This window comes from Xiphophorus hellerii, chromosome 16 (genome assembly GCF_003331165.1).
Source record: "Xiphophorus hellerii strain 12219 chromosome 16, Xiphophorus_hellerii-4.1, whole genome shotgun sequence".
NCBI lineage: Eukaryota > Metazoa > Chordata > Actinopteri > Cyprinodontiformes > Poeciliidae > Xiphophorus > Xiphophorus hellerii.
This window is the reverse complement of record NC_045687.1, coordinates 10,550,509-10,619,265: the sequence shown is the minus strand read 5'-3', so window position 1 is coordinate 10,619,265 and position 68,757 is coordinate 10,550,509. Positions and strand designations below refer to the sequence as shown.

Genomic DNA, 68,757 nt, shown 5'->3' with positions numbered 1-68,757 from the left:
TCCCAAACACCAAGTTGCAACAGAAGAGGCCTTGTGTTTAGAATACACAATCTAATTGGTTCGCTTTTTTTCTCTCTTTTTTTTTTTTTTTTTTTTTTTTACATCAAGCAGGAAGAGCCTGTTTTATATGAACCATCTGTTTAACTCCCCCACTCCAAGCTGCGAGCGAGTGGCAGCTCTGTAGCTGGTGCAGTGTTTATCATGTTAATAAACTACACACGTCTGGCACAGGGTAACAGCTCTGGTCACTGTGCTCACTGAAGGATGGAGGGAAATGAGGCAAAAACAGCTGGAACCTTTCAAAAGAAGGGGTGCTCGAGTGTGTGGGGGTGTGTGTGAGTGGGTGCACGCCCACCATGTGCACACACACATAGAAAGTCCAGAGTCAGCTTTAAACACCTACAAAAAGGAGAATTTCAAGAGAAACAGCTTAAAAACAGAAATAACTTGATAAAGTGAGCTAGTGAATAAGTAAATGCTTTGAGTAAATGTGTTAAATAATGTTAAAAGTTATTTAAGCACAGTCAAATTTAGGTCTATAGTAATTGTTTTTATTTTACCAACATGATTCTTCAGGCTGGATGTAATAATAGCATTTTGGAGTGGCTCAAACAAATTCCTGACTTGAATATGATGGATATAACTGTGGAAGACCCTCTAGATTACAGTGATGGTCTTGAGACCTTCCAACCTCAATTGGGGCTAATCAGCGAAACAGAAACCATCAAAATACCAGAGCAACAGGCAAAAAGGTGTTCAGTAAAAATAAGAGGAGCATAATTGCTGTGAAGAAAATATCAGACAAAACTTTTTCTCTCACTGTCTGAAGTTAAATCAGACCAAATTTCTCCTGTTTTAGGTCAGTTGGAATTACCAAAATTATTTCTACTTGCTAAATGTCACAATGATGAGAGAAAGTGTATGTGAGATATATAAATTGATGTCTTCAAAATCAGAAAATTACATGCAGAATCATTAGTATCACTTGAAACACTAAGGGAAAGCTAAGGTGATGATGCGATCATCATCTTTTGAAAATTTTGACAGGTTAACTGAAGCATGCCTGTGGATGTATTATAAGGCCACACCTAACACTTCTTCATTGTTTTTACTACATTTTGTATACAAAACAGTAACGTGTTTCTCTAACAATAACCAGAAAACCTATTACCTATGTTAAAACTTTCATTTCAGAGACTTTCACTTCAGAGACAATTGGCTATCATTGATTCTAGAAAATAAATGATACGCAAAAAAAATGATGGAGCAGATGCAAAACCACAGTTATTTGATTCTGGAGTAGGAGGTTGGATTTTTTCCCCTTCATGACAAAATATCTTGCAGCTCTGTTCTTTCTAAAAATATTTACTGAATTCTGCTAGATTTATTCTGTTGAGCTCTACTCCACAGTCATGAAAACAAATTAATATCGCCTTGTTACTTATAAGTCTATAACATGAAACACAATGTAATATTGTCACCTTTCTAATTTTGTTATGATGTAGGCAAAAAAAGTCACTTTCGCAAAGAAATGACCATTATTTTAAGAAGGTGACAATATACAAATACAGCTGTGGATTAAACAAAGAGCTAATTAAAACTGTACAGCAAAATTGGTACTGCATCTTGAATCACATGGCAGCCAAATATAACTTTAAAGAAGCTGTAAGCACTAAACAAAAAGACTTTACTAGCGACACTATCATCCGATGTGAGAGTCCTGTGACAAGCTGGATGTCAAAAGTTCAAGACCAGCCACAGTTTGTCAACTGCTGTGGTAAAACCATCTTTAGCTGAATTATCACACACACACGCACAAAATAATCCTTTATCACATGCTCAAACTGGAAAAAAGTGACAGTGTATGATGTGGTTATTTCTGTTAATCAGTAACCTTCAAAACTGCTGGAAAACAGTACAAACTTTGTGTCATTTCATGGACAGAAAAGAGTCACTCGAGGCCACAGGCTGAGTCCTGCAGATATGCACTCAGATACGGAGGATGTATGAATGGAGATGACTCAAATCACATGAATCTTGTTGGTGGTGCAGTTCCTGCTGACTGGTTTTATCTGACCGCATCGTGTCTGATAAGATCAGTTGCAATTCGAAAAACAAATTTTCAATGTTTTTTTAGATGTGACATCAAATATCTGACTCAGTCTAGCACAATGTCAGCTCAAAGAAAGGTTTTTGATCATTTTCTTCAAATCCGAATAAATATCTGGAACTTCTCACCAACCAACATTTTCATCATGGAGAAAAAGAGAACTCGAGCACAAACACTTCTTTTCAACATAGTTTTAGAGATATCCCATGAGCTCAACTTGACCAAAAGGGCATTTCTGTAAATATTTGATAGAAAATGCAGGAAGTAATTTTAACCTTTCTTTTGAATGGTTCCTGTCCTTGCAGAAAAATCCTAATGTGACAGATGTTTAGAACTATTTTGTTTTACAAATTCAACCCACAAGGTACACAGTCTCTTAGTCCTGAAAAGTTGTTTTCTGATGACTGAAAGGCAACAATATTTTGATAAGCCGTTCCAATGAAGAATTTAAAGGAAAGATGAAAACGTAGATCCATCCTGACTTGTATCAACGGTTCAGGTAGGGGGTGCTAGTATAATGGTGTGGGGAATATTTTTGGGGTGATTTTTTTTTGCTCCTTTGTTCAAACTGAGCATTGTTTGAATGCCCAGGTATTGTCACTGACTACTGTATGTCCGTTCCTTTACAATACATATTGTACCAATTTTCTGATGCTCGCTCAGCAGAACAATGCATTTTGTCACAAGTCTTAAGACATCACAAACCGTATATCAAAAATGATAATTTAGAGTGGCTGGTATTCAGCAGTAAGGAAGGAGGAGGTGGAAGAGCTGGCAGTGGTTTATAGGGTTTAAAACATCATTTTACAAACGTTAAAGCTCCACTTATAAAGAACAACTTCAGGCATCAAAGCCTGAAGTTGATCTGTAAAAAAAAAAAAAAAAAAAAAAACATTTTCTACTTTGTGTGCATATTATTGCTGTTCATGCAGAGCATAGTAAAAACTATTTCACTACAAAGGCACACAATGTTTTCTCCTTCACAGCAAGGCAGAAGCTAATGGTAGAGAAGTAGAAATTACCCATATATTAAGTTAGATTACTTATATAATAAGACAAGCACAATAAATAAATTATAATAAATAAATACCCTACATTTAAACATTTATACCCTAAGCTAATTTGGTAACATGTTGCATGAAAGCATCTCTCCGGTCCATCTGGTGCTGAGGGTGTTATGTTGTTTTTTACACTATCTTATGTCCAAAATAATCTAGATTTTGTTCACACTGAGAAAGTTACTTTCACACCATATTATCAGACTTATCCTTTCTACATGGTGCAACGTCAGTGAACAAGCCACATTAGTTCTGTATGTGCAAATATATGGCAGCAAAGTGAATGTGCAATGATCTTTTAAAGATATTAACCTCAATAGGATTCAGTGTTTTAAGGTGAACCACAAAACATGGACAATGAGGCCTGTACTGTTGCTTAAAGAGAACTTCTAAGAAGACAATAATTGCTGTAGTGATATCCAAACCTCTGACACATACACAACTGCACCCCACCCATCCACAGATCAAATCTTTCTCCAAGCTCTCCTCAAAAAGTTGCCAACTCTGATGATGCTATCAGGTTAATATAGGCCAAAATCTCTCAGGAATGTTTCCGACACTTTGTTGAATCCATGCTATGAAGAATTAAGACAGTTCTGGAGGCAAATGGGGATAAAAGGGGCAGTCTTCTTCCTGTTGTGTACTTTCTCCTGCTAGGTGATCCAAGACCTGGTAATTTGAAACGGAACGTGGGGAACATCTCCTTTTAATTATCACAAACCTCTGACTGTGTCGGATAATTGATTCCAAATGGTTGGCTCAGGAAGCAGCGGCTGAAGCGTTAAAAGGAGGAGGCCACAGACGGAGAGAAGGAGGCCGAGCCGAGAGATACGACTCCTTCTTAGGCTCTGACCTTCAGCTGCCCCCACGCTTGTGAGTTTTACCACAGATTGAGACCAGATTGACTTTGTTAGCAAAAAAGATGTGTGGGTGACAGAGTCCAGCACACAGCCTATAGTGCGGCTATCTGATAGCTCTCTATGCTGTTTTAGTCTCCAATAGCTGACGAAACTGGTCAGAATCAAAACCTTGGTTATAGAAAACACTGAAAAGAGCTAGAAACACAATCATGTCTGTACTGTCCACCTCTCTGTACACTCTGGACTTCAAGAAGACAGAGAGATCTTACATTCTGACAGCTCAGCGCCAAAGCAAAAACAACAGAATTAAAGTATAAAAAACAGAAACTAATCATTATGGCTCCAAACGCACCACAAAATACATTCGCATGCATTGACTACGAGACCACCCCTGAGAGCTGACCTGGCCGTGCCCCCCCTCCCTCCATTGCTCAGTGCTGGCGTGCGTCCAGAACAAACTGAGCCTCTCCTTAGGGAACAGTGGAGACCCAAGGCCGTGCTGCTTCACAGGCGCCGAGGAGGAGGCGGGCTGCCAGTGGTCAGCCGGCGATGGTGCTTCTGGGAAGGGTGTCACACTAACCCCCCATCCTCTTACACCCGCCCGGGTCGGGCGAGGAGGTCGAGTAAGAACGACACTCCTACGACCAAGCAGCTGGAGGCACTGTCATGGATGAGCTCATTCTGGCTAGCGTCCAGAAGAGAGGCGAGCCGGACCCCTGACGTGTGGGCTGTCTTCATGAGGTCACTCTTAAGCATCTAGAGAGAGGAACAGCAGCAGTAGGACAGCCTCTGCAGGCAAGCTCATAAACACAGTCATGAGGGTTCACTCAAGGCCGGTATGATGACAGGAAGAGGAGGTACATTGAGCCTGTCACTGGAGCAAAGCTAAATGTGCTCACTAGCAGATGTTGAATGATATTGCTGCCATGACGCTTGACAGAAAGGGGAAATAAATTTTCCTAGGCTAAATTTAATCTCTTCACATCCGTATCCGGGCTACTGTGAAAGGGCAACTTCAAATCTTATCTACCATTAGAAGCCCGATGACACCAAATGATACTAAATGAGCTGCCTTGAGCTACTTATAGGAAAACTAAAAGTGCAAAGGACCCAGAAAGTATTATTTTAGTTCCTACAGCACAGAAAGAAACACATATCCTGAAATAATCCCAGTTACAGTGTCCTGAATTACCAGCTTTACATATCAAGAGACTGAGATGTTTGATTTTTCTTTTCAAAACGGTTCCAAGTTCCATCCAGTCAGACTGAATGGAGAACATGAACCGAAATGTCGGTCTTGCCCCAGACTCTAATTTTAATTTAGGTCAGGACTTTGACTGGACCAATCTAACCTTTTCTGGAAGAGACATGTTAACAAAAATACAATTCACAATGTCCATTCAGAGTAATTTGTAATTGTTGGTTTTCAGATGTTTATTCTTTCATCTCTCCTAAATACTACATCTATTCAGGACAGTGTTGCTATAGTTACATATGCGTTTGTGGATATTTTTCACTCAGACCAATGGGGTGCCTATGCCTACATGGTGTATTATATCAAATTTATGATGACGATAAATAATGTGTTCTGATTCTGAGAATGTTTCACATTTGAATTTCTAAACCACCCAGTATACTTCTTGGTGCATCTGTATTTACATTAGTTCCATCTGACTGGTTTAAATGTTCCTGCTGAATAAGAGCATCCCCCATAGCATGATGCTGCCACAACCATGTTTTAATAGTGTGTTTAGGGTGATGTGCTGTGTTAGTTTTGCATGTAGGCCCCAAAGTTTACATTTTGTTCCATCTAACCACATCACCTTCCTCTACATGTTGGTTTTGTCTTCTAGATGGCCTGTGGGAAATGTTAACCATTTATGTATTTCATTTGACAATAGTTTGCAAGCCTCCACCCCATCCCAGAGTTATCATGGGATTTCTGACTGCTTCTTATTAATGCTGTCCTTGTCCACCCTGTCAGTGTAAATCTACCATACTAGTTTTTCATTTAATTTTAAAGGTTGGATTGAGTTTATTGGTAATTTTGATGATGTTCACTCAATATGAAATCTATAAAGGCTTTACGAACATCTGTATTTATACCGAGTTTACATTGGACACTTGTAGACTCTAAACATTGACTTCTAGATTATATGTGGGAAATCAACGTAAAAGAGATTGAATACACATCAACTTTACAGGCTTTTATTTGTAAGATAGTTGATTATTTACAATCATTCATCGTACTCTGTTGGTCTACCACAAAGTCCCAATAAAATACAGTCAGGCTTGTGGTCGCATCATGACGAAATGCAATGAAGTTCAAAAGGCAGAAATACATTTCCAAGGCACTATTTTATCAAAAGACACACAGCACAGATCTGGAGTCTGTGCATAAAAATACTGTAAATCATTGTGGAATTTGGGAGGTGCTAGCGCTGATAAAAGCTGTCAGACTCCCCCAGAATAACCACGATAAGGACAGGCGGCTAATTGGATACTGCAATCTCTCTAACAGGGCAATCAGTCTTCAGAAAACATGGAAAGAAAAATGTTTAACAGGATGATCCAATATTCTACTGAGGAGACGGAACAACAGAAAGTTTATTCTTACAAAAATAAATAGAAACGTCATGGTTGAACAATCCCTTCTGCCAAACAATTAGTACGGAGTTACGAATCACCCTACTTCATTCAATTCGGACAATTATTTAGGAGCATGTGCTAGTTGAGATAAAAACACTCCCCTCATTAACCTGTGGTCTATAAAAGCATATGGGCTCAGCAATTAACCCACATTCCCAAAACCTATCCAGCTGCCCTGCAGTCCAAAATGACTATAATCCCATACAACATGGTAATTTCCCCAGCAGTGAGCACATGCCTGGTGGAAAACGCTGGAAACAAATAAAGACTGTGGTTTCCTGCAGGAAGACCGCATCAGCTGTCATATTTATAATTACAGCTTCTCTACTATTTCTATCAGTCATGTAATTATTGTATATTTGCTATTTTTATCTGTCATATAATTATCATCTTCAGTCATTTCTAGTTAAACTTTTCTTTAGGTTTTCATGAGGCTGGAGATCGTTGGCATATAAGAATGTTGTGTTTTTTTTTTATTCAGTTCATTTGGGCACTTCACTGGAAAATGATCGTTATACAGGACTTTAGAGAATACAAAAGGGAGCATCGGCTGAGCTACTACTGCCAAAAACTATGTTCTCCTTCTATAGATTATACACTTGGCCCTGTCTTTTAGTGTTTCACTCTGCTTCTCTCGTAGACATAGCTGTGGCTGAGCTTTTACTGCATCTAGCTGTATCTGATCCCTTATGGCGCCACACCATACTCTCTTTTATCCTATAGACTGAACTGGCTCAGAGATTATCTGTGTAGCTCTGTTCTTCTCCTAGATCAGGGGTCTCAAACTCCAGTCCTCGAGGGCCGCAGTCCTGCAACTTTTAGATGTGCCTCTGCTGCACCACACCTGAACAGAATAATTAGGTCATTAAGGCTCTGGAAAACTGATCTACACAAGGAGGAGGTCATTAAGTCATTTCGTTCCAGTGTTTTGTACCTGTGGCACATCTAAAAACTGCAGGACTGCGGCCCTCGAGGCCTGGAGTTTGAGACCCCTGTCCTAGATGAAGCCATGAAAGTATATAATGCTGCCACTTTTTACTTTTCTTCAAAATAGAAAGTACTCCAAGTTTGGTGCTTCTGTTCTTTTTTTATGTGCCATCTTCTCAAACCCCCAAGGTTGGACATGACAGATGACTATCACGACCTGTTTCTGGAACTTTTGGGGGTTTCTTCCTGTGAATGAGGAGTTTCCGTTTCATGCAGGTATGAGAAACTGTGTGTGATTGTCCATTGTCACGACATGCTCATCCAGGAGAATGAATGTTGCAAGTCAGTGACTCGATGCAATCTGCTGGGTTTCCTTACATAATAAACATTTTTTTGCCAATTTGAATAATAAACTGAACTCAACTGCATTGTTTAATAACCAAGATCTACTGAAAAGGATGAATGTCCATGTCTTGGAATCTGTCCATATGATTGGATTTAATTGACTGGTTTTAAGGGCCTAAATAGATAAACTGAAACAAAGTACTTTAATGTTAACATTTTTTTCTTTCTTAGAAGTTATACTGAATCAACTGAAAAACTTCTCAGAAAATGCTCACGGTTCAGCTGGCATGCTTGAAGGAGCCTTGAATTCAAAAGCCAGTCTGTATGTAACTGCTGCTCCACAGTACGTTCACTCCATAAATTTAGGGCAATTAAGACCTTGAGCTCCACTAATGAAGCTGGCAAGCAAGCAGGAGGAAGGCTGTGGCTCTTATACCAGATGCCGAGGCCATACACAGGAAGTCTCAGCAAGGTTTAACACCTGGGAACAATACACTTTTAATGGTGAATTTTACAAAGGATGTACTGAAATAATATAGGAAAAAAACTTGAAACATATAATAAGGACCTGTATTCTATTTTAATTGCTTTGCAATGAGTGTGATGATTGTTTTTTCATGCTTTATGAAAGGGATTGGGTTGATTTTATGGTATATAATTGGAAAATTGAAAGAAAACTCCATTGAATACACAAAAGGTTATCCAGAGGGCAATGGATGGTAGCATGTCCCTGTATTTGCCACATTGACTGTGAAAAAAGAAAGGGATTTTGGTAATCAGTACTTTCAGGCGATCATAGGGGAAATCACGAACATTTAGCTTTTTAAGGCAAAAACAATACAATTATCTTCAAACAGAGTCTGATTTTATTTATGGTAAAATAACATGTAAGTACTCACAGCTTGCCCTACCCCCACCCCACCGTCAGGACAAGGAACATGACGCACAAAATGAAGATGAACTATAATCAAAATCATTTGCTCCACGAGTTCAGTAATCTGCTGTTTGGTAAAGAAAAGCTGTGATGATCCCAGAGACGTAATATGGTCTCATCTTATAATGCGACCACGCCTTTTAGCAGACTGGATATGCTCACCTAAAACAACACTTATGCAAATAAATGCAAACATCACTGCTGTATTTTAGATAACTTTGGCTTTAAGTCAGCTCCATTATTAACCCGGAAAAACTGTAATAATCAAACACTTAACCCCAAAGTTGAAGGAGGTCTCTCCTAACATCACACCAAAACCCAGTCAATGAGGGAGCGGCCCCCTCCCCGCTCCACTCCTCTAAAAAAGGCTACCATTGTGTGAGAGGAATCGCCATGGATACTGCCAGCGAACTGTAAGCCTTTCGGAATTATTAGCATTCCTCTGAACCCCGAGCACTGTAGCAAAGCCGCTCGCTTTCCCGTCAATCTGCCTTTAAGAGAAACACACCATTTCTTTCATCGGCAACTGTAGGAATTTTACATGTGGCTGGGAATTAATTAAAGTCGAATTATGGGGCTGTGGCAATATTGGGCTGACACAGACGGAGTTGAACAACGCCCGATGAGGCGGGTGAAGGGGAAATGTGGCCTTGTTCATGGGCAGGATGATGAAGCTTGGCCACATAGCAGCAGCTACAAGGCAACAAAGTGATGGAACAATGGAATGAAAATAGTGACATGCAAACGCATTCTTAACCTTGAATCTTGTGAATATGTTACAGATTATACAACCACAACATTGTTTTGTTGGTACTTTATGTGATGGGCCAACATGAAGTGGCACACAATTAGGCACTGAAAGGGAAAGGTGCGGTGTGGATGTCTTCAACCCCCTTGACCCTGATGCCTCTAAACAAAATTATCTCAAACCAATTTCCACCACCTGCATATCATTTAAAGGGGCACTGTTGTATATTTTTCAGACACACAATGCCATTTTATAGAACAATCAACTATGTTACGTCCAGTTGTTATCAAACATGACTACAAGAAATTTGATTTAGGAATTTAACGCCTTGAAATTGGGCCTCTGTCTCTTTAAGAAGATCCTGTCTTCAGCACCATTAAGCTGGTCATAAATGATGGAAAACCTTTTAGAGGCAGCAAAATACTGCAGACCTGGGTAGATGTCAACTTCCAGCAAGATAATAACCATTTTCACAAAGCCAGACCAACAATAGCAAGACTGGATCAAAGCCTAATAGAATCACCCAGTCAAAGTCCAGACCTACTATTAGGTCACTATTACTACAGTGAATTCACTGTAGTAAGGTAAAAGTGATTAAACTTGGGTAAATTTTATAAGACATATAAAGTACTATATCACCTTACTTAAATTCATACAAATATAAACAGCTACATAATAAAGTCAACTTTTGTAAACTGATCTCAAGCATCACATAAACACTCTAAGTATTAAAAAAAAAATCAACATTTATACTTTCATAAAGCCAATGTTTAGAAGTAATTTCCAATAATTATGTGGTAAAGCCCTCACTCATGTGCAGCATGCTAACATATGATATAAACATAACTGAAACAAACCCCGGCGTCCATGGGAAAGGATTAAACTGAGTTATGTGAACCATGCCGTAAAGTGTAATGCAATATACTGATTACTAGCTTAAGAAGCTTCTGCTGTGTATGACGAGCCAGCGAAACCACCTAACTCTAAAATAATGCAACAATTGCATCTTTGTTGAAGACTGTGTGGCACAATGTGGCCACTATCAGCCACTAATTAGACAAGACCGTACCAATGGTGACACAACAGCCTCTGTTCTGCAGGCGAGCATGAAGACTCCACTATCAGGCCTCAGACTCCTCAACCGCTGGTACCTTTGCCAGCGCAGAAAAAGTAGGTCTGCCTTCCCTAAGGGGAAGCAGGGGCCTCAGTGACATTCCATGCTGTGTGCCAAAACATTTAAATGGTAACCATTTCCCTGGAGTGTTTGCAAAGTACAGTTTAAATTTCACATCCCTGTGTTGTTCCAGGTACAGCTTACATGTAAACAGCTCGTCCGAGTCCTAAATAGAACGTCGAACAATAGTATTATTGACAGAAAATAACAACAAAAAAAAAAAACACTTGCTACAGGTAAGTTTAAGGTCATTTATTGTTTTACAGCTGCAGAAACAGAGAAAAAGGTTGCTGTAGGCGATGCACCTCTAGCGATAACAACAAAACAGATCATTTTTCTTTCATTTTTTTGCATTCATGTTAAATTATTTGAACAGGCTGCTATTTTTGCTGTGCATTTCTCTGGCAGACGGACAAACGTCCTGATACAGATTTAGAAGAAAACACTAACTGCTCAGTCCTTTTTTTTTGTTTGTTTTTTAAAGAGCTCCTGCTGAATTCAACACCAGTAATCATGAAACCTGGGCAGGGTCCTGCAAATGAAAAGAGAGTTGTCAGGGTTATCTTAAAACAAACACAAAACCTAAGTCCGCTCAAAATATTCAGAAGCAGATAAAGTAATGATGCTAAATCGTTACCTTGGTTATTGGTCGTGGCCTGGGCACTCCTAGCCAATCACAAAGCTGATTCCTGCGCTCTCGCACTGTGGCAAGGTCGCTCTCCCTTAAATGGATAATAAAACCGTTGATATTTTAAATAGATTCAATTTAAAGTAAATTCTCTGGAAAAAAAGATGGTTTTACAACTAATTTGACAACTTGATTATAAAATAATACGAACCACTGAGTGTCACTTAGTAAGTTTAAGACATCCTCGAGCACATCTGGATCAGCAACGTCATTGTAGGTGAGAAGCATCTCATACATCTCGCCGGATGTAGTCTTCCTTATCTGGAGTTATAATAAAAACAATTAACATCGCAAACAATAAAAATATACACACGAATAACAAAAATAATAATGTGAATAGTGGTTTAGAATAATTGCATCAAAACAGAGACTATAAATGTCTAAAACATATTTTATTTCATTTCAACCAATTTCGCTATAAAATTTGACTCCTAAAGAAAAAGTTCTCAGTCTCAATATATTTCTATTTTTTTATTGAACTAAAAATGGACAGAATACATTATTAGAAGAATAAACAAGTCAACTGTAAATGTATCCAACGTTCTAATTTACAAGTTTTCATCTGTGGACCACAATCATCTACATAAAATTGGATTCATTTAGTAAAAATAAATTCGCCAGTCTAAGAGTATATGAATTAGGGATGATAACCCTTCACTACAGTGAAAGTAGTCCCCTGTTAGGGGTAAGTGTGCAGTCCTGCTCTGTGAACTTACTATTGGGAATGCATGGCAGAGCAGCATCAGCAGCTGGGACAAAACTTTCTTCCTCACATCTCCCTCAAACTGGATCAGTCCACAGTATCTGGAAAACAACCAGCAATAAGCCTTTCTTCTGCTTTGGTGGTGCAGCTGTAATCTTATGTGCACAAGAGAACCTACACGTAAATACAGGCACGTATCTTGGCCACATTCCTGGACTTCCTGAGCTCTTTGCAAAGACCCAAAAGATCCACACAGACCTGGTGACTTATGAAGCAAAGAGACAGAAAACTCTGGTCATCCCTGAGGTATGAAGACACAGTTTTATAATAAAAAGTCACTTACTTTTCTTGTGTGGTCAAGATTTCAAAAAAGTTGTTGGCAAGCATCTGACTGAGCATCATAAGTAGGGGAACAGATACTCTTAAAGAAAAAGGGGAAACAAATTTGAAATGTTATAGGTATTAATGTCATGAAAAGAAGTGCTTTAAAGTTACACTACAGAGATGAATCTGGTTTAGTTTAATATACCTGTCATTCTGAAGATTATTCTTAAAGATCCTCAGCAATGTTTGCGTAAACTGCGTCAGAGGATCAATGTCCTTCTGAATCCCTTTCAGGAAGGCAAACAGCGACTGGGAGGAGTGTTGAGCCTGAACAAATGCAAAAGATTGCAGGAGTCTGAGCAGCAGGACAGAAGAGTCATCCATTGCAGTGAGGATGGTGGGGAAATAATGTCAAAGTCAAAATGGCGTGGATAAGAAAAAATGTTAAATCAGACCTGTAATAAATTTGTCATTCTGAGCTATATAAATTATCACTATATTTAGTGAGGAGTCTAGCCCTTTCCCCTTGTAACATAACCCTATAAATAATGTTATGTAGGCTTCAAAGAGATTTTGTATTTGAAAGAACTATCAAAGTTAACAATGTTAAAACAATTTTTTTTCCTGTGATTGAACTATGCCAGGTTGATTCCCAAAAAGCAAGAGTAAAGCTTGTTTCTCTCTGGCCTGTGAGCGTACGGCCCTGCAGTGTGAGAATCATAATCTTGGCCCATACATTGCAACAATCTTGGCTCCTTTTCCTAAATGCTGTGCAAACACATCGGTGCCTCTCGTCTCTGAGGATGTTTCTGCAGAAGTAGAAAAACTCTAAGAAGAGGAGATAAAAACAAGAGCGGCGCTGGATGGTCTCCGAGGGAGCTTGCTTTAAAGCACCAATGGCAGATTGGTTTACCTTCATGGGCCTCGAGGTTGTTATTGCAGGCTTTAAATATACTTTCTTTATTCCATCCATAAACATTCAAAGTTAAAAATAAGCTCAAATTTTTGCAGCCTGGGCTGCTTCTGAATGTCTGGTTTTAACAGGTTAAATCGCAGTGGGAGAGGAATGAGGGCTTGATCAACCCCAGTTATGAGCCCAGGCTGGACCTCCAGAGAGATGTTACTCAAAAAAGGCTGCAGAGGAGTTTCACAGGCATGTTTTTAGGATAGACCGCAGAATAAAACCATGAGAAAAGTTTCTTTGTAAGCATAAAGAACGAACGTTGACACAATCAATATTTCAAGTCCAGTATTTATGCAAAGGTTGGCTGAGGAGCGACAACAACTGAGCTGTGAGATTCTAAGAACACACTGAAAAGCAGGTGTTACACAGAAGACAATGGTAGACAAACAGCGCCCCCTGTTGGTCCGACAACCTGAATAATAAACAGATTGCTGCTAAATGAAAAAAGCATGTGGTCGCATTTTGTGATGTGGAACTATGCAATCTAAATTCCTGCAATCAAACACAAAAGTTATTTGTCACACAGCATAAACTAATAAATGTCTCAACCATTTTGTTTCCACGTTTTGAACTAAAACAAAACTGAAACATCAATTTATTTTTGTATGTTTACATATTTTGCTTGCTTTAATCACCTGCTTTGTTTATGCCCTTGACATAAAAAATGCTCTGGCTCCTACTAAATTCACATTATGGGTTTGATAGGCGCTTTAACAGACAAAACCTTGTGTCAAAATAAAGGCAAAGTGTCCCTCAGTGCTGCTACGGGTAACATAGAGCTCTGTGGCAACGATTGCGAAAGCCTCTGGAGTATCGGAATGAAACAAAATCTTTTTGTCCGCGTCATGTATTGCCAGTCTTTTTATCTTTCGGCTGCGATTTGACAATTTTCTGCTTCTTCCACTTACTGTGGACTCGGTAATCCCTCCCACTGACACAGAGAGCCCCAGCAGGGTGTGGTACTGATACTCAGGCAATCCAAGCAGCTGTGTGATGTACTTGAAAGCCTGGGATGGGGCATTCCAGTTTAGGCTGGTGATGGTCTCCCTAGAAGAAAAACCAAACAAAATTAAAGATCACCAAAAAGTGTCCTTAAATCAGGGTTGATGTATTTTTCCCCAAAGTAACCGAAGTCGCATAAAAAAACCACATTCGTTAACTTGTTACAAGTTATAAAGCTGCTGTAATATACTTGAGCAGCTCACACAGGAAAGATGCTTAACAGCTCCTCCTTGTGGGGTATGTGAGGTACTACAGGCTCAGTGTTGTGAAGGAGGTGCAGGAAGATGTTCCCAGCATGAGCTCTGTAGTGGTCATTCTGCTCTGCAGCCTGTTGAGCCAGGCAGCACATCATAGACTTCACCCTGCAGACAAGCCAGAGAAGATATTAAAGACAAATCAAGCAGAAATTAAGTCTCACTGTCACATTCACTTAGTGCAGAAAAAGTCACTGCATGCTTATAAACAAGACTGTAAGGGCAAGGTGCACAAAAAAAGGAATGAAGCATTCTGAGGTTACTACTCACAGGTGTGGTGAGAGGATCTCTGGAGCACTGCTGGACACCATCAAGGTGATTTCCTGTAGGCTTGTCATGGCTGCCTTCCTCACCCTGGGATAGAGAGAGGAGAGTAAACTCGGTAAAACCCATGTGAGGATGTGGATTCACCTTCAGCTACAATTTACTATGATTTAACTGAGGTTTAAAAACAATGATGCAGAAAAATTAATGAACATCTTAAGATTTTTAAAATGAACATTTTTGATGAGTATTTTTAAACAGCTAGAGTAGGGCAGCAACCAACCATTATTTTAGTAATCAAAAGATTATTTTGAAGATTAATCAGGAAAATAAGTGGCATAAAAGTGGATTTTTTATTTTAATCACATAAACTCTTTTTATACAATTTTAGAAATACTTCAAAGGATGCAAAAAACTAATTATTGTTAATAAGGAAAAAAAACATTTTAATGCCTGAAATGCAATAAATAACGTAGCACTCCTTTAGTGCACTCTTGATTATTTGTAACAAAGTATCCATTTGCATCTGCTACTTCTAACATCAATATATGAAAAGCTCAACCCTTTCTGGTTGGCCTAACAAGAAATAAAGCTAATCTGTTGATCTATTAACAGGTTATTATTATTATTTTTATTTATTTCTTTTACAGAGTTTGAAGGCGATTAAACCAAAACTGGAATTCTGAGTAGAACATATTTACAGACAATATTTACAAAGGTTTTCATTTGATCTTAAATGCAAAATGTATAAATATTCTTTGTACATTTTTGGCTTAAGTAGTGCTCTGTATTTTTTCGGTAAATGCTCTTTATTAGAGTATGCATGTTCCAGTTAACAATTAATCAGTTACTAAATGAGGTGATAAATATTTCAATAATTGATCAATTGATATATTATTTTGGCCCCAAGTAAAAGGCTAATTAAAATAAATTCAGATCAAAGCCACAGATGTGGAAGAAGGTGTACTTTTCCTTTCACTATCACTGCAGGAAGGCGCCTCTGTTTTTTAAGAAAATGGAAGGAACTGTTATGTTTTATTTGGCAAGAAGTCATTTAAGGCTTACTTATGAGGCAAGTGGCTTTAGAGTCCCTACGCAGACATGTGAGACATGAGATGCAAATACCAAAATACACTGGGCTCAAATTATGAAAGAGTGATATATTTCTACACATAGATAAAAACCTAACCCCACATATGACAGCAAACATTGCATTGGCAAAGCATTTTGTAATCAAAGCAACTTTTGGGAGGGTGGTGCAATAAAATTTGTAATTTTAAAAAAGAGCATTCTGTTTGAAAATGCTACAAAAAAGCAGGAAGAAAGAAAACAAAAGGAAGGAAAAAAATACTAGACAGCCTATCCCTTTATGCAAAGACAAGTGACAAGCCAGGTGACATTCCTGGCCATTCCTCAAGCATGGCCTGAAGCTACATGTGAGAGAAGTATTTTTGTTTTACTTGTGTATGAAGGGTCAGAAAAAAACACCAGAAGCCTCAGGCAGGAGAGCAAATCTCAGGATCCAGTACTCACCAGGCTCCTATGTCCCCTCTGCTGTCTGTTGTGTAGTCGTTGATGCTGCAGAGAAGAAAGCCGAACACCTCGACTACATTCTCCGAGCAGAGGACAGAGTCAGGGGAGCCATGGGGACAAACACCTGTCTTGAGGAAGACCCTGACAAAAGACATGAAACAAGTTTACAAAGTGATGCAAAATGTAAAATAAAATCAACAAAGTAAGATTAATGCATCAAGCTAGAAACAAAATTGACTTTAGAGGAAATATGCTAAATACAATCTGATTAATAGAAGGATATGTCATTCTGGTCCTTCTGGTAGAGTCAGTCCATAGTTTACTTTGGCATTAGTGTTGATAGAGCTATGTGTTTCAGCAGAAAACATGAGGAACCAAGGCGAGACAGAAGGTACCTTCGTGTCATGAACCTGAACTATCAGGCAAAGTGTGAAAGACTCACTGAGCCACTGATCTGACTGAGTCTCTCCTTGCCTCAGTGAAATTCCCCTCCTTCTGGCTGACAGTGCACATCTGCTCGAGCCCTCCAAATATCTAAAACAGAAAAAGAAGAACACAGAATCAATATTTTCTATGCTGCTCTATGCTGCTGTAACTGCGAAATAATTTCCCTGCTGGGATGAATAAAGTAATTCTATTCTATTCTATTCTATAGCAATTTATCGAGGCAGTGAAATATTTCTTAAAATCCTGAATTCATATTCGTACTTTAAATACCCACCTGTTTCAGTTTGCTCTGGATCATAAATCTCGGCAGACAGCCGAGGGCGCGAGCAGATCCGCAACGGGTGAGCAACTGTGGACTCTTTAGTCCTTCAAGGTACTGGGATATGAGCGCATCTAAGCATGTGAACATAAACTGTTGTTATTAAACGGCTTTATAAACTTTTTAGTGTTTTCATTTAGGGTCTAGAGGAAAACAAGAAATTCCACCTTGTATTTGTGTGTCAGCCTGGTTTTCTTGATCCTTGTAGAACTCCTCAGACAAGGCAGATAAGGCTGTTACTACGGAGACCTACAGACAGGAGGAGAGAAAACTTGTTGAGCTGTAGAAGGCCACACAAGTATAGTCTTTTATATATTTTATTATTACTGTACAAGATGTGTATTGTGGTTTTATTTTTTACTTTTTTAAAAGGATTCACTTCACTTTAGCCCCAAACAAATGTCCAAATCCATAGTTTTTCTTAATCTTATACAGTCCTCAGTCAATTTTTGACACATTTACAAATTGAAATCACATCAACAAAACTACAGATATTTTTATTAAGGTAAGGCTTTCGATATGAAACTTCTAAAATCATGGATAAATCATTATTAATTCATAAACCTTGTACATATTGATAAATGCGTCCACTTACAATAAAGTCCTCCTTTACTCCACTAGAAAAGAGATGAAGATTCTTTATGGTGTCGTCGATTAGCGACTGCCAAGCAGCTGAAACATACCAGAAACTTTTAGCTTTGACTTTACAAAAAACTATTATAAAGCAAAATCTGTTGGTCCTTTTACTTACTGATTATGGGGTCGTTCTTAAAAGGCATTTTAGACAGGGACAACTTTTCTATGAGGCTGCAAACTGTAAAAAAAAAAAAAAAAAAAGTAGCAGAAATACATATCAGGTTTAATCATAGTTTTCACAACATCTTCTTTCAGTGATTCAATTGTCACGTGACTTCGACCTACTTGCTGGTCTCATTAGTGCTCCACCGAAGCCCCTATGGAAAGGAAAATAATTTTATATGAAAATATTTTGCTTTCTTACGACATTACAAGCAAAAATGTTGAAAGGAGCATTTCTGCCTACCTGTATTGTTTTCTTTCATGAAGCTGAAAGCGCCAGCAAATCTCAGTTAGCTACATCACAGTTTGACCACAATTTACACAAACAGTAAGTATTACTAAGAACTCCCCGTTCGCTCACCAAATTGTGAATGTTCTTTAGTGCATCCACACATTCTGGAGAAATTAGATCCATCACAGTCCTATTAAGAAAAAAGAAAAACTCACTTTATTCTTTATGTTTTTCACTTTAAAGGCACTGAAATGTTTCTTATTTATCTTTAGGCTTATGTTTCATATATTTTAAGTCTACCTGTTGTTCTCAAGAGCCACTTTGTACAGCGCATATGTGATTTCTCCACATGCCAGAATGGCTCCATGACGACTGTGGAGATCAACACCCACTGCTGTGGTCAACAGCTGTGGCAAAACTGCATTAAAATGAAAGAGAGCACCGTCTTTATTCACAATTTTTAAGCAAAAGTTTACAATCGGTGTTTAAAAAGCTTTTCTTGTGGCCTATTCAACTGCTGATAAACAAGTAAGGTGACATTGTTTACCAGTTGTTGCCATATAATCAGGTGCTTGAGGCGTCAGGTTGTGGAGTGCTTTTGTGGTAAGCAGTCGGATCGCGCTGCGAAACAAAATAAAGAATGTTTCCTAAAGATATTAAAATGTAAAAGATCATCGCAATGATTTTAATAACAAATGGTGAAGGTTCTGACCCGTCCCAGTGGTTGATTTTCCTGGATATCAAATGTTCGACCATGGATTTGGTGTACTCTGGGAAACCAGCTATGAAGACACTTAATAAACAAAAACAACAGTCTTAAGATAAACAAAAAATGAAAGTCATTTTTTTTACATGTCTGCATAAAGTCTTATATTGAACTGCTTTTCTATATATATGCCTCTGTGTTCAGTCATGCCCTAAGGCTACCCTCTTTCTCTGTGGTGATGTTTTCTATTTCATTTGTGACACAAATCTGATAAATTATGCAAAACGAGGTGAATAACAAATGTTCATATGTTTATAACTATTAAATGTAATTCTGAAGGTCCATCCCGGTATATTGGAAAATCTTCAAAAGGTTAATTTTCTTCTTACATTCAATTGAAAAATAAAACTTGCATAGGTGTATACTCAAGCTTCATGTAAGCACACATTTATTTCTGTTAATTTGGACAATAATGTCTTACAGCTAATCCAGACTCACAAAAATTCTAAATATCTTATTAGACCATTAAAGGAATGATTTTGATGCAGAAATGATATGGCCATGTTTGGGCCTACATGATCAAAAGGAAGAGAGCTGACTTGACAGCCGCTTATATGACGGTGACTGACATTTTCCACCAGCAGGATAAGCCACAATAGATCATTGTTAAGAGATCCCAGAATGCTGCATATCCCAGCACATGACTGAAAAATTGAGTGGAAGGAAAATATGTGTGGTAGAAAAAGGGACTTGATAGGATTGTGAAGCTAAACTCGTTGAAGCGTTGGGAAATCTGCGGGCTGCTGCATGACTGTGTTTCGAGAAACACAGCATACAATTAAATCAGAACCAGAGACGCTGTAAGAAGCACCTTCCCTGAGCTCAAGAGGGAACAGATTGTTGCTCAATCCAAAGTAAACATGCAAAATTTTTAGTAGGCAGAGATTTATGGATATTTGTTTGTCATTTTTAATATGTTACTATTGAAATTGTCCTGGAAAGTATAGTTTGAATTTACACCAGCTTTACGACAAAATCCTTAAGATTGGCAAAAATAAACACTTGAATATAGCAATTTGTGGGTAATGAGCATATAATATTGGAGTATTACTCTTTGAATTACTGAAATTAATTTTAAATGATGCTATTGTAATTTACTGATATGCAGTTGTACTGACAAGAAGTTGAAATCAAGAGAAATGTTGCCTCATGGCAACAAGATCTACGCTATGTCAGATGGAAATTGAATAGAGAACACTATCCCTTGCGCATTTGTGAGCATCATCGTGTTATGAATATATTGGTGGGATGCTGTGTACGTGAGCAGTTTGCAATGAACACAAAAATAGCTTTAGATGAGCAGTTTAACACTGTTCTCACCTAATGTTCAGATAGCAGTTGTTGATCATTCCCACAGCAAAGTAGTCTGCTGCTGTCACAATGTCGATGCCATGAGGGAAGGTGCCCTGATGAAGAAAAGCATAGAATATTTTCACCTTAGGATGGACTGTTTTGCAACACAAACCAGCTACATTTAAGATGTCTACATTCAGTGACAGAGTTCCTAATTCAAGTAATGACAAATCTAAAAAGTTCTTGCTTACGGGCTACTGGCACATTCAGTGTTTCAAGGTGCCCTGTAGCTACACTAGAAGGCCATTTTCTTTAAAAGCTCCTCGTAATGAGGCAAGTTTGAGCATGAACTGAGTATCTGCCTGCAAATAAGCGTCAAATAAGGCTAATACTGTCATAATGCTCCGGTCGTCAAAGCTTCAGTCACAAACCTGTCTGCCGACATTCTCCTGGAAGGCAGCCTGAGACGAAAAGAGACACAAAATAAAAGTTTTCTCATTCACGATCTTTGGAAAAGCAGCATGATGAAGTTTATTAGCGAACTTACAGATGCAGCTCTGCGGCAGTTGATATTGCGATCAAACACAGCAGTGATCAGCAAGGCGCTGTGGAGAAATTGTGTTTTATGTGATAATCCAGATTTAACACACACTTTTGTAATCAGAGGCAGACCATAACCACAAAACAAACTCCGTTTCCTCAGTGCATCGGTTCAACATCAGCTATATCATTACCCATGACTCTTGAACAACATAAGAGGTTTTATCCCTTCACACTACATTACTTTTGAAAATCTCAGGGAGTGTGTGTGAGAATGGGGGTGTGGGGTTGCTTACATATACATGACAATGACACCCTGAGAAAAAAGAAAATGCAGTTGACCATGCTTACTTTCTTAGCATGTAGTTTGCCTTAAAAAAACGCTTCTACCCAGAGGGTTTGGAAAAACAACATAGTTCTATACAATATCTAAAGCTAAGGTATTGGTGAGAAGAACATACTGAAAATCCTACAGTTGCAACAGGTCTATTCATGCAAGTTGCAACTTTGCAGGAGAACACAACTGTTTGTATGTGCCCCAAAGTCACTAAGGGCCATTTTCACAAAAGCACATTTTCAGTACTTGTCATCGAGTTCTGATGAATAGAGCAGGAACCAGCTTGTCCCAGTATTTCTGCCAAACGGCGACCGAAACCTACAGCAGCAGGCGAAACCTGGCAATCTTGTGGCCCAGGGAAAGGGAGGGTGTAGTCCCGGGCGCTGATGATGATTTGCAAAGGGGTTAACTCTGACACTGCAGAGCTGGTCTGCACAGTCAGAGGCCGCAGGTCCATACTTGCAAGGCAAGAAAGCATGACATAAACCGTTACTGTTAACAAAGACTGAGTGCAGCTCACTGGGTGATGAGCTACGTCTTTGCTCTGGTTAGAGATTAGATGTGCGAATCCTGAGATAATACTTTTTTACTTTTCTACAGTGGATCAGGAGCCTCTAATTGAATAAAAGACAGCTTTGTCAGCATCCATGGTTGAAGACAAGAAGAAATGTCTGAACAGCTTTGTAACTGTCTGTACAAAGATCTAAGAGAAGCAGGTTATTGGCCTTAAAGAAATGCACTCACATAAGCCTTATAAGGCCATATTGGCATTCCAAATGCTTATTTTCCATAGCAAATAGTACCCACTATTCTTTATTAGTAGTATATCCTTTGTACAGCTAAATTAACATTATTTTAAGTCATACTTTCAGTTTATTACAACTTTATACAGCATTTATAGACTCTTTCCTGAACACATTTACAGTAAAGCCAAACTTTCCTGCCCATCATCAAATGACAATGACTGATGGTCATTTTAGGTGACAAAATAACCATCAGTCATTTGATTGCATGATACATTGCATGATACATTTGATTGCATGATACATTGCAAATGAAAGCAGTTCTTCTACCCTCCAGCTTTATTTAATATGCATTTAGCAAAGTACCCAACGAACTGGAGCTGGATAAGTAAGGGTACCAACGTGTCACAGAAAAACTGGTTTGAGGCAGTAAATTACAGCTTACAGGCAAACTGTGCAGTTTCTATGCAAATCTGTCTGATAAAGTCTTTCACAACCAAAAAAATTAGTATTTACTGATGGTGTTTTTCTTTCTAATAGAGGATTTTACAACTCTGCTGCACTTTTCAGCCTTTTTGCCTAAAAAACTTAAATACAGACAACTGCAAGAACAAACTGCAAAACATCCATGTCTGAGTTAATATGTAGAAACATAATCATAGAACATCATCCAACCTTTACATTTTTACCAAACACTCTTTGCTCTCCCATCCTTCTAAGGTGGGTAGTTGGACATTATGTTTCAGACAAATTGAATGTTTAGTTTACTAGTTGGAGTGACATTTCAAAATAATATGCTGCTTTTGCCAAAAAATCATTACCGTGACAATGGTTATTGCTGAATGGTGATACTGTTCTGCACAAGTTCTGACCCCCTGATGTTGTAGGAGAGGTACAAATTTGGTCATGTAAAATTCCCTACCCTGGCAAGTCATTACAGCACCAGCCCACAGTATGTTTCTGACTGGCTGATCAAGACCTCACAATAAGGCTTCTCTAGAAAACTACCACTTCAAAGAAGTTCTACTAGCTGTTGTCTATTCAAGATCATGAGACTTGATCAATTTCCAATGATAACTGTTGGGATGAATGTTTGCTTTGTAATGCATGCTATGCTAGCTTGACTATTTCTGAGTCGGTCTCTGCATAACCCAACCTCTGATTTTTATCTTCCGCACATGTGTAAAACTTAAGCAACTTTTTTTATAAGCGCTTCACCTGCTTCCAAATCTAAATTAAAAAGATGCCAAAAAGAGAAGCTAGTCCACTGGTCCATCTTAAATGTGACCTCCCTGGTTTCCCAAGAAGCTGTTTGTTCCCAAAGAGACATGGCCGTTATTGGTAATAGTAGCAGTGTTCTCTAGAGAAACCACCATGGTTCCAAAAAGAGATGTGAACAAGGTTTGGACAAAAAAAGAACAAAAAACAGAAATGCTTTCATTGTCCTATTACTGGCGGTTCTGGTGACAAAATGTTACCTTTGTCACACATGTTAACATGTGTGACAAAGAGTAACACATGTTATTGATAACTTTTAGGGATTTAATCAGTTTAAGGATGAAGATATTGTCTTTTAAATAACTCTTCCTCGATTAAAAGTGTCTATTTCACAGGCAGAACTTTTACATTAGTTACATGAGGTTTAAGACCCATAGATTTAGGTTGTCAATACCAAATGGATGAAAATTGTGTAGCATTAATTGTTACTTTTCATCTTTGTAAGTGTAGAAGGTAACTCAAAGAAAAAGTTGAAATAATGTTTAAAATAAAAGTTGTTTTCTTGACAAATGATGATATACATTTGATGATATAGATTTTGATATCATTGAGGCTGACTGGTTCCAAGTCATTTAAAGTGTCTCTACTACAGTTAGAATTAGATTATCAACATAATAATCTATTGCTGAGAGATTTTTTATGTTCTTTATGCAGTGTTACCGCCCCATCAGCAGACAGGATTTGGCATAACTTATGTTTTAGCCTTGTAAAACTGTTTTTTTCATATTTAATCCTTAAAACTGAAGTTGTTTTAAATAGAAGAGCCATTAACCTTCACACGGTCATTGTTTTTTGGACCACCTTACAACCAAAAGACAAAATAAAAATTATTTCAGGTGATATTTATGTATTTTTGTCTCAGGAGGATTAATAGTAACATGTGTTACCTTGCAATCTGGGTGACAAATGGCTGGAGTTCCTTAGGGTCATAAGCTCTGGAAAAAGACCAGCAGACATAGCAGGCAGCGTCACGCACGTTGGAACCGACACTGCAGGCTCCCCTCTTCTCATCGTAGGTCAGTGCTTTCATTATAAGTGGCACGACTGAAATATACAACAACAAAGATGAATATCTCAAGATAGAAATCAGATAATAAAAGCTTCATAAAAAAGGAGCACTTTATCCAACTTCACATCTTGTGTTCAAAACATTGAGTAATTATGAGAAATATTATTCAAATTTCTTAGAGAGGAACAACTAGCAAATTCAGTTTTTTTAAGCTCATATTTCATGTAAACTAATCCTGCAACACCACACAGAAGAACCAAGCAGTAAATGCAAATCACTTGCAGGTCCTGAACTTCACTTTACAAAAGTTATGTAGAGTCAGAGTGGAATAAAGTTTGTTTGACCATTTTAACAAAAGCTAGATACGGATACAAAAAGAGTTATATCTCCAATTCAACATTTAAATCATTGCTTGAGGCCTGACTAATATCAGGTGCATCACTGTTGCCTGAGGGCCCTGCTGTTTGGGCTGAAGCACCACCCACTAGAGAGGAAACACCTTACAAAGACAAACTCAGCACACAGCTAAGATCACACTTCCCATCACACTCATCCAACAAATGCGTTCTAAACTCTGAGCTGATAAAACAAGCTCTTTAAACCAGATACTGACATTTGCTGTGAATTGTGGATCTCCTCTTCGCGGGCTTCACATACGGGAACAGACGTTGCCGCTTCAATCAGAAAAGGTAATTTTTGTCCAATTTGTGTCTCATTTATTTAACATAGAAGTAGCAAAACATTATCTCTTTTAACAAACAACTGACGAAGTTTGATTATGTCACTACACAGTTTTAGTTAGGCTGTAGATAGCACTTATATGTACAAGGTGCGCACCTGTTACAAACAGATCCTATCTAACCTCTGTTAAGACTGCTGCTATTAGCGATACGTAACTGATGTATGCATGCCTTTGTGTTAGGCTTACATTGATAATGAACAAAGAACTGCAGAATTTAAAAATTGTCGCTTGTTTTTTTTAAATAACTCCTCTACTTCATGTTTCCTGGATGTTATCTTCAGTTGAATATAAGAAATAATTGTGATTTGCTGCATATTCACAAGACGAATGGCTTAAAACGGTATTTTAAAGAGAATTCATGTTCCTTAGAAAGGGAGTGTCCTTGCATGCTACTTTAGCTGAAACTTGAGTGACAACTTCTTGCGACAGTGCACGACAAGCCGGTTTCTTAATGCACACCCAGCAGCCCTAAACTAACATCTCTAGGTGATGTTTTATTCAAGAGAGAACATGCAAATCTTACAGACAGCAACAGTATCGAGACGTTGTTTTTTTTTATATACTAAAAGAATTTCAGTTGTTACATTACAGTGCTCTGACAATGAGCAAATATGAATCTCACTGCAATCTTCATTGGCAGTGAGCTTATCAAGTGATGAATGCATCCCGCAGATGTAGTCATGGGAAGCAGGTTGGTAAGCAGGTTGATTCGTAGTTCCCACGCTGACAGCACACAGTTTTGGTGTAAGAGAAAGCAAGTCTCTGCATGCCCTCCAGGTCTGCGAAACTTAAAAGAATGAAAAGTCTGTCTGGTGATTTGGCAGCCCTCTTAACATTATAGGAAGATGATTAGAGAGTTATAGAAACGGAACTGATGCGTGAGCAGGCAGCGTTAGCTGACACGTGTCGGCTGATGTCAACAACCCAATCCCAAACCAAAACTGGACCGGGATATATGCAAAAATGTGGTAACAGATTTGCATAAAGCAGACAGTTTTTCAAATTTAAATATTTCTCTGCTTAGTAGCCATTCCACTGAAAAGGAACAAATGTAGCCTGAGGCTGTGGTGTTTCGTGCACCAGGAGATTTTTCTAGCCATGCAACTAAAAAAACGCATAGCTAAAACTTCAAATGACAAAAGGTCTTTCTCTGAACCAGTCTAACAACCAATCACTTGGGGGACAACTAACAATGACTTCAGTGAAAACAAATAGATTTTAGGTTACATTCACTGATTCAACATTTTGTTTTTGATAACTCATCAAAATCTGCAGCGTTACGACTTCACCTAGAATATATTATATTATTCTTTCAGGATAGTCAGCGTCAGGATGGAAACGGATCAGGAGCGCAAGCCAAAAAGGCCTCACTACATCCCTCGGCCGCCAGGCAAACCTTTTAAGTACCAATGTTTCCAGTGTCCTTTCACCTGTAATGAAAAGTCTCATCTCTTCAATCATATGAAATACAATTTGTGTCAAAATTCAATCTCCTTGGTGTCTCAAAAAAATGGACTAGCACCCCGACAATCAAAGGTTGTGGCAAAGGCGGTCTCTGTCAAACCTAAGGATTGTACAAAAGTCCTTCCAGCAGTCCAAAGCCTTAGTTCTGAGAAACAAGGAGTGGAAGAGAAGAAAGACGAGAGCAGAGATGACACAGAAGAGTTAGATGTTGGGTGTGACAGTCCAGTGAGCAACGACAACCAGAGTGTGGCAAAACCAAATATACTCACCGACAGAGAACTCACAGAGAGTGATGAGGCCAAGGCTCTGCCTCGCCCATCTGCATTCTCCCCTGTCACTCCCAACCGTGAAGGTGCCGAGGCCTTGGTAGCAACTGTGCAGCGAAGAGAGGATTCACCAGCCTCTAACATCAGCCATCCAAGCAGCCCGTGGGCCAGAACTCTTCCTTTCAAATCTTTCACCCCTCTCATGGTTCCCGAATACCCTCCCTACCTCATGCCTGAACGACCCCTGTATCCGCCATACTATCTATCCAGACACATCCCCGTAAATGATCCAAACGTCTCATCTTTCCAACCGGAGTTTATAGATACCCAAAGATCTCTGGTGCAACCACCCATTGCCCCACCTCAAGGAACCCCATTCCCCACTTATCCTTACAGATACTGCCACACTCTTCACCCAGGCCCTCCTCTGCCTTACACCATTTACAGACCCCATGAGCTTTCCATTCCAATTACCGGACACAGGTATTTTTCTTTGGATGGCTACGGTCAAGGCTTTGGCCAGAAGGACTATGACTTGTACATGTATTCACATTCCAGTCACAACAACTCTCACAGCTCCGCCCAAGGGGAGAGTCACCAAAGTGGAGACAAAACAACCAGGCTAAGTCCTAAAGAGGGCTGCTCAGCCTTAGGGTCACCTGACAGACCCAGTCAAGCAAACATTGTCCTGAGAGACTCGGAGTCTTCCCAGTACACGACCACCGGTGAGTCGGAGACCTCCCTCCAGCTTGGCCACACATCTAAAGTTGTGGAACCGGTCACAAAAGATTCAAGACAAGAAGAGTCGGCAGAAACCTTGCTTCAGTTAGGAAGACATCGCTTAGACGGAGGGTAAGAAAAAGTTCTGGTTGTTTACCCTTTTCCTTATCAAGTGATATGGTCCTGTTTGCAGTAATTGATCTCTAATATTTTTGAAATGTCCTTTTTAGGTTGAATGGAAGCGGTCTACATGTCTCCTTGTCTGATAAGAACCATCAAGAGGAATCAGACAATGTAGCTCCTCTAAACCTGTCAAAAAGAAACCAGAACCATGAGGAGAAATCTGAACAGAGGACGATGGGTTGTGATCCAGATAACGTGAACGGCACAGAGCTCCCTTTGAATCTCAGCCTCCGAGCTTCTCACAGCAGCCCAACCTACAGCTCTGCTCCAAGCCCTTCAGAGGACCTTCCACCTACAGTGGACGAAGATCTGGACGAAGAACCGTGTGACCAGAGGCAGACTGCAGCTCTGGCTCTCTGCCAGCTTGCCACTGCAAGCACTGTAGCCTCTTCAGGTGATTTTCACATTAAAGTCCAGACCTCTGAAGACTCAATGGACTCCACAACTCCCGACTCTCCAAAAAATACCAAGTCGACTAAAAGAGCTAAAGAGAGTGGTTTGAAAAGACGTAGCAATAGCCAGAATGAGAGCAAATTTCAAAAACTGAGCAAGAAAACAAAAGCAACAGGCCCAACTCTGAGGAGGAGGACCCGCTGCTAACACTGGATTCTGACTGCTGCAGAAAAGATACAATGAGATTATATCTCTAATCTGCAGACCGAAAAGATTGCTACAAGTCTGGAAAAAAAAGAAAACCAAAATGACTGGTTTAATCTACAGGCGTGCTGTTACAGGTATCAGGATACAGTCAGCATCTTACCTTTGATTTACAAGGGCAAAAAGGGGACACATTATTTAAACCCTGTCATCTTTATATAAACATCAGCAAAAAATACAAATGTAAAAATGTGTAATCAATGTAAATACCAGAAAGAAATGTAAAGAAAGAAATAAAAACATGATTTATTGAATTGTTTGTTCATTTATTGAAGTCTACTTGAGCATACATACCATCAGTCAGTCTTGATGGAAGCAGCAGACCTCTCCTTCCTAGCTCTGCCAGTGCGAGGCAGCCTCCATGCCAGGCATTATCCGTTTCTTGAAAACTACAGAAAACAACCTTACAGTTAAAAACAAAGAACACGGTGGAATATAAAATTGAATGTAAACCTATCCCAGGACCTTATACATGTTTGATAAATAAGAAAGCAGCAGCAAAATTAATACTAAAATAATTGGGAAAGTGTAATTCATGAATGGAGCCAATCTGCCTAAAGCATAAACCAACCTGAAGCAGTCCAAAACTGATCCAACCACATCATCTGCCAGCTCCTTCGGAAGCCTCCCAGTCACCCTCCCAATGCTGTAAAAGTTCAAATTAATTTTTACCACACACAATGACTTGTTTCTGCATAAAGAATTCCAAAGACAAGTAACAACAAGGAGGCCTTTTTAAATCAATCATTCAGATTTTCTGAATGTCGTATAAAAACACCATTACCCCTTTGCTGCAGACCAGCGCACAACTGTTTCCTTATCTTTCAGGCCAACAAGTAGGTGCTCTGGAAGAAGAAAAAGAGGCCACAAAATGTTTCTTAAGCAGCAGTATTTCACTAAAAAACTGAATGCAGGTGATGACTTACCAATCACAGTTTCCACCTCCTCTGGAATGTCATAGTCCTCTTCCTGTTCCCGAGTCTCTGTCTCAGGAGTGACAGCAGCAGTGAGAGCAGCAGTGGTGTGAGACACAGAAAGGTTAGCAGCTAGTGAGCGACTGCCTCTCTCGTACCTGGAAATACACACATTCCTCTTTTAAAACACACAAGTTTTGCATCCTTTACTGGCAGAAGAAGACAAAAATGTTTCATTAGAATCTAGTTGGGGGGGGAAAAAAAGTACAACTACCTAAACTGAAAATATGAATCAGTTTATCTGACTGTCAAATCCTTCATTCGATTATTTTAGTTCCAAGAAAGTGAAATTCAAGGCAATCATACAATAAACCTGTGATAACTGGAGTAAAATAGCATAATATCTGACCTCCAAGCAGCCAAACGTGGCTTCAGGAATGTAAGGCCGAGTCTCTGAATTAGCTTAATGTGAATCTTTCGCAGCATGGCCTCGCTGCTCTCTGACAGACGTTTCTCCTCCAGATTACACAGAACTATAGGAGCTGGAAAATCAGAGTTAACAGAGAATTATCACAACATCAGAATTTTCTCACTATCCAAGCAAACTTTAGTGGGAAATGGAGCCTACCATACTGTAGAAAGTCATCTCGTTTTCCATGTTTAAAAAGTTTTGCCTATAAGACATTGAAATAAAAATAAAAAATCTAATAAAATTAACAGTTTTCTCAAAGACCACATAATTATATTTTATTTAAATAACAATCCTTTACATTTTAGTCTTACGTCTGTATAAACTTGTAATTTGCTAATATCTTAGTCATTTAGAGCTCTTTGCAAAAGAGTTTCATTAGAACTTGTATGGATTCTGGTGACAGAGAACACGTAGCCAGTTTTGAAAGCCTCAAAGCAAAATTTCCTCATACAAAACACTTCTCAACATGTTGTGAAAATGTATGTTCCAATACATAAAATGTTTCCTTTATATGGGTCCAAAAAATTCTTATTACACACCGAAACTTTTTTTAAAAATTATTTATCAATAATAAGATATCTCCAGTGAGGTCATGTGTGAGGCATTATGCTCAAAAACTGAATGTAGTCCCATTACCTCAGCATGACTATCATTTGCTGAGAAACCGTTTAGCCTAAAGCTGCAGATTAAACTCTCCTAAGTTACTTGAAGCAACATATCCCACACAGGCAGCAGGTGCATTACACACCTGCTACAACCACACTAACTATTGTGTAAAGCATACCAATCATGTCAGCTCTTGTAAATTACAGGTTGAATAAATCTGAGCACGTACACGCCGTCCTCAAATCCCCACCCTACACACGGACAAGAACTCTGAATCACAGGTGCAGACTTTACCAAAGACTGCAGGACACCGTCCAGCTTCCTGATTTCTATCATTGAGTCGCCACTGCTCTGAGATATAGAGGTGAGGCTCCAGTCCAGAAAGAACCCGAGATGTTTCTGTTTCACGTCAGGGCGTGTCATAAACCTGTAGGGCCGCGTAGAATCCGACAGAAGAAATATTAGAGGTTTTATGAGGATAAACACAAGTCGACATGGCAAACATATTCCAAGAGCAACATTGCCCTCTAGTGATGATGAAGAAGGTTATTTTCATCACTTAATGATCATTAACATAAAATTAGATTTTTGAACAAATCAGATGCAACTGCGATGATTCCAAGCATTAAAGAAAAACACAAATAGCTCAGCTACACTACTCAATTTTCAGGTTAGTGGAATACCAAGTTTTTCTCTTAAAAAATTAGCCAAGGAAATTTTTTTTAATTGTTTTTTTATGTAAAGGTAATTTTATTTATGTAGCACATTTTCAGCAACAAGGCAATACAAAGTGCTTGCTATGTAGCTGTAAGTAGCTTCAAACATGAAAACATGATAAGATTTCATATTTCAGCATACAATAAATTATGTCCTAATTTAGTATGGGCTAGTATGTGAGATATGAGGAAAGATACTATGGTTACACTATAATGCTACGTTGTTATAAAAACAAAACTTATTTTATTCTAAAACAAAAAAATATATCACTGCAACTTCTACTTAAATAAATAGGTTTTACCTTTATACTACAGCTTAATTTGCATTTTTATAGCCATTTTAATTAAAAAATGTGTTCTTGTATTTTTTGGAATTTTATGTATGTTTAAACATTTTTAAACAATTGTTGGCCTAAATGTAATTACAAACAATATTTAATATACTTTTCATATTCATTCAACTATATTAAAGGTGGTATGATAACAATGTCTTATTTACACTTATGTTGACTGTGCTATAATACTGGTTATTATAAGACAATAACAGTGACTTATACTGGAAGTTAATTGAAAACACAAGTCAGTTAAAACACCAGAGTTCCTACGGCATTTCAAACTGCGATTTAAGTACAAAATGGTGGAAGACCTGGAAAAGAAACAGCCACATCTCATTAAAAAATAAGCTTAAACCACAGGAACAGAATGAGGTTTTCAGGCTGTCTATAGATCTATCTATGTACAGCACTTTGGCAACAATTTGTTCTCTGTAGTGTGCTATATAAATGAAGTGGATTGGATAAACTGTAGTGGTACTAGAACTCTAATTTCATTTAAATTCAACTTGAAAATAACAGTAAGAACAGGCAAAAAGCAAAAAAACAAACAAAAAAAACCCATTGCACTTACTTTGAAACAAGAACTGAAGCAGCATCTCTAGGACTGCCCATGGCAAGTAGATAAGTCTATAAAACCAAACAAGCACAAAAAAACTTTAAAGAAGTATATGAAAAATTCTTTCGTAAAAAAGAAAGAATTTAAATAATTTAAAAAATATTTGTAAATGTCTTGTTTCGAACGCATTTAATTCGTATATTAACAATACATAATGATGTTGTTTTGCAAAGAAAAATACACACTGAGAACAACAATTTCCCTGACAGATTAATTAATAAAACTGTCAATAACAACAGACCTCAGCACAGGAAAAGCACAGACAATACCACAACAGTTATTGGACTGATTATATACAGTAACATAAAAGGTCTTAAGGTTATATACTTTTACCATGGGGCATAATTGGTACGGTTTCTTTTTTTCTGTTTGGATTATTACAAAGACATGGAGGAAAAAATAATGCTAAATGGATCTCGAGTTGCTTTTTCCTGCAAAAACTTTGAAATACACACACAAAAAAGTGAGGAGGCAATTTATATTAACAAATAAATGCCCAAACAATTCAAAACATTTATATTTTGGAATCTGCATTACTAAGAAAGATTTTTATTAAGCTTTTTCTTGTGCCCAGAGTACTTGTTGAATTGAAGTAAATGAAGTTGTTGTTTGTTGTCCACTTAAACGAAGTTTAAATGGGCAACAAATCTAGCTAGCAAGGATTTATTAGCAGTTAGCTAGCAGTAGCCTCAACCGCCTCAAGTCTACCAGCTAATGAGATTGGTCAAGAACAAAATGAAGATGTCTGCGTCCGACTCAAATTTTTGCCTGACAGAAAAGTCTGACGAGAAAAATAAATTACATAGAAAATACGAAAGTAAATAACCCTGCCGCGAGAAAATGTAAGACCTGTAATTAACGCATTTAAGGCCGAGTTATTACTGCTTTACCCAGTGCCATAAAGTGATTTTTGTTTAGAAATCGGTGTTTTTGTCATTCTGAATTGTTTCTGAAGACTTTGTGCTGTTGGCGCTTCAACGATACTGCCTTGCTTCTTTCTCCTTCTAAAGCTCGAGGCTTTAGTTAAGCCTTCATAACGTGCGCTACGTTTAATGTCCGTCTGCTACAAAATATTCCAATTGAAAGAAAATGGGGAGTAACTAGTTGCGTTTCGTGTTATATTGTTCAATTTTAACCACACAGCACTGCTTCAAAATAACTGCTTAGGAACTTACGACCATAGATTTTACTTACATCGAATTCACGTCTACTTCCAAAACACGGCGGCTGCTAATGAGATTGGTGCGTTTGATTAAATGGACTGGGACATTCTACACAGGTGGTGTACAGACATAAAAAAAATCCCGCTCGCATTGAGACGAGACGAACAATAAATCGAAAGGAGCGGGGCGCGAGGAACGCGGCGGAGCAGTTGGAGAGCAGCGGTGTCAGTACGGTGTCTCAGAATAACCCTCGCTTTCATGGTCGAGAATCGACGGTGACTTCCACGAATAGTTTCTGCTACCAGCAATCAGAATCATCTACCTACGCGCAAACTGGTGATAAGTCGCCTGAGACTGCTGGATATCAGCTGGAAACCCCTAATCATACAGCCGTTAGCGGCCGGCAGGGAACCGTTAACTGCTAACGGTCTCATCTCCCTCTGCAGGAAAAAGGCTACTGAAAGACAGCTTATCAGCATTCAAAATAAGCTGTTACGGAGCTGAAAACTCGGTTAGTGCAATAAGAGGAGGCAAAGACGCTGACTTGAGCGCAGAGGTGAATGTGGAAACTAGAAGTGCACCGATTGCAGTTTTCTGGCCGATTTCCGATCACCGATCTTTAAAAGGTTTGACCTGCCGATTCCGATTTTGGCCAATATCTCGAGGTGCGTTTGTCAGGTCTAGAGCGAGAAGGTTGGAGGAAGGGCAGCAGTGTTCTTCCTACTTTTTTGGTTTAGAAAAGTCTAAACTTCATAATACTTTAGACACACTTAAAGTCAATGACAAGATTGTATCAGACCATAAAACCCTTGGATCATTTTTGTTCCAATTTTTACAACAACCTCTATTCCTCTAAGTACTGAAAAAGCTTCTTTACTGATTGACTCCATTAAACACTGCAAAGTTATATCTGAGGCTGAAAGCAAAATGTGTGATGCTAATCTTACTCGAGTAGAAGAGGCTATTTTAAGGCTTAAAAACAACAAGTCGCCTGGTAGTGATGGGCTGTCAAGTGAGCTTTTTAAGAAATTTGTAAAATGATGAGAGGAATAAACATAATTAAATATTTGCTAGTAAATTAATTTGCTCCCATGTGATAGAGGGGGAACAGGTTATTAAAACAGCTGAAATATTTGGTCCCCCCACAGGTAACTTTGGCAAATAAAGAGCAAATTTATTAGTAATCACTTGTGATTACTAGTTATTTCTCCGTCATAGATGGTTTATGTCAGGGGTCTCAAACTCCAGTCCTGGAGGGCCACAGTCCTGCAACTTTTAGATGTGCCTTTGCTGCACCACACCTGAATAGAATAATTAGGTCATTAGCAAGGCTCTGGAGAACTGATCTACACGAGGAGGTAATTAAGCCATTTCATTCCAGTGTTTTGTACCTGTGGTACATCTAAAAACTGTAGGACTGCGGCCCTCGAGGACTGGAGTTTGAGACCCCTGGTTTATGTCAAGCCAAAACACCTAAAAATCTCCCCCACGGTTGTGTGCCATCTTTTGCAGTGGTTGTCTGATAGGTCTTAGGACTGACCCATAATTACATATCAAACTTTTTGCAAGTTCTCACAAAACATAGGGATCCATTTTTTACAATTTTTTTGTCCATATCCATAATTGAGCCATGCAGATTACTAATGCCACAATTAGTCAGAATTACACACACAGGTTCAAATATGTAACTAATTGAATGGGTTTTTGGTATCTACCATTATTGTGTGTTTGAGACCATGTAACTGTGTTCATGTCTTACATCACTTACCTTTGCAACAGCTAAAATACGCTCCATGACGGGCTCTTTAATTCTAACACCCTCTGATTCTAGATGGCCATCCAGACGAGAAAGGTCAAACGGGATCAGGCAGGTCATGGACAGCCACAGCAACAACATGTAGCGCGTTTCCCAAGTCTGAAATGTGAAACAAATAGATCTTACTAAATTACTGTAGAAAGCATATAGTCTTCACACCACTGTAAGCAGCCACAAACAAAATTGCTACACAATAGCACTAAATCAGTAAATTTGGTTTCTACAGCACCTTTCACAGATGTATAGATCACAAAGTGCTTCACATAGGCAAAACGAAACAACATCATACCTATTAAACTGTAGTCTTATTATGTGAACCTAAGACTAAATGGCCATGGGTATAATACTGTGACACTAATATAATTTAATATAGTTTAAATCCACTATTGTCATTAGTCAGATTTTTAAATCTGACCAACAATTTATTGTTATACAGACAGAATGGCAGAATGAATATCTATCTAACATTTTGACATTGTTTACCTTTAAATCTTTGGGATCCTGTCTGGATATCATCTCCAGAACTGGATGAACATCAGACACCTCATGAGGAAGAAGTTGCATGAAGACTTTATAGCCTCTCACCTAACGAGAAAAAGAAACAATTATAGAAATCAACTAATGGACTAAGCTATATGTTAGAGAAACTTATGAAAAATCTGTGAGTTACAGGCTAGGTCGCTCACATAATAACATTTTAACTGACCTTACAAATGACATAAAGGAACTGGAAGCTCAGATGAAACAATGAAGGGGGCGAATTTTCATTCCTTATGAAGCTCAGCAGCATATTCGTTACCCATTCTAATAACAGTACAAAAAAATTAAGTGAATAGACTTTTCATTTTGTCTGCAACAAGTTGCATTTGTAGTAATGTCTGCAGTGTACCTAGATGAGGATCCAGCAGATGAGGCTGGTCCTGGTACCTGTCCATTATTACTGTTGGCATTAAAAAAAACAGATTATTAAGCACTGAGGTTCAAATCCAACGTGATTTAAAAGCTTTATTGTGGTTTGCAGCACCTCTGAACTTCTGAACTGCAAACTCCCCGGCTCTGTCGTCTTCGTGGATCTCTGGAAGACTACCGATGAGTGTTCTGGTTTCACTGCTCTCACTGAAGCCTCCCAAAACACACGTTTTAATAATAGCATCTGCCTCTTCCTCCCCTCCTTCTGGGCAACCGGTTTCTGCTTCCGATAAGTCCATACTGATGGTGTTTTTTTTAGTTACAGAAAGCCTCTGTAGCAGGGTATTCTTTTACTACGTTTTACAATACTTAGCTAGCTAATATTAGCATCTCACCCTAGCAAAACAACTGGCAAAAACTACGAGGCAAGAGAATTAGTGAGAAAAACACGTTTAAGAATAAAATACTATATTTTGTGTTGGCACAGAGAGAGCGTAAAGTAATTCTACTTGCAAAAACGAGTGTAAAATCTTAACTGCTGGGATGCTGGCGCATAATAGAGCAGTAGTGACGTTCCCCACCCCTGCACGTTGATGTGCCGATCGCAACCGAGTCGACCGGATTTGCAAACTCTTTGAAATGAACGACGGGAGCCGAGTTTTGCTGGCTTACAACGTTTTCCTGTGTGCTTATCTTTTACCCTTTCGCATTTTTTTTTTGTATAATAAAACTTGAGCATATGGAAATATGCTCAAGTTTTCAGATTGTTTTTAATTATATATCCACTGTTAAAAAAAGGAGAGCCCTCAATTTATCATATACGGTCCTCCTATGGTGTGCTTCCTAAAAACCTGTATATGGCTAAAAGAATTGAGATATTTTTAGATGAATGATTACAGTCAGGTTTTTATTAGTTTTTTTAGAACTATATATTTATTTACATATTATTTGCTTTTTGTTTATTTGTATTTTAGACACTGTGGTTTTCCTATTACAGTACAGTAGAAAATTACAAAAAAAGTCAAACCCATGTCATCTTAAAATCTGACCGATTTAAATTATTCAAGCCAAAACTTATTCCTGTGAACAATGCGGACAATCCTCATATGTGTGTTTGCACATATGCTAATTCAATTTCCAAACCCGACTCGTTTGTAAGAGGTAGTGGTCTTAGTGAATGAAAAGCCATTTTGGAAGAGTCGTTGCTGAACTGAATCAAATTATCCAAATCCTAAGCAAGAGTCGGAATTCCCCTCACTGGATGTGCTTCGAAACACCACGCCTTGCTACGGCGAGTGATTGGATTCAAAAAAAGACAAAATGCAGCAGGGTCGAGCTCAGAGTTCAAAGGTTGGCTACTGCATGTCTTCCTGACACAACGCCAAGAAGAATGTTAAACCATTTTATTAACCCACAAAAGTTTGTACTTATTCCTGGCTTCTTTATGGTGATAAAGACATTTTATTTTGATTTTAACATGCAAAGTGAAACAATAATAACATAGAAAACTTAGTTCAGACAAATGCTTGGAATCATTGCATAATTTATTATTGGTTTACTAGCAAAAAGTGTGACAGCCAATGCATATCAGGATCATGGAGAAAGACTATGGAGACTGCAAGACTGCATATGGCAAATCTTTAAAATACCAGGAACTGCAATCCTTGTTGAGTGTAATTTACTTTGGGACAACTGCATGTAATGAAATAATAGATATGAGAGGAAACACACCTCTCAAATCTTCACCCAAGCAGATTAATACTTTGAGTTTGTTCTTCTGCCAAGCCAAGTTTAATGACCTTGAAGAAACCTCCATCCATCCATTTTCTGTTCACCCTTGTCCCTAATGGGGTCGGGAGGGTTGCTGGTGCCTATCTCCAGCTACGTTCCGGGCGAGAGGCGGGGTACACCCTGGACAGGTCGCCAGTCTGTCGCAGGGCAACACAGAGACATACAGGACAAACAACCATGCACACACACACTCACACCTAGGGAGAATTTAGAGAAACCAATTGACCTGACAGTCATGTTTTTGGACTGTGGGAGGAAGCCGGAGTACCCGGAGAGAACCCACGCATGCACAGGGAGAACATGCAAACTCCATGCAGAAAGACCCCGGCCGGGAATCGAACCCAGGACCTTCTTGCTGCAAGGCAACAGTGCTACCAACTGCGCCACTGTGCAGCCTTGAAGAAACCTACACTTCATTTATTTAGCTATTGTTTTAAATCACGGCATCACACATAGTGTATAATACAGCAGAGTATTGCAACATATTTGTTTTAGCTTTGCAAATGTTTTTTCTCCATTTTCAATACAACATCTAAGAAAATCCAACATGCAGTTAGATATTTTAGAATCTTTTAGAATGTTTAGTAAATTTCACTCTTTGCCATATGTTTTTTAATCTAAAAAAATCTAGATATTACCTGGCTTATGATAAGACTTTAAACCTTTTTTTAATTGGAACTGTGAGAGTTTTTATTTGAGCAAATTCTTCATAATCCTTATCGAAGAGCCTCTGTAGCCACCTCCAAAGTGATTCCAGTGATTCAGGTAATGGAAGAGTTGGTAGAGCTGGTTTCTTTGTGCAAACCCTGGTGTTTGAGGAATCTTATCATGGTAAGCAGAGTAGAAAGAGTTGTTGAAGCCACCAAACATCCCACTAATAGCAAGCTCAAACTCTGAATGGCCATAGAAAGAAGCTGGGTCAAAGATGACTGGGCCATCTGCACATTCTGCCACGTTGCCCCCCCACAAGTCTCCATGGAGGAGGGCAGGGACGACCTCCACATTGGTGAAAAACTCAGGGATCTTCAGCTGTAATGAAGGGATAACGTATGCATTACATTAACAGATACCATACGGTGTTATAAGAATTTCAAGAAATGTTCTAATAGTCAGTGCACCTGCAGTTTTGCCCACAGCTCTCTGGCCTCTCGATCTCCATGCGATTTCTCCACCATGTTCAGTTGGTGCTCCAGCCTCTGCTGGGAGTAAAACTGCACCCAGTCGCTCTGCCACTCATTTTTCTAAAGACATGAAGGAAAACAAATAAGGATTCTGATGCCATTGTTTACCAACACATTATGTAGACATAAAGTTTTACCTGTGCTATATATCCACAGCAAGTATTTACACCAAAGCCAAATTTCTCAACAGGATCCATCTTGGTGTGTCCAGCTCCTTTACCTGCAAGGGGAGACATATAATTTAAAAAAACTAAGTGTAATTTGAAAATAATAAAAAAGAACATTTGCAGCATTGAAAATGTGCATGTGAATGCAGTGTTGCCTGTTGTTTGCATGCACTGGAATAAAGTTCAAGTAAATTACCCACTGTTTGCTGCTCTTTATTTTGTTTTTCCAACAGTCTTTTGTTGTGAAGGTGCAGATCCGCCAGCTGCTCTCCCAGCTGTTTAGAGTACCTGCTCAGTGGATTTAACACAGATTACTTTTAGGAACATAATGTTACTCCCCACAAACAGTAATGTATTTCACTGTCTAATTCTAGGATAGACCAACATAAAGTAGTGCATAATTGTTAAGTCTAAAGAAAAGTACAAGAGCATGAGGCAAAAATAGCAAAGTAATGGTTCCACAAAATATTGACCCAGATGGCTCAATACAAATTCACAGTACATTTCTGTTTGTAAAAAAAAGGGAAAAATAATGAATACATTTTTTTCACACCATAATCATACATCGTATTCATCTATGAAAAAACATAAATACCAAAAATAACATTGAAGTTTAAAGTTGTAACCTGGCAACATGTTTTAATGCCTCTTTCTTCTACAAAACACTGCAAATACAAGTAAGAAGCTCTCACTTGTTCAGACTTTTCATGTCCAGATGCTCCATCACAAATACGCTGCCTCCTGTGTCAAGCTCAATCACTTTCAGTGGTTTCGGGACTTTGACAGTTTCTGTCTTTAAAATTGTTTCCAGGCTCGACATCTCTCCATCAAACATCAACTTGGCCTGTAAAAAAAAAATAAAATAGCAAACGTAGTCGCTGATCAGTGTCATTCGACAAGTTTCCTGTATTTTCCAGGTTCGCGGTGTGCATTATTGTCATTCGAAAAGTAACTGCACAGCACAACAAATGCATTCAGACTTGGAACGCATTTGTTTTCTTCACTAGCCTGAATTTGTCACAGATTGCAAACTCAAGATTAAAACCCAAATTAAACAACAGTTTATTAATCAGAATGACATATAAAAAAAAAAAAACTAAATACCCCGCTTTTGTGATTGATCTTCACAAACACTCTGCCGTGATCAGTGTCGTAACTATGGCCCTCACTGATGCATCCCCCGCCTGCGTGTCCAGTTGACTTCAGCATATTTGTCCCCAGTTCTTTCTTTAATTTAGCTTCCATGGTGTTCTTCTATAGCTTGTCCTTGTAAAATCACAAACAAATGCCAATGCAGCAGGTCAGGAGACCAGAGTCCGTCTCTCTGACAGCTTCCGTCGTCTAAATCAACGAGCACTCTTTAGAGCATGAGAGAACCGTGGAGAGAATTGTTTTGTTTCCGTATTATTTTTACGGATTATGTTAAGACCAATCAGAGGACGCCATGAGATGATTGATTTTCATCTCGACCTATTACGGTTAAGTACTATAATCACGTGAGCGTCACTATGGTTGCCAAATGAGGCGACTATGAAAACATGATACTACGGTCTTGACTTGCTACCTCCATGCAGAAAAACGCAAAATGACCAGCAAAGAAGTGTGTTTACTTCTTGGGGCAACTGGTGTTGGAAAGACTTTATTACTTAAACGCCTACAAAATATCCTTTATGCTCGTCTGAATGTTTAAACTGAAGCAGGATTTACAACGGGCTAATGGCTAATGTAGCTATTGCAATTAGCCTGCTGTAAAATGGGTTTTAAACGTCTGTTGACAGACAGAACTTGTTAAGTTATTGAATATGTTTTATAGCTTGAGAAATAACTCTGAATATAAGACCTGGACATTTCTAACATTAAAAAAATATTTGTCTTTACGGGTAAATTTAAGCCACAGCAGTTGCTCCTTTTTGGTTATGTTTCCTTACAGGTTTATGAACTGATCAGTTTACATGGTTCATGCGAAATGGGTACGCCTCCATCGACTCTTCCCACAGTAAGCATATTGTTTTATATTATATATGAACATGCTAGACTTGGTTTTCATGCGACACCGTTCTTAACGGGCTCAAATAATAATCAATCTTAACAGTTTGGACCCCATACTAACAGGTTACAAGAAGTATATTTATATCTCTTCTAGTGTTTTTTTTTGGCCATAAAGATATTGTTTATGTTTGGAGAAGGGATGAAGAGGCTTAAAACCCCAAAGAACATCCCATCTACAGTGAATGAGGGTTTTAATGTGTGTAGAACTTGGTAGGTTCTTGTCAAGGTGGAAGAAAAATACGTGAATGAAAGAAAACCAAAAACTGTCAGCAGTATTTCTTGTGGGAAAATGTTCCTAAGCATCCAAAATAAACTTAGGATGTTTAAAAAAAAGAATACTGTGTTTAAAATTCTTTTAGTAGCACTGAGAGAGTCATTTCAAAACAGTGACAAGTTCATGGGAGGGGATAATTTTGTCTGCAATTTTGTATCACAATATTCAATTATATATAATATGCAGAAAGAAATAAGAAATGATGGCTGTAAGGTTCTATGATCCGTTTCTGTTTTGGTTGCCATACATAAACTCTTGGGTCAGCTCTGACTGCACATTATCAATACAATGTCAACACACAATTTGCTCTTCTGCAGGTAGGAACCAACCTAACAGACCTGACCTTGAAAAAGAAGAAGGTGACAGTGAGGGAAATTGGAGGCTGCATGGGGCCTATATGGCCCAGTTACTTCCAGGACTGCTTCTCTGTTATTGTATGGGCATGTATACATGTTGCATTATTTACTTTGTTAACGATTTAAGAAAAAATACTGTTTTCTTAGTTAGAATCTTTATTTCTTTTTTATATAGTTCATGGTGGATTCAGCCAACATTGTCCAGATATCCTCCTCCTGTGTCCAGTTGCTGTCTGTGCTCTCTGCTGAGCCTCTGCGCAGTACCTCTGTGCTTATTCTCTTCAACAAGAGGTATAACATCCACATCAGTCCAGATGAGCAAGTTGTCACATGAAGTCAGTTCAAGATCCAATTTCCCAGCCTTGTGTCTTGGATAGAGTTATGATGTATGTGCTGATGTTTCGTTCCAATCTTTTCCAGGGACATGCCTTGTATCATGAGCCTCACAGAGATAAAGTCACTGTTCAGAATGGATGACATCATTGCATCGGCTCCTCAGCCTATCACAACACTGGAGGCCAGTGCCCGCTCTGGACAGGGTTTGCAAGAGGTTCTGGGCTGGCTGGAGTCTGTCACAGTCAAGTGAGGTGTGTTTGAGATTTTACTGAGACGTTCCGCTGAGAACTTGGAGAAGCCTTCTAGACATTTTACATCAAGATTCTCAGTCTACAGCAACGACTCTGATTTCAGGTGATTTGATGCCGCATTTAATGCTGGACAAAGAAAAAGAAAATGGGCTGCAAACCTTGTAAGAAGTTAAATTTGAGAGGAAAATTTGTCCTATTATTTGCTGGAAAAAGGACATGATTGTATGAAGTAATCATTGTGATGTTTGTTCAGTAACATCATATAGGTTACATCTGCCAATTTTCTTTTAAACAAGTCGCTCCAACTAATTCATTCTTGCCTGATGAGCAGTAATATAACCGCAAGCTAAGGCTAAATATTATGAATCTAAATATGGATGTGAGTTTGACTTAAACTCTCTTAAGTTTTAATGGTTTATGAATGAGGGAGAACAAGGAGTGTGACTTATCAATAAAAATACTCTACGCAAAGACAGTTTACTACTGGTTCTAGAGGTTCGAATTACAAATTATTAAAAGCTTATTGTGCAATTACAGATTGCATAAAATTAATGTTATCACATTTTGCATATAATTAGAATACTGTTATAAAACATCCCAACTAACGAGTGAGGAAACTATTATGCAGAAAGACACAAAAAGAAGTACAAATGTTTGCAGAAACAGTCAGAAGTAGGTCACAGTGGCTCTGAGATGATGTGCTGTGTGGAGGAAAGCAAAGTACAACTCTTCATGTTTATTTATAGGCCAGAAAATGAAGGCCACTATAAAAAACACAGAGCTAGATAAAGGTACGCCTATGGATGAAATGGATAATTTGTTAGGTGTGGATAAAAGTGCAGAGGAAGATTCATCACTAAAATTAGTTTCTGGCATAAATCTAAGTTCTTTCAGCAGAACAATGACTTGAATCGCACATAAAGCACAAAAAAGGGATTATTGAGGGGAGAAAGTGGACTGTTTTAAAACCTGGCCGTGAATTATTCCTCTGTTATATCTAGCTAAGAGCTAGTGCAAACCCAAATTAATATAACAAATAAAACAAACTGCTCATGGTCAGGACTTGGTCAGTGAATCTTTTCCTTCCATTAAGTTTTCCTACTTTTCAGAAATTACCATTTGTTATGTTCACTCATGGTGGAGTGCCACTGTTTGTTGCACAGCTCCTAAATCAGCTATCCAGTCCATATATTACATTTCTGTAATTCTGTATTTAAAGTTATTTTTCTATAGGTTTTCTTTAGCTGTAAGTAAACTGTGGAAATTACTAATGAGTATAACGAATTTATATAAGCTTCGTTGACATTCTAATTTATAAAGTTGTTTTTTTTCAGTGATATTAAAATTTTGTAAGATGCACCCATTTTTGTGGCAACTTGTTTATATACCAGTATCAGTATTGGGGTACAGCATAAATGTTTATGTATTTTTTGCCAATATCTACACTATTTTTCCTTCATTGGTCTCTGGAGCGTTTTTATTTAATTAAACTGATGCTACTAATTCTGTACATTTGTATTTATTTTTTTAATATTGAGAGATTTACATGAGATTTAGATGTTCCTTTAAGTTTTATCAAGATTTTACCCACTTGCATGTAAAAGCAAAACAAAGACTCAAACTGTTTTTTGCTTGCTTTTTACTTAGGGTGATTATTTTCTGTTTAAATGTACTTCTGATAACAGAGGAGATGAGGAAAAATAAGAGTAAATCATTCTGAATAAAAATAAATGGTTGCAGATTTGCTGCTGTATTTCATTAGTTAGTGTTTTAACAAGCAAATGGTTTTACATTCCTGTTGCCATCTTGCATATTGGAAATTCAAAACACAATAGGTAGTTTAATCCCACAATTATTTTCAAATTATATATTTATACATTGAATAAACCAATCATTTCTGGTCCAGAGAAGGTTCATCGGGTAAATGAGTTGATGCAGGAGCGTTTCAGGCACTGGGCAGGTGTTGCCTGTTGCAAGAGATCTGAGGCTCAGCACTAACCACAAAGCTCATTGACAACAAAGTAATATCAAAGTGTGCTTCTGCTTTGTTTGAAATTGTTACCCATTAAAAACAGTACAACAGCTTTCATTGGTTGTAGTGGAGCAGCAGAACTAGCTTGCAACAATGTAAGCATTACTGTTGTATACAACGATATAAAAACCATTAATAATACGCTTTTCAGACAAGTCTTTAGGGCTGCGGTTTGGTTTGCAAAATGAGCGTTATTCCAAGAGCATTCCTCCTTTTTTTTAGACCAGTTTGGAGGGTCCTTATAAGAATGGGTTTATGTTGATTTGTGAAGCTTGTGATTCTTCATTGCTGGCTGAGGAGAAGGGCAACAAAGGCTCAGGGAGCTTCACTGGCAGCTCCAGACCAGGCGGAGTGGGGTGGGTGAGTGACGAAGGTATGGCGGCACCCTGATGGCTCGTAGGCAGGGGCAGTGAGGCACTGTATGGCAGAGAGGTGCTCTGGGAAACCGGAGAGGCAAAGCTAGAGCTCATTTCATTCAGGCTGACTTTTGGCTGCTCGGCTTGGAATGGATTGACAGCTGAAGGAGCACTAAGACCTGAACCAAAAAAAAAAAAGTCATTAGTTTACTCTTTTTTTTGGTCTGGTTGAATGCCAAACAGCAAGTAAAAATGTACAGGGTGTGTACTATCTGCTTTCAGCTGTAGTTGTGCAAACATTTATAGTGCCAAAATACCTGCTAAAAATGGGTTTGTGGTCTTTGCAGGAGGATTTGTTGGAATGAGCACATTAAGGTCTACCAAGGAAGCAGCCGTGGGACCGAGGAATGACTCCGGTGTCCTGCATGTGCGAGGCTTAGTGTTGGCAAGGCTGTCTCTAAGACCAGACATATTGAAGAGGTCAGAATTGTCCTCATCTTGACCGTTAATACTCGCATGGCCACCATCCATCGCTTCGTCAAACAGATCCCCATCTAGCAGGAGAGATAAGCAGCAACGTAAGAATGTGGAATACACAAAACCCAGTAAAGACTGAGTGAAAGAAAAACTTTACCTGAAGGGCTTCCACTTCGAAGTGGAGGTTGCATGAATGCTCCTGTAGTGGCTGTTTTGTCAGACGGAGCTAAGAACGGATCAACTCCAGAGGACGCTGTGGAGAAAACACAACTTGTGACGTTTTTACTTTACTTTTTTGAGACGTATGAGTGTGTCTGATAACCCACACTTACCAGAAGTCCAATCTTGGGCTTTGGGTTTGGAGATGTCTTGGAGCGCATCCCAAGGGTACGCTGGAGGTTCCCACGGTGGTGGGGGGCTTTGGGAAGGTGGCACCATCCAGGGGGAATCAGCTCTTGGAGTCTTGTCTTCTTTTGGCAGTAAAACATTTTTTCATCAGCAAAATGGAGGGCAAAATTCCCATCAACAGAGTCTAGCTACACATTGCATCTAAAAAGGTATATTTGTGTAAGAAAAACACTGATTGTGCAAGGATATTTTGACACAATTACAGAAATATTCATACTGTTCAAACTTTTCTCACTCTGTTATGTTTACAAACATAAATAGATATGTGGATTTTTTGTAATAAATCAACACAAAGGTTTAAAGTGTAGTGCATAGTTCTAAAGTGAAAAGTAATGTATGGTTTTCAAAATGCTTTGCAACAAAAAATCTGGAAAGTGTGGACTCAGCTCCCTCTAGGGCAGCAACTAAATTATTTTAGTAATGGATTTGATTTGATTAATCAAATTTTTAAAAATGGCCCATTTGTGCAGAATTTTGTTGCAACCACTTAAGCCTTTTTTATACAATATAAAAAATACATTAGAGCATGTAAATAATTCAATTCCTTTTTTAAGTAACAAAATAAATATTTTACTGCCAAAAATGCAACAGCAACCCTTTAGTGCATGTGACTGATCGTTTGTACATTAATTCATAAATTTTTTGCACTTACCCATTAATGATTGGATAGCAAAAGTTGTTTAGTAGGAGTTTTTTTTTTATCTTTTTTTCTTTTTTACAGAATTTGAACCTGGTGAAGCTAAAACTATGCCACTTGAGGACTTCTGGTTCTAACATATTTACAGACCAGGGATTCTTTTATGCTTATTTTTTAAAATCTTAAATATAAATATATTTATTGTACAGTTTTGGCTTAGTTACTACTCTGAGTAGATTGTTCTTAAATAGCCTTTTTTTGTTTTGAGTTTGTGTACTCCAGTTAATGATTAATCGATTACTACGTTAGTTGACAGCTATTTCCCTCAGTACTTTCTAGAACCACTTCTGATTTCAGTCACAGCTGCAACTCCTTAAGGTGTGTCTCTACATTCTAATAACATCTAATAATTAAATGTTTTGGCCGTTCTTTGATGCAGAATAGATTGTTACGTGTACTCAAGGCTCACCTAGAGAGTCCCAGGGGTCTGTGGCCCTGGCTCCAGTTGCTGCCTGGTGTGAAGTGTTATTCCAGCGAATGTCACTAGGCGGTGCATCTTTAGGTACCGCGAAAATATCAACCAGGTCCATGAAGGCCGTCTGAAGACACAAACAAGAAAAATAAACAGGTGATAAACCTATTATTTCTATTGTTTTACAACACTTTTTGTAGGTTATTTTACGTGTTTGTACATTTTTAATCAGTGGCATAATTTTAAGTTTTACTTTAATAAATAACTTTTCTCTAGTTGATTCTGTATACATACTCTTACATCTAAAATTATCACCCTCTACTTTCTTTAAGGCAATAAAAGGTCAAAACTAATTCATACCCCTCCTTTTCCCTCCATTTCACGTTTGCTCTCCTCCAAGGCTTTCTGGAGATCAGAATCATCTCCTCGGCGAGTGCGCTGCTCCTAAAAACAGATACAGACACATGGATGCCTTTCAGCAGGACGGCTTTGGGCAAAATACACATATTGTCACATTATGCTATATTTATGACTCTGCGCTGTCCCGGGGCGGCCTATGCACACAGTTGGCACAAAGTAGAGAGTTCTCTGGTTAAAGTGCTGAGAATGCAGCGCATCACTGTCACAATGCAGATCCATTGTGTTGCAGTGTGTTATAGACACATAAATACTGAATAAAAATAGACAAATGACCCGTGGAAATGCAACCAAAAACATATCATTTGAAAACCTAAAGGGTTAAACATGAAGTGAAAGTTGACCTAAAGTTAATCAGTAATGACTACCTGCTGGTGTTCCTCCTTGCTCAGGCTCAAGGCTAACTGGAGCTCGGCATCCTCGTCCATTTCCAGAGCAGGAGGGGGTGCCCGCTTCACTGGCTGAAGGAGGAAGTAAGCATGTTTTAAATTACAATCAGAGCAAAAACAAAGCTTGGACATCCTCTTTATTAACTGCATGCAATTTTACTGAGTAAGCATTCAAATAAAGGTGAAGGGTTCAATCCTTTCAGCACCAGGCCAGAGTATCTGATGTGTTGACCTCAACCAAATGGAATTAAAAGCAGAAATCTAGTGGTTAGTGTGTAAAGAAGGATGAGGTTAGATGTGGTTATTCTTTGGAGAAAGATGACCTTGTCCAGTTTAAAAAGTGACGAAATGATGGATATTATGAGTCAGGTGGTTAATCTTTGGAGAACGATGACCTCGTCTAGTTTAAAAAGTGACGAAATGATGGATATTATGAGTCAGATCTATAGGGGAAAAGAAGGGGGAGAGTGCATGATGCTGGTTGTTGCAGAGCAACAGGTGAAGTGCTGCAAGACAAAGGCAGGCTCATCCCTGGTCCAGGTTTACTTTTACCTTCTGCGCTTCCTCTTTGCTGAGTTTCATTGCGATCTGGAGCTGAGTCTGCTCATCAATTCCCACTGTGGGAGGTGGCTAGAGTCGAGCAGGAATGATTAGGAGGAAGATTGATCAAAAGGAGACATTCCAGGCATTTTATCACTGAGTTCATGGGGAAATCATTTGAACAATGCGATATATATTTTTTTTAAACACATAAAGGAAATATATGCTAATCAATTTCTCATTAGAGCTCACCTTGTTTGACTTGGTCTAAACTTTTTTAGCATATAAATATCTCAAACGCTGCCCTTGCTATGCAGGATAATGCAGAATGTGGGTCCTCTGGAGTGGATCGATGCACATTTCCTGTTTGGCTCCTCACTTGCTCACTCTCAGATTACTCATTCTTCGGCATCACTCACACTGATTGGTCAAAGTGCCATTACTGATAAACGCACAATTGCATCATTTTCATCTCTAGGAAATGGTGGCACGACGACAGGCAGGAGAAGTGAGTGAGCAGGAGCTGTTTAATGTTTTACGAGGGTGAAGCAATTTTAGAAGGCAGTGCAGCTAAGAAATCTCTCTCTGTTCGACACGTGTCCTGGAAAAGAAGGAGTTTTGTATTCTGCTGGTGTGTGTGTGTGCGTGTGCATGTGTGTGTTATGTCCGTTTGAGGTACCTTTTCACTTTCTTCTCGGCTCATAGCCAGAGCCAGCTGCAGCTGCAGCTCCTCTTCTCCACTAGAAGCTGGAATGGCTTGTTCGAGGTCTGGGTCAAGTCGAGATGAAGGGGAGGCTGCAAGGGAGGCTAGAAGGAGAGACAGAGCAGAGTGAGTTTTATCAAAAATTTGGGAACACTTGTTTGGAAGTAGAAAGATTTACCGAAGGAAAAAGAAAGGGAAACAAAACCACACAGGCTGATTTTTAAGGTCAGGAAAGAGCCAGAACTGTTGTTGCATGTTAATTTTCCATTGGCTCTTGTTTAGGGCCTTAGCTGGCATGGCTCGCCACAGCCTGCCCAGTTCTGCCTGGGCCGAAAACAATGGCGCTGCTGTGTGGAGAGTGAGGTTGCTGGTGGGGGGAGAGAAATGGATGCATTGAATTTGGAGTCAGGCCCACCTTATTACCCCAAAACCTCTGAGAGGGTCTCAGGACGCATGTGTAGATTTGGTGAACTCACTGAGGAAAGTTTGGCACTATACCAGTCTGGGTGCCAGGCTGTAGGTCACTGGGCTAAAATAAGGAAGTAGGCCAAATGCTGGCAAACTGAGATCTCTGAAACCAATCATTTCCAGATTACTGCTGTTCAGTCTGATCTGAATTACTTACTGAAAATGAATATCTGCTAACATCCTAACCCTTACATCATCCGTCACCATTTTGACCTCTGGAGATCGGCACCACCTCCCACCCCCACCCCCACTAGGATTACCCAGATGTAGAAAACAATTGTGAATGGATAAATGGATTTCTATCTGGGAAAAAAATCCATGCTAACTATGGTATTGACAGGATGAAACAAACCAATCCTGTAGCATCAAAACCCAAAGCTTAAAGCCCAGATAAGTACAGGTAAGGAATATCGAAGACTCGCTGGACAAAAGGAAAATTGATTAGTAAACACTGAGATACTTTCTGAGGACACATCTGTGTTCATTTCATCAAACAAGCTGAGGAAATCACTGGAGGAAAGTGGTGTTTTATGAAAACAAAGGTCTGCTGCAACAACCTTTATAAAAACCATATAGACAACATGAGCACTAAAGTATAATTATATACCACAGAAAAACATGTTTACAAGGGGTTGTGGTTTTCACATCATATGGTTTGAGTTGTTTGCAGTCACTGATAAATCAGTGACATCAAAGCTTTCTACAAATCAAGCAAAGAGAAACTTTCAGTACAAGGAAAAAATCTGAAGTAAAAAGTGTTTGCAGTGAGATTTAGTCTGTCTATAAAACCAAACAGCAATTAAATCAACATTGAAAGGTCACTTGGCTTAGATATTGATTACTGTCACTAAAAACACACTGAAATAGTCGATTATGTTTGATGCTGATTCATCATCATTTTTACAGCCAAAACTGACTCTGATTCAGTGTTTATCCCACTGTTTTCTGTCTAATAAGGTCAGAGATTTTCAATTTTCATTTAAAAGGCAGGGTACATCTATTTTTTGTCAAATAAACCTTTCGTTTTACCATATTTCAACAAAACATAATGAATTAACTCTAAACTGTCTTAAAAACTTCTTTGCTTAGATCTAATTTTAGTAATACTGTGTATGTATAAAAATGTGCAAATCCCAATCTTTGCATTGCATTTTATTGTGTAGTTTACTTTCACCTATCGTTTTTTTATTTGTTACTGGGGGCAAAAGGAAGAAATATTTTTAAAACTGCTGAGTTGCAACTGAAAAGATTAGATAAAAAAGAATTATGAAGGACAAACATAAAACTAGTGGCATTACAATAATAATTTAATGAACTACTAAGCTTCAGCTGAAGTGTCTGTTTTAGCTTCACGCTAACACAAAGTACATTATCCTAAGCTTTCAACATTTAATTACTGACCATGTAAATTTAGTGTCATGAGCAAGGTTTTGTCTGTGTATGAGATAAGTACTTTAGTGAGTTAAGCATTACAACTTTACAGAAGTTGCCCTGTTATAACTTCAATATTCAGCATGTTTTTATTGAATTTTTTTTTTTTATTGATGGACCAACACAAAATAGTACAACTGATCAAAAAGGTCAAATCAATGAAAAATTAATTACAAAAAAATAGCTAAGCATTTATTTGAATTCAGCCCCCTCAACTCCGATATTGCTAAATAAAATCCAGTGCAATAAACTGCCTTTAGAAGTCACCTAAATAGAGAATCTATTCACAGGGCATCTATTAATTATGAACTTCACAAGTCTGCCCTTTATGGAGGAGTGGCAAGAAAAAAAAAATCAACGTCCAGTTTGCAGTTTTCCACAAACAATGTCGTGGACACAGCAAGATTGTGGAAGGTGTTCTGGTCGGATGAGACTAAAACTGAACTTTCTGACCTACATACAGCTAACTCTGCAACTCTCCCGATGCATACCAGTTGTGTGGTGAAACAAGGTGGTGGAGATCCCTCTTCAGCAGGGAAAGAAGCATTTTATTGGACTTGATTGGAAGAAGAGTCAAATCCTGGGAAAAAAAACCTGCTGGCGGCTGCAAGGAGACTTGAGACTGGGGCAAAGGTCACCTTCCAGCAGGGTAATAATACTTAACTTAGAGCCATAGCTACAGTATGATACTTTAGAGCATAGCCTTACTGTCTCTTAAAAGTTCAGGGACAGATACAGTTGCGAATCTGTGGTAAGATATGAAAATTAATATTCACATATGCTCCCCATTCAATAGCTTGAGCTATTATTTAAGCAATTCAGTCTCTCGATGAGCAAAGCTGGTAGAGACACAAACCGAAAGATCTACAGGTGTCTCTCTAAAGTGTTGAGTCAGGGTAGCTTTTTCATAGTTTTTTTTTTTTTTTTTTTTTTTACATTTTCTTTTTTTTTAAATGCATAATATTCACTCCACTGCACATATTGACAGAAATTAAAGTTTGTGTTCAATGAGAATGAACACTTTCGGTAGGCACTGTACGCCACCAACCAGGATTACGGCAGTACTGTCATCACAGTTGAGGTTTCATATTTACGGATACCAGCTGGGCCCCTTTCTTTTGTAAGTCCAGTTTAGCTGACATGACGGTTAAGGAGAATGAAAGGAATGCAGACATCCAGCTGTGATGGGAGAGTCTGACTGACATTTTACCATAACAAGAAGACCAAGTGCTTCATTAATATGTCCTGAGAAGATAGTATCAGAGTAGAATCAGTTGGATGTCAGTAAAGATTCACAAGTAAGAAGTCGGCAGAAAACTATACGTAGTGTTAAAAATAAATAACCCAATCACAGTATCTATCTGGTGATGTTTTGACTCGTCATTTGTACATTCCTTAACAATGACGGGTCACATGCCACATTCAGATGTCATTCAGGTCCGTTTTTACCAACTTATGACATCTTGAGGTAAATATACACGTGTTTTGTAAAAATTGGGGCAACTCACAGTTATGCGATGGTGATCTGCATCTGTTGAAGTCGTCCTGGCTCTGGCGTACTGTGTGTCCAGCGTTGCCTCTTCCTACCCGTGACTTAGTCTTCTGTGCCTGGCTCCTCTCGCTCTTCAGTTTCCCGTCGTCCTTCAACAGAGCCGCCAGTTGCTTAGCCTTCTCTCGGACATGGATACCCTGGTCATGTCCGTCTCGGTCTATGTACTGGAAGTCTTTAAGCGTCTGAATGGTGTATATGTTATCCCGGCATGATTTGACCACACGCTCAGAGCCCCCTTTGACCAGGTAGTCTAGTAGCGTGAGCGCTTTGTAAACGTGGCGCCAGTTTTTGCCGTGATCATTCAGCCTCTTCAGAATCATTCCCATGACTTCGGTGAAGGCCACCACGTTGTAGGTCAAGTCTGCAATTTCAGCCATGAGGGTGGAAGAGGGTCCCCATGGGTCGTTGGAGGTGGCCTCTCGGACCTTGATCTCGGCCTCCGTGTAGTTGTTGACCATGTTTTTCATCTGCCGGCGAAGCGATGAACTCTGCATGATGGCTGCAGTGTCTCACGTGCGGCAAAGGGGAGAACAAACAGCAGGACAAGCCCACTGCCTTGGGCGAGGTGAATGCTCAGTTCAGCAGATAACTGCAGGAATGTCGACACAACCTGGCAACTTCAGTGGCGTCCACAACCGTGGTCCTGCTGGAAAAAAAACACAGCAATAATTTGATCCTTTACACTGATACCATGCTAATCACAATGGATTCACACACTTGTTACTCGTTTTTGTCATCATCAGCTAAAAGCAGCTAAAGTGTCACTTTTAAATGGCGATTGAAAGAGTTCAGTGTTTCCTACAACGTTAACCACACACTCTTCTTTCCATTTAAACTCAAAAATAATAACCTCCTTGCAGAGACAACCACATAATGTGCTGATATAATAACCTGTATTTTACCTCTGAGTGTTATCAGAAAGGAGAGAAACTTGTTGTTCTGGGTTGATTACATCAGATAGCAGCAGATATATGTTTCCAGCTTCTGAAGTTTCAAAAACTTTTAACAAGAGACTAAATCTTAAAGGAGCCGAATTAGCCACTTTATCTTGAACGGTGACTATTTTGTCTAAATTTATCAGTTTATATAAACAGATGGCACAGCTTGTTCTGGTAGAACTGTTTTGTAGCTGTTAGAAGAGTCATTTTGGTGACTATTGTCTTATTGTCTATTGACAATAAATAAGATTATATTGTAGAAAGAGTGAAACAGTGGCCTCATGGTAAATCCTAAAACGCAAGTCACCAAACTGCAACAGACAACATGCCTTAAATCCGGCTCAAAACGAGTCTGTCCTGTGGAGATGCTGGTCCTCAAAGCAAATAAGATTGACAAATTGGGTTTAAATATATCTAGCAAAAAGAAGCAGTTTTCATAGTAAAATTAATCAGCTAAAGAGGCAGGTAAACTCTCCTTCAGGCCTAATTTAACATCTAATCTGGGTGCGTCTGTATAAATTAAAAGTATTTGTGACAGAGCTGGCAACCTGATTCAGACGTTCACCTTTTAAAACACAGTGAAACCAATGACTCTATGAGAAATAAACAATTTTTGAAAAAGTTTCCTCTAAAATCATGAGGTACTCTGAATTCTCGCTCGAAGCCATGGGTTTTCTCATCAACCTAATCGTTCAGCAGCCAAATTAAACCATTCCCAAAGCAGAGCAATGAGCTCTCACAGCAAACGTGAAGAGACATTTAAACCGGGCAGTAGAATCTGACTTATTTGTCCTTTTCTGTCCCAAACCAGGACGGCTGATTGGTGCCGTTGTTGCGTCAAGTGGGACGATCGCGTAGGTGAAAGTATGTGACGGTGACTCAGCTATGTTTCCGAGTTTAAAAGTTAAAACATCGACGGAACCTTAGCAAACAAAATCAGCCGTGAAGACTTGGCTAATTCCTCCCATCTCCCCCTTCTTACCTTCATGTCATGTCGCGTCAGCAGGGTCCCGGGATTTAGGTGGAAAGAGAGAGGTCCCCGCCTCTCGACATATCCCGTAGCTGCCTCTCGGACAGGGAACAACTAGTGTGGGTGTTTGAAAGCGCAGAGGAAAATCCCGCACACTCGGAAATAATCTAAAACTGAGCGCGATGGTTTGTTTTCAAACTAAACTTGCGCGTTCATTTCTCAAATCCAGGCTTTGGGGCTGCACAAGAGACACACACATACACACACACACACCCACACACACGCAAAGTGAAGAAAAAAATGGATGGAGAGCAGGGCAGGGAGGGAACGAGGGAGGGAGGAGTGCTCGGTGCATGCAGAGTCAGACTTAACCCTTTAATGACCGGCAGGACAAGAACCTGGTCTGAATGGAGCAGGTGTTCGTGCTGAGGAATACCAAACAAGGTTAAACTTGGAAAACTGGTTGAAAAACTAAAAAATTTGGCCAGAGGGAACCAAAAAATAATAAAAAAAAAAAAAACAAATACGTTTTTTGACATTTCAAGTTGTTTTAAATTAAAACAAAAAAAAACCATATGGCTTTTGCAGCTGAATGACTTTGTTTTGCCATATAATCTTGGGGAAGACAGCTGATTTGACAGTTTCCCAAAAGACAGTCATTGACAATCTTCACAAGAACGATAGGCCACAAAAAGCCACTAAAGGTGCAGTATGAAACTTTTATTAAACAAACAAAAAAACTATATATATATATATATATATATATATATATATATATATATATATATATATATATATATATATATATATATATATAAACAGGTTGCCTGTAACAGTAGGATGTTTCTCCACCATTAGCACATTTAGCAGCGAGTACATGCGCTTGATTGACAGTACTAAGACATTCCTCCTGACTCTGATTGGCATTTCTTCAGATGACAATGATATATACAGTACAGACCAAAAGTTTGGACACACCTTTTAATTCAATGAGTTTCCTTTATTTTCATGACTACTGACATTGTAGAATCACACTGAAGGCATCAAAACTATGAATAACACATGTGGAAATATGCACTAAACAAAAAAGTGTAAAACAACTGAAAATACCCCTTATAGTCTAGTTTCTTCAAAGTAGCAACCTTTTGCTGTGATTACTGCTTTGCACACACTCTGCATTTTCTTGATGAGCTTCAAGAGGTAGTCACCTGAAATGGTTTTCACTTCATAGGTGAGCCCTGTCAGGTTAATAAGTGGGATTTCTTGCCTTATAAATAGTCATGAAAATAAAGAAAACCCATTGAATTGGAAAGGTGTGTCCAAACTTTTGGTCTGTACTGTATATCTATGGCCATCAGTTATGGCCATCTGCCGTAACTGATGGCCATGCTAACAAGCCTGAGCATTCATGACAAGCTGTGCTAGCAGAGAGCAAGGGGGGAAAGGAAGGGAAGGTTGATCAATACCACATGAGATTGTGATTGACAGCGCTAAGATCCGCCTCCTGGCTTTGATTGGTTGTTTCTAGATAGCACTGTGAGCAGGCAGAGTAGCTCGATTTTTTTCACAGATTATAATAGATAGACTTGTCACAGATAATCTGTGACAATTTCAACAAATATGTAAAAAAAAAAAAATTCAATAAAGTTACATATTGTAGCTTTAGTGAAGCTGCTTATTCACAGAGTGAAAAATAAAAAGTCTTCAAGCTACAGGAATAATAATTTAGGGGAAACATATCTGCTGGTGGTGGCCCACTGTGTTTTATCAAGTCTTCGTGTTTCTCTCTATCAAAAATTAAACATCACCAGATTACTCTGTGTGTAATAAATGAAATGATATAGGCATAAATAAATTAAGTTGTTGTACTTTAAATTGTGTTATTTTCTCTTTTTGTATATCTATAAAGGAATCTTCATGTAATATTTATATTAGATGGGCACTCCACACCATTAGGGGTGCCACAGTAAACACAGCAGACTCAAACCAAATAATTATATTATAAACGTCTGTACATGGAGCCAGTGGCGGGATCTCTAAATATTTCATAATACATAATCTGGTTTTCTATGGATAAGATCTTTCACGTGGATGTAAAACGATGCAGCAGTTGAACCCTAACGAGAATTTGCTTCTTTCCTGGAGAGGTTATAAATAGACAAAATGTGACAGAATTTCTCAGCACACCTCCCAGAAAGCCCCCTGAAAAAACCCCCACACATTTCCTTTCCAGCAGCCTCATCTTTTCCTTTCTGCTCTTTATTTATTCATCGGCTCTAATGGGATATTGTGAAGCCACATTTTCAAGCATTAATAATTTATCAAAAAAATCTTTTTTCCTTTAAGGTATACGCATTTGTTTGGAATCTCAAAAATTATGAATCTGAAATTTGAATTGTTTACAGGAACTATTAGGAGGATCAGTTTGTTATCTTGAGTGAGAAATTACCTAAGTGAGAGAGAATAAAACTGCGGGAGAGATGAGTGGGTCCTGCTGCTGACTGAGCAGGATGTACAGGAAATACCAGTTCCACCTTGAAACAACAAAGACATTCTTTGAGACGACAAAAAAAGGCCAAGGTGCACAGAGATTAGGTACAAGCAAATCAATGAAATAAACTCCCAGGACCTACATGTGACATTTCAACTGTCACAACTTCACCAGTTTTAGTCTGGTGGGTTCTGTTTACAAATCTCGGTTTGTCTGTTTCTGTGTGAGTTACACCAATCACTGTGCACGCTTCCTCTGGCCTTCCTCCTTGTCTATCTTGGCACCCTCTTGTTTTTATTTCTCCTCAAAACAGATGCTTGGACATTCTTTGTTTCCCAACAAAAACGTGACGAGGTCAGAGCCAGGAGGACATGCAGGCGAGGTTCGGGAAACAGGAGGGGAGGAGGAGCAAAAGGAGGAAGAGAGAAAAACGGGTTGTAGTGACGTCACATGCAAAAGAGGAAATATGACTTCTTGTTCGCAGGCGTGTGTGGGTCTGTTTGCGTAGCTTTCCTGGGCATGAAGCTCTTTGTAGGTTCATAAGTAACTTATTGATGTTGAAGTCAATAAGTGTGTGTGTGCGCGCATGTGTGCGTGTGTGTGTGTGTGTGAATGCGTGAATGACTGTAGTGTGAAGCGCTTTGGGGTCCTCTGGACTTGATAAGGTGTTACACAAGTACAAACCATTTACCAAACATTTCATACTTTGGAGATCAGCAGAATTTTGCTCAATTGCTTTGGTTCATTTCTCTGATCAGAATTCAAATTCTCACAGCTGTTCGTTCAACGTCCACAACATTAAGTCATTTGTGCTTCATAGTTTCTCATACCTGTGGCAGCAAATCGCAAATGCTTTGCATCAATTGCTTTCATTTTAATGACACTGACACGTCCAATGACATGAATACCTGCTTTTAAGGAATGAAGAATGTATTTTTCAGGTTCATAACTAAGTTTTGAAACTTGTAATGTTTTCAGAAATACACTTGCTGTCGTGCAAATGTGATGTCAGAAATGCATCAAAAAGCGACTAAAAAAACCTGTAAAATCAACTGCTTATTACTGCCCTCTAGTGGTGGTAGTTCAACGTGTTTCCTGTTAAACTTCACAACAAACTCATTTCTAAGAGCTCACTGATGTTATTCTTCCACTCATATCATTTTCAATGTTGGCCAAAAATAAACCTACAGAGTTCAAAGGTGAGGAGAACAAAAATCTGCAGGAAAACCTGACCTGTCATTCCCCACCTAAAAACTTTGAAACAAACAGAAAACTGAATGAATAGATAGTTCAGACTAGAAGAGATCATTTATGGGAAAATCTGAATATCTTTTGCTACTTTTTGCAAGGACTGAACCTACTTTAGTTAAAATAACCTCTTCAGTAAATGGCTGGGAATTTGGAATATTATGTTGGAAATGAATCAGTTATGCAGCCTAACAAAAAATGACTATGGTCATAAGACTGGAAGTAAGTGTAATTAGTAGTTATGAAATATAAAGGTTACAGAAAGATCAGTGAAAAACACTGTCTAATGGTAAACAGAAATAACCTGAGACATATATTATAGAACATTAAAGAATAGACAGCACCCGCCTGAACTGAAAGGAGAGAGTTCATCATAGAAGCACAAAAAAAGCCATTTTTACTCTGAAGAGCGTGTAAGGATACACAGCTCACGTGGGAAAATGAGTTGACTGTAAAACACACCACAAATCCAGGGTGGAGAGAGGATGAGAAGAAGGGCGGAGCTAAATGCAGGATCACTCTGGAAGAAAACCTGTTAGAGGCAGCTAAACTTGTGACTGGGACAGAGGTTCACCCTACCCTGAGTCAGCAACCTGTTACATACAACAGGAGATTTGATTTAAAACATATTGACTGGGCAAGTGGCCCAGTCAAACTTTAGACCCTAATCATATTGAATATGCGACTAAAGGAATAAAAAATGCTCTTCAAAGATACCGCTTAACATGAGCTGTGAAGCAACGAACAAATAGAAACATTTCAGCTGTTTAGATCAGCACAGCTGGTCGAGACACTGCAAAATGACAAAATTTTACTTAGTACTTTTATCTGGTTTCCAGTGCAAATATCTTAGTACAAATAAGACAAAACTAACTTACAAGTAACTTTTCAGCTAGATATAGTAGCTTGTTTTAAGTAAATTATTCTTGAATTGACAACATCAATTTCCCAATTTGGGATACGAATAAATCTGAAATCTGACTATATTTTTTTTAACTTGTTTTGAGAAAGCCATGTGTCATTTTGTTTCTGCTTCACATGGAAACAAACGGATGGACAGTGCATGTATGTGTCTGTCTGTCTGTCTGTCTGTCTGTCTGTCTATCTATCTATCTATCTATCTATCTATCTATAGATATAGATATAGATAGATACACTCTTTTTAAAGCATTTTCTTTTCAAAAGAATTCACTCTGTGATTTTTCAACTCAGCATGTCCTTGTTTCATTGAAAAGCATATTGACGTAGAAAACCTCATGTTCTGGCTTCTGTGCTACACTGACAAAGAGCTTGGTGATGTCCTTCAGCATGCATTGTGCTGTCCTCACTCTACCATGTCTATCTTTTGATTCATTTGTGTTCTTTTATATAAGTACAGCCCCTTCAGTAAGAAAGTTGGGACACTTTGTCAACAGAAATGAAGCTTTGCAAAGTTCTCTTAAAATAAGTCCTTGTGGAGGCGAAACACAGCTCATCTTCTAGCCTATGGATGAGAGAAAACATCAAGGTCGTCGTAGAAACACGTTTCCAACTGCATTCATAGGATGTATAACTTGCTCGTGTCTGAACACTTTTATTGCTGATCAGTGTGTGAGGGTTTTTAAATTTTAAAATTGTGTTTTGCCAAGCAGACGCACAGCTTTAGCAGAAAGATTCCTATCAAATTCTGTGTATACTACAACACAGAGTGCAGGAAAAGAGTGTGTGTGGGTGGTAATCTTGCATGGAGTCCAAACTCTTGATGCTCAATTGTTTCAAATCAATGCAAGAATTTTAAGGCAATTTAAGGATATCTCAGTTTAAAAAGCAATTCGTGATGGGTGATGTTAATATTAAGTTTTATTAGATGATCTCACTTGAATGAAACAATGAATACAAGCAAGTTTGCTGTACCAGTTTGGAGAAGTTTAGGCTTTGGTATTATACAGTTGTAAAATCCTCCATCATAAAATTCTGGGAGTACTGCAGAGGAATCATTTATCCCCAGGCTGTGTGAATCACAGAGCAGGGAGTGTGCTTTAGAGCTAGTCGTGACAATATAATGTAATACAATATAAGGGGGGGCTTCCACAGAGACAGAATTCAAAATCTATACATCTTCCCTGGCGTGTTGTAGCAGGATGTGCTGTGTTCAGTCTGATATGTTTTCTCACAGTGAAATGCCGTAACCATGGAAAAAAACTGATATGAAAGCAAATTATGTTTGCCACTAAATCACGACTGCAGGAAATTGCATGAGAACATTGTTAATCACTCTTAGCACTCCACAATCCACAGTGTCATGTCTGCAGGGACTTGGGGATATTAGACTGCTCTGCATCCATTAGTCTATAAACTATCCATTTATCCATCATGAGAGAGGAAACTGAAAAAAAGGTAGAGTGCGTCTAATTATAGGACTGGACGGATCATGATACCCTTCATCTTCGAGTGTTTTTCTCAGAACAAATTGTTCAAATGCATAATTTTAACTTGATTTTAATCATGTTGAAGCAACTGTATGTTCTGCAGGTAATGTCTACCTATATTTCTAGATGAATCTAGACTTTTTTCCAAAGAGAAATTGATTTTTTTTTTTTTTTTAATTGGACATTATGCGGGTGCTTCATGCTTCTATAAAAGGCATACTTTCTGAGCCAGAGCGATGACGCAGAGACTGCATGGGCTCTCAGCAGGGGTATAAGAGACGGCACTCAGCTCCGTTGCGGAGCACACATGAAGGGAGGAGAGGAGACCGATCGCTGATTAGACTCAAGGCTTCTCGGTGGCAAGAGCCAAAGGGATGAACACAACTGAGAAGTTCTGCCTTCCCGTTGATGGCATCCTCGAAGTGTTCAACTCTTTCACCGGGCATCAGCATTCACGAATTGCGCACCAAGTACTGCAGAGCGCAGCTCTCATCCCGCGATCCCAACACCCCAAAGTCTCAAACATAGTCAAAACGGGCATGGGCATCATCAAAACTGTCAAAGGTTGCTGGAGACGGCAGGATAAGAGAATGATCTCCCGCAGATCCTCCAGTTCTGGGCGTCGGCAGGTGTCGATTGATCGAGTCCCCAAAAAGCCGGTGGACCTGACAGAGTTGGGTGCGACCAAGTCGAAGAACTGTTACAGAGTAGTGGTGCTCGGGGCACCCAAAGTGGGTAAAACCAATATCCTCCGGCGGTTCTTAGGGGAAGACTATGAAGAACACTATGAGCCTACTGTCGAGGACTTTTATCGCAAGATGTTCCACATAGGAGGGGAAACATACCAGGTTGATCTGCTGGATGCGGCATCTGAGAAAGACTTTCCAGCCAAACGGAGATTATCCATACTGACAGGTAAGGACGCTTTATGGCTTAGTTTTACCAAGAAAAACAGTCGATGTCCTTAAACTGAATTATAATCATTTTCTTTGTCTTTGCAGGTGATATTTTTCTCCTGGTCTTCAGCTTGGATGACAGAGAGTCTTTGAATGAAGTCCGTGAGCTGCTCGACGAAATTAAAGCCGCAAAGGCAAAACTCCAAAAGCCCAACCACCCAACAAGGGGGCCAGTCGTGGTGTGCGCCAACAAAGCAGACCTGGACGCACAGAGAGTTCTCAGCAACTCCGAGGTGGTGGACATCCTGGGCGAAGACGCGCCGTTCTTCGAAACCTCCGCTAAAACAGGCGCCGGACTGGAGGCTGTCTTCGAGGCTCTCGCAGCTCTCGGCGGCCTGCCCGACGAGACCAGGCCGTCGCGGCATCAGATCATCCCCATACTGAGCTACCAATCGCTGTGCGTGGGCAAACGGGGCATCAGGATGAGGAGGCACTCCCGGGGACTCGGCGCACCCTGCGCCGCCGTGGACCCCCTTGCGCGCCGCCCGAGCTTCACCAGCGACCTGCGACTGGTGCTTGGATCAAGCACCCAACACAAGAAACCCGAGAAGCGTCAGGTTCAATGAATTATGAAACTTCTCGACAAAACAAAATTGTAGTAGTATGCTGCAATGTCATAACATGTAAGGAGTTATACTCTGTAGCACCTGGCCGGACCGGTGCACTAATTTTGTTGGGTTTTTTTGTATTCTGTAATTGCATCCTTTATTAAAAGTTTGTTTAAAATTTCGTGCTTGATTTCTTTTATTTTCCGCTCAGTGATCAAACATTTTGTCGATTACAACGAGAATGTGAAAATGATTTACGCAAGAACTTGATGGTTGTCAAGTGAGGATGTAAAAAACCTGGAGCGTGGGATGGGGGATCATCTGCGAGAGAGGATGACTCAAAACGTCTTCCAGGGTCTCCAATCAGACACGAGAGATTGTTCACATTTCGGAGCGCCCACGACGCTCTGGGGTTGGCAACGAGCCTTACAATGTGTCAGGAGCAATCCTGCTTAATCAGCTCCGGTAGTTTACACACATCTGAATCACGTTGTATTTTAGGAAACAAAACCTTAAGGCGATATTTTTAAGGAGGAGGAGAGGGCGAATGATAAGAGGAGAGCTGCAATGAGATCAGCACCATGGAGAGAGCCCACACGGAAGCCAGAGGGCAACTTATCCACTCGTTTTACTGTCAGTAATTTTTCTTAGATCCTGCTATTACTTTTTAAGTCACGCCACATTTCAACCACTTTTCCTTTCATACAGTTAAATTACAAATCAATAACCTTTGTGAGATGGAGAGCTAACTCTGGAATTTATCAAAAATCTATATATTTTCTTGTACAAAAGTTGCACCGTTACATAACCTCTGGGAAAAAAAACATGTTTGAAAATATAAATCAGCCTATAAATGCCAACAATTAAATAATAAACAGAATTGCAGATTTAGTGCTTTGGAAAATATTCACACATTATGATTATTCTCATGTCTTGTCATGTAGCGGAGTTCTATGCATAATAAAAAAAGTAATTGAGATACAAAAAAACTGTAAACAGAGTAAAATACACTGTTTTCAATTTCTTCACATTTTTATTTTCCAAATACATACATTTACAAAAATCAGTAGTTAATTTTCTGGGGTAGCTATGTCCAGTTAGATTGGACAAAGAGTACAGATGATCATGAATGTTCAATGATCAAAATCCATCATTCAGAAATGATCCATAAGTAAAACATTCATTATTTCTTACCAGGTTTCTGCATTCATTTGAATTCTGTAATAAATAGAATGCTCTATCAGAAAAGGGGAGGAAAAAATCACAAAACTATACACAAAAGGTTTTGGATGTTACATGACAGAGTGGAAAATCTTAAAGGTTGTCTATACTTCTACAAGGCATTATAGTACATAAATGTAGCATCCAAATAGAGAGTATTGTTTTTAACCAATCTAAGTTAATTATATAGTACTCCAGGCACTAGTATTATCTCCAATAAAGCAGCAAATATTACAAAAAGTGTCTAAAATTAAACATATTCTTGTTGTATTTAAAATAACCTTAAAAAGACTGCAAGAAAAGAAATGAAGATATAAAACACTTTTTGAACTGACATCTAATATCCTGTTAAATCTGCATAGAGGGTTACAAAAGATTATTCATTAAAAAAACATAAAGCAGAAGAAAAATATTTGAGTATTTCTAAAAAAAAAAACCCCAGATTGTATCAAATCTGACATATTTTTTAAACAAATAAATAGTTTATTCTTTTACACATAACTGTCATGTTTAGACAATTCAACAGATAGTGCAAATTCTTGTTTTTTTTTTTTTTTTACATGGTTGTGATTTAAAGAGTTATAGATCTTCATTGTCAGTTAGCTGCCAGTTTTGGGGAAAAAAATTCTATCCAGTTCCACCAGCAAAACAGGAAGCATGCTGTCCAATAAGGCCAGACCATCCCAGGAACATCTCAAACCCCTAATAAGAAAGAATAATGAACAAAGTGTCTGAGTCAGTGTTTGCTTAATTAATTATGCCAAACAAAAAATATGCTAGCTCTAGCTTCATATAGATTGCAACTGCATGTGCTTACATGTAAACATGACAGTAGAAAAGCAAAGACATGAAATCACCTGTCATCAAGAATCAGGAGTCCACTCTGCAGCAGCTCTTGGACAGCAAGAGATCCACCAAATATTTCAAGAAGACTTAATTCAGGGCTAAACAGCTCCCAGTGCTTTAAAAAGGCAGAAAATTGTGACAAATATGTCCAGGTTTTACAAAAACTACTCACTACTCGACATTCTCCTCAGTGACAGAGGCATTCACACAGAAAGTAAAAAGTCTATTGTGTGAGCTTCACCTTGTGATTAATGCCCTTGGTCATTCTCATTCCCATCACTAACACCTCCTCTAATCTGCAAAACAAAAATCATTCAGAATTAACAAGGACAGGTCTCAATACAGCTTCTTCTAATGTGGACAGAATGTTTCAGAGTTGAAGCACATGCATACACAGAGACCTTGAAACCCTGCCACTCACACATCTTGTGAACTAAGTGTCACATTTTCACATGGCCAGAGAATTTTGGGAAACTGCAACAATCAATGTGTCGTCTTGTGTGATCACCAGAAATAATCATGGCAAGACACAACGCTACTGCCTGTAAGTGTAAGAACTCACAGTTCAAGATGGCCCAGCTGGATCCGCCTCCTTGTTCCGTGTCCTCGCTGCCGGACTTCGCGGATCCACACATCTGGCTCCAGGGTCTGTGTCCGGGCCTCACGGGTAACGCCTCCCTCCCCCAGGGGAACAAAACGTCCATGTGCTCCTGTTCCACAGCACACGCAAATAAGATTGCAAAAGAACAACCAACATCCACCAGTGGTTCTGACACCTCATTTAAATTACCAGGGCCAACACCGATGTACTGTTTTCCCGTCCAGTAGCTCAGGTTGTGACGACTCTCTGAATTCTGTGCAACACAAAGACAGGTGTTATTACTGTGAGCAATGGCACAGAACAAACGTCATCTCATTAAGAAGTAGCACATTTATGATTTTAAACGGAATCACATCTCTAATTCTCAAACACTCTGATTTTGACCCAATATTGCTATTTTCTAATGCTAACTAAATATTATGCAAGTTTACTAATCAACACAGCTAAACAAGACTATAGAATGACAGATTTCTGCTAATAAATTCAAAACACAACAATAAAAAAATATAATTTTAATGTGACAAATTTATATAAGTTTTACTTTTTGAATTGAATCACTGAAGTAAATTAACTTTTTAATTATATTCTAATTTATTCAGATGGACCTTTATGGTTCTTTTTCCAGATAAACAAAAGAAAACAGTTTTTTTTTCTTGCCACTTGTTATTACTCTTTGAAGCAGATTCAGAGAGTAATTTTATTCAGAATAGACAGTAACTGCATGTACTTTGACATACAAAAACTAAAAGAAAAAAAGTAACTCTAAATGAAATATTTTCTGAAATACATAGGTGATTTTAATCCGATACCTGGTCTTTTTCATGTACATTTTCAACATATTTTAACACTACTTTGGAACCATGAAACATCAAACTAAAAACCTGTAGTTTTACAAAGGGAAAATGATTAATTTTATTCACTCAACATGGGATTTCAACAGCTCATCATTGTGCATAAGAGTTTAGCACATTGGTATTTGTAATTTTATGCAGAATGAGGCTTTACACGATCAGCAAAGAAAAACAGATGTTAGTTGGATGAAATATGTTGCTAAAAGGATTTATGATTACTTCGTAGAACTTATTTACACAGACCTCTGAACTGTGCACTAATGTGCTGGTATATAAATGTTGAACTTTCATTCATATATATTAGGAGTATATGTAACTAAATATTAAGGGTAAATAATAAGTAGAATTTTATTACCTATGTTGCCTTTAAACTGTGTTTAAGTTAATCTAAGTTTTAAAATCCTTAATTTATTGATAATATGAGGCTGTTTGTGACACACTTACATTTTTAGCAAAGTTAGACACTTCATACTGCTGAAAGCCGTGCTGCTGGAGAGTTGTTCTGGCACATTGGTACATCTCTGCTGTTATTTCCTCTGTGGGCATAGTTACTTGTCCAGACTGAACCTGTTTAAACAGCTGAGTACCTCTCTCAAGGGTCAGCTGGTACAGAGACACATGGTCATCACACACCCTCAGCATTTCAGACAACTCTCTGCTCCACAAGTCAGTTGTTTGGTTGGGGCGTCCGAACATAATATCCACCGACACCCCACCTGGACACAGCTTCCTGGCCTCTGCCAGAGTCTGCAAAGCATCCAGGGAGTTGTGGTCTCTTCCCAAACTTTTCAGGTCCTTGTCCTGCAGAGACTGTGGGAATAACAGTGTGTTATAAGCAGTAGCTGGACATAATTTTCTGACCCTTAAAATCTAACATTTCTGTTTACCTGGACGCCAATGGAGAAACGGTTCACCCCAACATGGTGGTAGTCTTTTAACTTTGACATCCCCACAGGGGTAGGATTTACCTCCAGTGTGACTTCAGCTTCATCTGAGAGATTCACCTGCTTGGAAACCGTTTCAAGGATCTTAGCGATGGTTGATGGGTGAGCCAGGCTTGGAGTCCCACCACCAAAAAAAACTGATGTGATGCTGCAAGTCAAAACCAAAGGATTGCAAAGGTGTTTGCAGGGCAAAAGTATTTATATCTCTTAAAATTCTTCAGATGTTAGCATGATCAGTTCACAATCTTCAGTGTATTCTTTAAGGACTTTATGATAGACCAACATAAAGTGGAGAATAAGTGTGATGTTGAAGGAAACTGATAACACGCTTTTCTAAATTGTTTTTACATTCCTCTGAAATCTGGTCTTCATAGAAAAGAAGCAAAAACGTTGGTCAGAGTTGATTGAAGGATGGAATGATTTTGAGTGCTGACAAGACTTGAGATTGTGGCTGATGTCCACTTAGATCAAAGCATATTCAAGAAATAGAAAGACCCACTTAATGTCCACACCTTCGGTTAAATTAATAATTTGTGGCAAAACTTGAAAATTGATGTACAAAGATCGTCTCAATTGACTGAATACTTTTGGAATCAATAGAATTACAAAAAAGATTTACATCTGGTGATTCTACAAAGTATTGACTCAGGAAACTGCTTTGTAAACAAACCATTATCCCTTTACTTCACAAATATGCTCTACTTTGTGTCGCATGACTTAAAATTCCAGAAAATTGCAATGAAGTTCCAGTTTGTAAGTTGTCAATATATAAAAAAGTTGAAGGGGTATCCATATCTCTGCACTGCATTAGTGGTAACCTGCATGCAGGATTGAACCCAAGAGAGACTTGAATGAATGAACATACCAGGATACTTGACTGAGCTGCAGCAATGTCTCAGTTTCCCTCTGAAGACACTTTGCCATGATGTCTTCGTTGTTCTCTTTGGATACGTATTTGTTAAAATTGCAGTAGGTGCACCTTCGGAGACAATAGGGCCACTAAGGGAGGGAGAACAAAAAGTAAAGCATACATAATATATGCATTAAAAGTAGAATACTTTAAAATTAGAACATTTCTGAAGAAAGGGGCCTGCCAAAGTGTGCCCATCGGTTGGAACCCAGAGTTCTGATGCTATAAATTAGCATTAATGCTAAAGTAAGCTACAACGTTCTCAATAGCATGTGGAGAGTCACAAGCATGTTGAGTAACATGGACTTACTCCATACACTAAAATTAGTGTATAAGCTAAAATTAGCCTAACTGCTGCCAGTGGCTTTTATTTTGTAGGGTATGTGTTGTTCTTATTTTGAGAGTCCAAAGTGGTCGTCAGTTTAGGGGCATCAAGTTTCATGAGTCATATGGAACTTGCTCTTCTGCCACCTTGTCTGTAGTAAGTGTTCCTCCAAGGTGGAATCTCTGTAGTTCTAACTGGAAGCTCTGGCCTCCTCTGTAGGAACTGAGTGGTCCGCTATCTCTGTAGTTCTTACCTTCAGCCATCTATGTAGTTCTCTACATCTCTGTTCTCCTCAGTGTCCTATTGCTATGGCAATGAATCCAACATGAAAACTGTCGTGTGTAAGTGAGACACAGAGGGGCAGACGAAATTCTCTCTGTTGAGTCTGACACAAAAACAGTATCAGAATTTGTTTTGATTTGAATTTGGCTCGTTTTTCGATAATTACGTCGCCATGGTTACTCGAAATGGCAACAAAAGTAATAGCACCCCTCACGGGATCTAGCCGCACGTTTTGATGCATATATTGTGAGGGGACACGCAGCGGTACGAGCCGCATTAACGGTGAAAGGAAGCGGCAGTTATTTTTGAGGTGTAGAATGTGCCTTCCATGCATTGCTATGACAGGCCCCGATAACTAACTCGGCTAAAGGAAAAGATGTAGCTTACGTGCACATATAATGACGCCTGTTCAGTGAGACGAGGGGAAGCTGGACTCTCGGGCACATGTTCGGTCACTTTCAGGCCAGAAAAGCGACGCAGCCCCGGTGAGAAGCAACTGGCTTTACGGAACATGTGTGTTATCATCCTGCTGACAAATGTAGCTGTCTGATCACACCATCCTACAACGTTCCATTACAACACCGGTTGTTATGACAACCATGTTACAAATAATCAATATAAACATGCTTTTCCGTCCATTGTTTTAGAGGGTGTGACGTCTGTCTAAACAGGAAATACGTCAAATAAATTCCTTTTGGTATGTTCTGCAGTTTTATCACATGGAGGCGCTATTTTACCAGAACAAAACGTATTTATGTATTCAAATAACCATCCTTTAATGTAGGGGGCGATTTATCGAACCGAATTCACGCTTTCTCCTGCTGTGACTCATGTTTTATCCTGACTGTTTGATTATGTAACTCTATTCATTTCTTTTGTTAAAAAATACTAGTTTTAGTATTAAACCCAATTATTTGATCTTAGATGAGAGTTACCATTACAATGCAAATTGCACATTTTATTTATTTATTTTTATTTTGTTTTGTAATCTAAGGTTGGATTTTCCAACATCATGTATTAAGTAATCCTTATGCCTTCAAATAAGAAGGTACT

The 68,757-nt window shown here is 38.8% G+C and overlaps 7 protein-coding genes across 14 annotated transcripts; 3 read left to right on the top strand and 4 right to left on the bottom strand.

Annotated features, from left to right (window-relative positions):
* Window positions 1-11,042: 11,042 nt before the first annotated feature.
* Window positions 11,043-36,474, bottom strand: tbcd (tubulin folding cofactor D). Its single transcript, XM_032588579.1, has 39 exons — window positions 35,994-36,474; window positions 35,859-35,909; window positions 35,676-35,773; window positions 35,453-35,554; window positions 34,922-35,068; window positions 31,946-32,001; window positions 30,618-30,750; window positions 29,874-29,919; window positions 29,655-29,787; window positions 29,258-29,403; window positions 29,116-29,176; window positions 28,903-28,977; window positions 28,626-28,720; window positions 24,178-24,334; window positions 20,940-20,997; window positions 20,824-20,853; window positions 20,420-20,505; window positions 19,046-19,126; window positions 18,881-18,954; window positions 18,634-18,751; window positions 18,463-18,523; window positions 18,346-18,368; window positions 18,225-18,256; window positions 18,055-18,117; window positions 17,899-17,975; window positions 17,471-17,552; window positions 17,259-17,377; window positions 16,980-17,071; window positions 16,538-16,678; window positions 15,011-15,094; window positions 14,690-14,848; window positions 14,393-14,531; window positions 12,726-12,847; window positions 12,540-12,617; window positions 12,375-12,461; window positions 12,210-12,297; window positions 11,645-11,754; window positions 11,443-11,527; window positions 11,043-11,337 (listed from the first exon to the last, which is right to left on the bottom strand). Exons 1-39 carry the CDS (start codon window positions 36,175-36,177, stop codon window positions 11,317-11,319), a joined length of 3,594 nt encoding a protein of 1,197 aa, XP_032444470.1. The 5' UTR covers window positions 36,178-36,474; the 3' UTR covers window positions 11,043-11,316.
* znf750 (zinc finger protein 750) lies at window positions 24,801-28,585 on the top strand. Its single transcript, XM_032588584.1, has 3 exons — window positions 24,801-24,988; window positions 26,358-27,623; window positions 27,722-28,585. Exons 2-3 carry the CDS (start codon window positions 26,374-26,376, stop codon window positions 28,272-28,274), a joined length of 1,803 nt encoding a protein of 600 aa, XP_032444475.1. The 5' UTR covers window positions 24,801-24,988; window positions 26,358-26,373; the 3' UTR covers window positions 28,275-28,585.
* A 929-nt stretch (window positions 36,475-37,403) lies between the features above and the next one.
* fn3krp (fructosamine 3 kinase related protein) lies at window positions 37,404-40,434 on the bottom strand. Its single transcript, XM_032588585.1, has 7 exons — window positions 40,122-40,434; window positions 39,710-39,861; window positions 39,214-39,305; window positions 38,988-39,070; window positions 38,788-38,910; window positions 38,076-38,698; window positions 37,404-37,688 (listed from the first exon to the last, which is right to left on the bottom strand). Exons 1-6 carry the CDS (start codon window positions 40,260-40,262, stop codon window positions 38,360-38,362), a joined length of 930 nt encoding a protein of 309 aa, XP_032444476.1. The 5' UTR covers window positions 40,263-40,434; the 3' UTR covers window positions 37,404-37,688; window positions 38,076-38,359.
* Window positions 40,435-40,513: 79 nt separating this feature from the next.
* arl16 (ADP-ribosylation factor-like 16) lies at window positions 40,514-46,833 on the top strand. 5 transcript variants are annotated; one of them, XR_004342504.1, is made up of 7 exons: window positions 40,515-40,678; window positions 40,958-41,013; window positions 41,658-41,774; window positions 41,872-41,987; window positions 42,117-42,386; window positions 45,019-45,705; window positions 46,278-46,833. XR_004342504.1 is itself a non-coding variant. In XM_032588587.1 (5 exons), the coding sequence occupies exons 1-5, from the start codon at window positions 40,603-40,605 to the stop codon at window positions 42,280-42,282; spliced, it is 462 nt and encodes a 153-aa protein (XP_032444478.1). In that variant the 5' UTR covers window positions 40,514-40,602; the 3' UTR covers window positions 42,283-44,027. The 5 variants fall into 5 exon arrangements, 3 of the variants coding, with proteins under 3 accessions (XP_032444478.1, XP_032444477.1, XP_032444479.1); XR_004342503.1 differs by lacking the exon at window positions 46,278-46,833 and having other exon boundaries at window positions 45,019-45,858; XM_032588587.1 differs by lacking the exons at window positions 45,019-45,705; window positions 46,278-46,833 and having other exon boundaries at window positions 40,514-40,678; window positions 41,658-41,705; window positions 42,117-44,027.
* On the bottom strand, window positions 43,906-54,381 carry epn3a (epsin 3a). 4 transcript variants are annotated; one of them, XM_032588580.1, is made up of 11 exons: window positions 54,086-54,381; window positions 52,122-52,811; window positions 48,691-48,818; window positions 48,024-48,101; window positions 47,451-47,543; window positions 47,026-47,109; window positions 46,663-46,792; window positions 45,481-45,618; window positions 45,306-45,401; window positions 44,989-45,225; window positions 43,906-44,850 (listed from the first exon to the last, which is right to left on the bottom strand). In XM_032588580.1, the coding sequence occupies exons 2-11, from the start codon at window positions 52,657-52,659 to the stop codon at window positions 44,555-44,557; spliced, it is 1,818 nt and encodes a 605-aa protein (XP_032444471.1). In that variant the 5' UTR covers window positions 52,660-52,811; window positions 54,086-54,381; the 3' UTR covers window positions 43,906-44,554. The 4 variants fall into 4 exon arrangements, with proteins under 4 accessions (XP_032444471.1, XP_032444472.1, XP_032444473.1 ...); XM_032588581.1 differs by having other exon boundaries at window positions 52,122-52,808; XM_032588582.1 differs by having other exon boundaries at window positions 45,481-45,615; window positions 54,086-54,380.
* Window positions 54,382-59,662: 5,281 nt separating this feature from the next.
* rasd2a (RASD family member 2a) lies at window positions 59,663-61,906 on the top strand. Its single transcript, XM_032586408.1, has 2 exons — window positions 59,663-61,135; window positions 61,222-61,906. Exons 1-2 carry the CDS (start codon window positions 60,595-60,597, stop codon window positions 61,740-61,742), a joined length of 1,062 nt encoding a protein of 353 aa, XP_032442299.1. The 5' UTR covers window positions 59,663-60,594; the 3' UTR covers window positions 61,743-61,906.
* A 791-nt stretch (window positions 61,907-62,697) lies between these two features.
* On the bottom strand, window positions 62,698-68,389 carry rsad1 (radical S-adenosyl methionine domain containing 1). The gene is made up of 9 exons (XM_032587935.1): window positions 68,092-68,389; window positions 67,053-67,186; window positions 66,131-66,335; window positions 65,688-66,053; window positions 64,582-64,645; window positions 64,354-64,501; window positions 64,033-64,087; window positions 63,803-63,906; window positions 62,698-63,647 (listed from the first exon to the last, which is right to left on the bottom strand). The coding sequence occupies exons 1-9, from the start codon at window positions 68,227-68,229 to the stop codon at window positions 63,545-63,547; spliced, it is 1,317 nt and encodes a 438-aa protein (XP_032443826.1). The 5' UTR covers window positions 68,230-68,389; the 3' UTR covers window positions 62,698-63,544.
* Window positions 68,390-68,757: the final 368 nt, after the last annotated feature.

What these genes read in the sequence shown, in the direction of transcription:
- znf750 (XM_032588584.1), top strand. Translation starts at nt 26,374, where the DNA reads ATGGAAACGGATCAGGAGCGCAAGCCAAAAAGGCCTCACTACATCCCT. An exon ending in AGACATCGCTTAGACGGAGG is followed by an intron (nt 27,624 to 27,721) that starts GTAAGAAAAAGT and finishes TGTCCTTTTTAG; the next exon opens with GTTGAATGGAAGCGGTCTAC.
- tbcd (XM_032588579.1), bottom strand. Translation starts at nt 36,177, where the DNA reads ATGGACTTATCGGAAGCAGAAACCGGTTGCCCAGAAGGAGGGGAGGAA. An exon ending in GGAGGTGGAAACTGTGATTG is followed by an intron (nt 29,177 to 29,257) that starts GTAAGTCATCAC and finishes TTCTTCTTCCAG; the next exon opens with AGCACCTACTTGTTGGCCTG. An exon ending in ACTGCCGCAGAGCTGCATCT is followed by an intron (nt 20,854 to 20,939) that starts GTAAGTTCGCTA and finishes TTTTCGTCTCAG; the next exon opens with GCTGCCTTCCAGGAGAATGT.
- fn3krp (XM_032588585.1), bottom strand. Translation starts at nt 40,262, where the DNA reads ATGGAAGCTAAATTAAAGAAAGAACTGGGGACAAATATGCTGAAGTCA. An exon ending in AGATCAATCACAAAAGCGGG is followed by an intron (nt 39,862 to 40,121) that starts GTATTTAGTTTT and finishes TTTTTTTTACAG; the next exon opens with GCCAAGTTGATGTTTGATGG. An exon ending in TAAAGAGCAGCAAACAGTGG is followed by an intron (nt 39,071 to 39,213) that starts GTAATTTACTTG and finishes CTCCCCTTGCAG; the next exon opens with GTAAAGGAGCTGGACACACC.
- arl16 (XM_032588586.1), top strand. Translation starts at nt 40,603, where the DNA reads ATGACCAGCAAAGAAGTGTGTTTACTTCTTGGGGCAACTGGTGTTGGA. An exon ending in CTCCATCGACTCTTCCCACA is followed by an intron (nt 41,014 to 41,657) that starts GTAAGCATATTG and finishes GCTCTTCTGCAG; the next exon opens with GTAGGAACCAACCTAACAGA. An exon ending in CTTATTCTCTTCAACAAGAG is followed by an intron (nt 41,988 to 42,116) that starts GTATAACATCCA and finishes AATCTTTTCCAG; the next exon opens with GGACATGCCTTGTATCATGA.
- epn3a (XM_032588580.1), bottom strand. Translation starts at nt 52,659, where the DNA reads ATGCAGAGTTCATCGCTTCGCCGGCAGATGAAAAACATGGTCAACAAC. An exon ending in GCCGAGAAGAAAGTGAAAAG is followed by an intron (nt 48,102 to 48,690) that starts GTACCTCAAACG and finishes GCTCGACTCTAG; the next exon opens with CCACCTCCCACAGTGGGAAT. An exon ending in GCAAGGAGGAACACCAGCAG is followed by an intron (nt 47,110 to 47,450) that starts GTAGTCATTACT and finishes ATCTGTTTTTAG; the next exon opens with GAGCAGCGCACTCGCCGAGG.
- rasd2a (XM_032586408.1), top strand. Translation starts at nt 60,595, where the DNA reads ATGAACACAACTGAGAAGTTCTGCCTTCCCGTTGATGGCATCCTCGAA. An exon ending in GAGATTATCCATACTGACAG is followed by an intron (nt 61,136 to 61,221) that starts GTAAGGACGCTT and finishes TTGTCTTTGCAG; the next exon opens with GTGATATTTTTCTCCTGGTC.
- rsad1 (XM_032587935.1), bottom strand. Translation starts at nt 68,229, where the DNA reads ATGATAACACACATGTTCCGTAAAGCCAGTTGCTTCTCACCGGGGCTG. An exon ending in GTTTCTCCATTGGCGTCCAG is followed by an intron (nt 66,054 to 66,130) that starts GTAAACAGAAAT and finishes TTATTCCCACAG; the next exon opens with TCTCTGCAGGACAAGGACCT. An exon ending in CAGCTGGGCCATCTTGAACT is followed by an intron (nt 64,088 to 64,353) that starts GTGAGTTCTTAC and finishes TTTGTTTTGCAG; the next exon opens with ATTAGAGGAGGTGTTAGTGA.